Here is a 72,089-nt window from a genome sequence, read left to right as displayed (position 1 = left end):
ATGAAACTCACAAGTTGAAAGCGAAGATAACGAGTAAATCCAAATAGAAGAAAAAAGAATAGTTGAAGTAAAGACAAGCTAGGAAGATAAAACATCTTGATAATGTTCTTTTTATTCCTAGTTTATCATATAACTTGTTGAGTATTAGACAATTGATAGATGATTGAGATTCAGTTATATTTGATGATGATTCATGCACTACTAAAGATAAAAAATATGGTTTGATTATAGTAAATATTTGTATGATGCAAAACAAGATGTTTTCACTTGATGTTCTAAATATTAAAAAGTATGCTCTTGTTACAATTTAAAAGAATGAGTCTAATTTATGGTATTTAATAAATTAAGACTTTAATATTAAGGGTTTAAGATTATTAAATAAAAAAATAATTTTTGGATTGTTTAAAATTAATACACTTGTTGTATGTGAAAGATGTATTTATGGAAAACAAAGTAAGAAACATTTTTCTACTAGAAAAGAATGAAGAGCATTTAATTATCATAAATTAATTAATACTGACTTATGTAGACCTATAAATATAAAATTATTTAGTGAAAGTTAATATATTCTATTGTTTACTGATGATTATAGCCGTATAAGTTGGGTATATTTTCTGAAATTAAAATTTAAAATATTTGATAATTTTTAAAAATTAAAAGCACTTATAGAAAGGCAAAGTAATATATGTATAAAAATACTTCGGATAGATAGAAGTGGTAAATTTTTATCTAATAAGTTTAACTTTTTATGAAAAAAATAATATTTACATGAAATTAATAGCACTACATACACCAGAGCAAAATAATATAGTTGAACATAAGAATCAAACTATTATTAAACTAACAAGAAGTTTACTTAAAAGAAAGTATCCTAAATGGGCAGAAGCAATTGCTGCTAGGAAATCACGGATCGACATCTCATGCACAGTGGAAAACAAAAATAAAAATAAAAACTAGATTTTCCAAAGTCAAGTACTTGATCGTTATGTGATAATTGGTGCGCGAGAAACCCGCAAAATCGAAAAACCGCACGTATCATGTTAGAAGTATTACTTGGGGAGATCATATATCCTCAAAATTTCTAGATCTGATGGAATGGGTAAAGGAGAACTCGTATACTCCTTTTTAGCGATGACCCACACAACAGACATAGTGACAACGCTCCTCAAACTGTTGTGGGTTCTCCCTCTCCATGCACTGACCACCAGAAGTTCTAACCTATGAACTATGAGGTTCCTCCTATTTATAGAGATACAAGCAGCTTAACCCATAATAGATCCTATCTTCCTTGGATCTCTATCTAATCATCCAATTAGATCTCTATCCAATCATCCAATTAGATCTTATCTAATCATCATCTCCATCCAATCATCCAATTGGATCTTATCCACTTATCCAATTGAATCTTATCAATCATCCAATTAGATCTTATCTAATCATCATCTCCATCCAATCATCCAATTGGATCTTATCCACTTATCCAATTGAATCTTATCCAATTATTCAATTGGATCTTTATCTAATTGAATCTTATCCACATGATCTAAACTGGAGCTCCGCGGATATTTTATATCTGCATTTCTACTTGTCGCAATATCCATCATATATGTGTGATCATCTAGGCCTGATACCGAGTTGGCCATGAGTTGATTCTATCATAACTCTTTCTGACTGAAAACTCTTGATATAGTGAATTATTATCTCTATAATAATTCACTCAATTCATCAACTATGGGTATATTAGGCCACTACGCCATAGTCCCTAGACGATACAGAGAGATCTAATCTATCGAACCTATCTATCCACAATTATCATATGTCGATAGTCCCTCATTCATCTAATATCTTATAATGTTAGGCCCATACGGAATCTTGTCTGAGTCTCACTCTAATCAGATTCTCCCAGAAAACTCCTTCTCTCTTAATCCGAATGACCCTAGCTAGGGATTTTATCTGAGTGAGCACACACAGGATATTCTTCTCGCGATACAGAGAGTAGATGATCCTCTATTAATATTCAATTGTCTTTGTAAAGTTTGTTGTCATTCCTGAGAACTAATTGTACCAAATTTGGAACCTCCAAACGTATAAGTCTAGTGTCAAAGAATGGAGTACTCATATAAGACATCTTTAGTGTCTCAAGTTTAAGGACCAAACACATAATTAGGACTACGAAATCACTGTCTAACGTCAGGTATCATTAACTATCCAGTATACTCATTCTCCAATGAGCACCTACATTGTACTTCTAGTGTCTACACACGAGCGACTATGAGACCAATCACCTCCATCATATGGATGAGTATATATCACACTAGTTTATCCGATTATCTCGATGTCCTTCTTGAGTAACTTATGATCGGGATGATTTAGAGTCTATATTTAAAGGTGAATCGGTCTCTTTATCGTGATCTCATAATGATATGATTCTCATTACACAAATCCAATGACATCATAATATATATCCAGATAATATGTGATAAAATATCAGTAATAATAAATAAAGAGATTATCGTAGTATGTCACAAGTGTCATTACTAATATGATTGACTTGTAGTGTACTTATAACTAACAATCTCCCACTTGACCTAAAGTCAATCACCTATGTGTCTGATCCCCCTCAAACCTCTATGACACTCAAATACAATCTGGGTCAATAGCTTTGTCAATTGATCTATAATGTTATTTTTGGATGTAACTCTTTCCTCTGCTATATCTCTACAAGCCACGATCTCTCTAATAAGCTAGAACCTCCTCCGAACATGCTTAAACTTCTAATAAGACCTAGGTTCCTTTACTTAAGCGATCACTCCATTGTTGTTGCAATATATGAGAATTGGTTCCACGTTGCTCGATACGACTCTTAAATCCGTGATGAACTTCTTCATCTAAACCTCTTCGTTTGTTACTTCTATCGCAGTAATGTATTTTACCTTTGTGGTCGAGTCAGTAGTAGTATTTTGCTTGGAACTCTTCCAACTCACTACTACCCCATTCAGGGTGAACACATACCTTGAATTCAACTTATAATCATTGAAATCAAAATGGAAACTTGAGTTTGTGTAGCCCTCAACTTGGAGACTACCTCCTATGTATACCAATGAAAGATCCTTAGTCATTCTTAAATACTTAAGGATACACTTTACTGCTTTTTAGTGCTCCAAGGGTAGATCCGCTTGATACCTGCTCGTGACACTCAAAGTATATGCTATATCAGGCCTGGTACATAACATAACATATATGACAGACCCTATCGTAGAGGCATAGGGTATATTATCCATGTTTACCCTTTCTTTAGGAGTTTTTTGAGACATAATATGAGAAAGTGAAATTTTATATCTCATTTGTATGAGATATTTCTTGAAATTTTTCATGTCAAACCTTTTGACAATGGTATTTATATACCTGGATTGGAACAAATCAAGCATCCTCTTGAATCTATCTCTATAGATCAGATCTCCAAAATATAAGATGCTTCCCTTAAGTCTTTCATAGATAAGTGTTTAGATAGCCAAGCCTTTACTATTGAGAGCATTCCTACATCATTCCTAATGATTAGGATGTCGTCCATATAAAATACTAAGAAGGTGATAGCGCTCCCACTTACCTTCCTATATACACAAGACTCATCTTTATTCTTAACGAAGTCATAAGATATGATTGCATCATCAAATCTTATGTTCAAACTTCGGGAAGCCTACTTTAGTCTATAAATATACTTAAGTAATATACACACCTTATCTGGACTCTACTTACACATGAATCTCTTAGGCTATATAATATACACCTCCTCCTCGAGGTTGCTATTGAGGAACGTAGTTTTTATGCCCATCTGCTAGATCTCATAGTCATAATGTGCTGTAATAACTAATAGAATTTGGATGGATTTTAGTATAGCTACGGGTGTGAAGGTTTCGTTATAGTCAACATATTGCCTTTGATAATACCCCTTAGTCACCAACCTTGCCTTATAGGTCTTCACCTTTCTATCTACTCCGATCTTCTTCTTGAAGATCTATTTACAACCGATAGGTACAATATCCTCAGGTGTATCAATAAGGTTCTAAACTTTATTGGAGCATATAGATTTTGTCTCAAAATTCATGGTTTCTTGTCACTTCTTAGAGTCTATGCTTATAATAGCCTTCTCGTAGGTTGAGGATCACATCCTGAGTATCCTCTCCACTGATATGCCCTACATATCTCTTAGGGGGGTGTACCACTCTATCAGACCTGTGCAAAGTTGGAATTTATATGTCAAGTGCCTAAATAGACTCGACCTTCAGAATGGTGCCTGAGTTAGGTTCTCTAACCTTGCTCAACTCTATCATGCTCTCAATTGTCTAAGTCAAGAATGTGTTCTTTCTCACAAAATACTACTTTCTTGGCAACAAAGATCTTTTAGTCCTCGGGGTGATAAAAATAATACTCATAAGTTTTCTTGGGGTTTCCCACGAACTTGAACCATTCCGCCTTGGAGTCCAACTTATCGGGATCGTGTATTTTAATGTAAGCAGGGTAGCCTCAAATCTTAACAACCTTAAGATTAAGCTTCTTCCCTTTCCATATCTCATATGATGTTGATATTACCAATTTAGATAGAACTCTATTTAAAAGGTAAGTTATGGTCTCCATGGCATATCGCCAAAATGAGATAGGTAAGTTGGCTAAACTTATCATAGACTGCACCATATCTAATAGCATATGATTCCTCCTTTCTGATACACCATTGAGCTGTAGTGTATAAGGAGGTGTCCATTGGAATAGAATCATATGGTCCTTGAGGAACTAGGTGAACTCTACACTTAAGTACTCGCCTCCTCGATCTAATCGAAGAGTCTTAATATTTTTTCCGGTCTAATTCTCTACTTCATTCTTATACTCTCTGAAAAATCATAAGTAAAAATAATGAAGTAGGAGTAACCATCTATATCCTAAGTTGACATAGAACCATATACATCGCTATGTATAGGTTCTAGTAACTCAGTAGCTCTCTCTCCCGTTCCATTAAATGGAGAGTTGGTTAGTTTTCCACGAAAGCAAAGCTCACAAGTTGCATATGACTCATAGTCGAATGTAAGCAACTTTTGAACTCTTCCTTTATGGATATGACCTAGCCTATAGTGCCGCAGGTATGCACTGTTTACTTCATCTCGCTTCCTCTTAGATATGCTTACATTCAAGACATGTGGAGCAATGTTTAGCATAAACAAATTATTATGCAATGTCCCTAGTGATGATATTATCATCCTTAATAATTCAATAACTATTATTCTCAAAAACTACTTTATAACGAGTCAATGTCAAATATAAAATAAAAATAATGTTTTCGATAATAAAGGAAATAAAATAATATACATCTAATGCAATAGTAGCTCTACCAGACATATACAAAGTGACTTCACCGATAGCAATAGCAGCAACTCTTGCTCCATTGCCCATCTTAAGGTCCATCTCTCCTCACGCCAATCTCCTAGGCTTTGTTAGAATCTACAATGAATTGTAGATGTGATAAGAAATACTAATATATAATACTAATGTACTATCACAAAAATCTGATAACTAGAGACTGATCATGAATATACCTAAAGCTTCTCTAAACTTCTGTTTCATCTTTTCTATAAGGTACTCCTTGTGTTTTTTTTCCAATGCTTGTTTTTATCATAGTGGAAGCAATGACCTTTATTCTTCGCTAGGTCAATCTTGGCAACCTTTGCCTTACTCCGTTTACTCTTGCCCTTCCCCTTCTTAAGAGACTTCTTAGCCTTCTTTTTTCTTTTGGTCTCACTAACATAGAGAATTATTTTCTCTTTCTTAATTATACTCTTTGTCTCCCTCAACATATTGAGGAGCTAAGGGAGAGTTACCTTAAGTTTATTCATATTAAAATTCATAATGAATTAGAAAAATAAGTTTGGTAGAAATTGAAGTATAAGATTAACGCACAAGTTATCATCTAGGATATTATTAGACCTGAGTTTCTCAATCCACTCTATCATCTTTAGAATATGATTATGAACCGATGCCCCATCAGTTATCCTGGTGCGGAAGAGTCTCCTAGATATCTCATATCACTGAGTTCTTCCATGCTCCTCAAATAGTTTATGGAGATGTAGGAGTATGGATCTGGTATCTATGTATTCATGCGGTCTTTATAACTCAGAAGTTATAGAGGCCAACATGTAATATTGAGCAAGAGTATAATCATCAATATACTTCTTAAATCGGGCAAACTCTTCTTGAGGTGCTCCTATCTCAAGCTCTGGTATGATCGTATCCAAGACATATGCGATTTTTTCGTTATGAGAACTATTCTCAAGTTCTGGAGCCAATCTGCATAGTTCGGACCATTGAGGCAGTTGACATAAAGTATGCCACGTAGAGGGTTTGATGGTGATATGTTTCTAACAAACAAGAAATGTAGCATAAATAAATAAATAACATTTAGATTTTACAGAAAAATAAATAGTCAAGATATGGACTTCTATTTTGATATGCTCCCACTATGTTTCTAGTGAGTCATACGACACCCTCAGCATGTGAAATGGAAGTCTCCGACAGACTTCTATTAGGGATCGAGATCCAATCGGTATCTTAGTATAACGTTGAGGGACTCGACCAATCACACTAAGTCTAAAAAGATAGGCAACTTTTACAATCATAACTTCTTGTAAATCTCGTTCTGTTTGGCCTCTGAACCATCATGGTCTCAAGAGACTCGACCAACCATGATGTCAATTAAGTTATCACCATCGTTATAAGATAAGTCTGATTCAATGATATGCACTCGAAAGACTCGAACAAGTATACCATGTCCTCAGGTCATCGGTGACATCTCTATGTCGTAGGCAATATCTCGAATCACAATATAGGTGAGCCTCGAGTGACTTGACCAACTCAACTTATTGTCACGGACAAACTTCTAAACAAGGTGTTTGATGTAATGCTTATATCTGTCCGTGTCTATTGGCATGTTCATGCCTTGTACAACATGTAAAGGGGCGGCCGAAGGCTTAATAGTCTCATTTTAGTTGGGTTGGTGGCCTCTTTAGGCTTGTAAATAAAGGTTGTGTCATGTAGACACGTGCGAGAGCTTTTCGGTCTGTAATGGACCATTTTACCCTTTGTTGTGCCACTGTTCAGAGCTTATAAAGTCTGTTTGTAATTTGCATTGTCTATGAAGTGTTTTTCGGAGATGTTTGCTTGTGGATCCCGTTGGAGGCGTTCTCTCTTTTGGTGGTCCTAAGGGACAATGGGAGGCTTCGGGGAGGCTGACCTTTGCAGACGGACGCGCGAGGGTGCCGCACGACTTAGGCAAATCCAGCTAAGTCCGTGTCATATGGTATCAGAGCGGGACAAGCACTCATAGAAACACTTGACATGCAAACGTGGGGGACCTAGCGGGGCTGCGTTGAGGGCAGTCAGCAACGCGCGACCGTTTGAGGGAAAACGGGCATGGAGATGTAGGGAAAAGAGTCGCTCAGAGGAGCGGGCATCTAACATTGGCATTCAGAGGAATGGCCAACCCTTCGCGCAAGAGGCACCACGAGAACAGGCAAGCTTGGAAGAATGCGGAGCGCACAAAGGTTGGGATGACTGAGTTTGAGCTACGGCTCAACGTTGACAACTTTACTTGATGGTGCTCAAGGCAAGCGAGGCGCTTGGCAAAGGACGAGACCATGCAAAGTTGAATGAGTTGCTCAGCGACCGAAAGGGTTGTGCAAAACTCACAGAGGTGAGGGGAATTGCTAACTCGAAGAATTTGGTACTTATGCATGGGCTTGTATGCGAACGATGGAATGTTCGTGGCCATCCCAAGGCGACCGAGACTCGACGCCATGGAGCATTGAAACTTTCTCTTCGGCATGTGAAGGATACGTCCGTAGGAGGCTGAAGTGTGCAATGAGTTCAGCATGTTGCTAGGCCTTGAGGGGCGCAGTGGGGGCTGTATTGACGGGGAGGTGCAATCTAGCAAGTGCGTTTGCAGGAGGCAGAACAATGCACAGTTTGTTCAGCAGATCGGAGTAGTCCAAGGGGATGGTGGTCTCCGAAACGAAGAGAGATGTTGCTCAAATGGGATAGTTATCCAGGAGGGATAAGTACCGGCTCTCCAGTGGGAGAATCATGTGCGACGTACTGCACATGTTGAGGAGGAGTACCTCAACAAACAATAACTCCACGAAGCTTGATGGACTGAGCAAGCGGCGAGGAGTCGTCGCATGATCTCGCTTGAGAGAATGCATTGGTGGATGCATTGCGAGATTAAGTGGGGGAGCAATCCAAAGCAACTCAAATGGAGGCACACTTGGAGTCGATATGGAGATCGGACTCAAGGGAGGGCTGACCCGTGGAATGGTGGGCGCGAGGGCCACCATCGACTCAATGCAAAAAACGAGGAGCGGAGCAACTTGGGTGTAACTTGGCGAAGTACCCAAGCCGCATGAAGGGAGCCAGCATAGAAGTTGGAACATGGAGCAGAGGCACAGTGCTTTCCCTAGACAGAGGTCAAGGACATGAACTCTTGCAGAGACAGGAGTAGAATCATGCTGTTCCATGGGTCCTTCATTCTGACAGAGCGGACTCATCTTGCATGGTGCCAAAGACGAAGGGAGCTTCGGGGCACATGCACCTTATCTCGAAGGAGCATTTGATGGAGGAACTAAGGCGACTCAATTTGCGAAGGCGAAGTTGGGTTCAGAAGGCCTTAGCACGGGGCAAGAGGACGCGGAGGCGGGTACTCTTGAAGAATATGCCACGGTGTTGCCATTCAAGTTGCCATGAGAGAAGCGGTGCGCAGCGGAGATTGTGCTGGTTGGGGCAGAGGCCCAGGATCCAGACAATGGTGCACTAATTGCAGCGAAGTCGGGGGACTTCGGGAGCTACTAGGCGACGGACTGTCCTAGAGTGGTGCTTCATCTAGGTGTGACCCAAGAGTGGGTGGATGAAGGTCGATTGCCAAAGGAGCGAACAAAATCGAAGGTGGAGGAGACCCTGCGATGTATTGGCAGAGGCCACACATGGAGGGTTCACAATTCGAGTTTATTCCACAAGGATCAGAATGCAATGGAGATGTCACCAGGAGGCGACATGGTGCAGCGGATCGTGGTGGAACAGTTCGTGGCAATGCGACACACACGACACAGTCCCGGGAGGGACTAGATCATATGGAGGTATGATCGGGAGCTACTGGGAGCTCCACTTCGGTGAACAACACGACGGCAAGAAGGGCTATGGATTCAAGGAGTGAAGGCCATGGTACTGCAGAGGCGGGTCTTCCGTGCGTGCATCGAATTTTGCTTCGGATGAAAGCCTTGGTCATCAGCATATGGGGGCTGGGTTCCACCAAGGGAAAAGTTCGAATGCAAGTACCAGTGAGTTCCATGGGAGGAACTTGATCATGCAGAGGTATGATCGAAGCAGCTGGAGAGTTGGACTGCTCCAGAGCTCATATTCGCTTAAGGGAGCCCGGCAAGTCAGAGGACAAGGCCGAGTAAGCGAACGTTGCTACCAAGGAAGCTAAGGAGAACAGAATCGGTGCAAACCCTACAACGTGATGGCAGAGGCCATGCATGGGAGTTGCAGTCTGTCTTTCCATCGACCAAACAGACTGCTTGGAGAACACAGAGGTGTTGAAGCAGGAGGTCGAAAGGGGCGAGGAAGCGACGACGAGTCCAGAGGGACTTAGCTACCTAAAATCAAGCAATCAGTTAGAATGGAGGTGGACTCGGAGGTGTGTCACGGAGGCATATCTACTGATTGTGAAGAAAAGGGATGGAGATGCGAGGCGACGGATAGTAGTGCCATGGGCATGACAGCGCCATGGTACCGCAGAGGCGGGACTTCCGTGAAGGTCATTGATCCCTTGCTCTCACGGAGGGAGAGCGCTTGGTCGTGAAAGGGGCCGAGGAGGTGGAGCATGCAGAGGCAATCTCCAAGTACCGAGACAAAGCTGAAGGGCAGAGGCCAAGAAACTTCGTAAGACCGGTGTCAACAAGTTTCTCATCAAGATAGCCGTAAGTGAAGGACTTCGGGTCATGCAAGAGTGCACGACCAAGGAACGAAGCAGGCAATACGTGGTGTTGTACCTTTGCTACTCAGTGGAGTAGGCGACAGGGTTGATGGAGAAGACGGTACAATCCCAGAGGCGACCTCATCTATCAGAGAATTACTCCAAGTTGGGGTGAAAACTTCCTGCATTCCAGAAGTTCAATGGCATTGAGAAGGTGAATCACAGTAGCTAACTCAACGCAAGGAGTGCAAACACTTCAAGTGCTTCAGAAGTGTGAGCAAAGAGCAGGCGAAGGCCAGTAACCAGCTCGATGCATGAAGTACAACCTCGAGGAGGCGGGCGAAGTCAAGTAACTTTTGCCTTCTCAACTCTTAAGAGAATGGGCGAAACCGAGTACCCCAGTTCTCTTATCTATCCAGCAGAGGAGCTCTGCACAAGTTCAAAGACCCTTCGAAGATAATGGAAGACAATAGTTGTCAAATCCTCACCAACGGTGATCAGTGCTACTGAGAGTAGATTGTCCGCTTCATTTCCCAACGAAATGCCAATCGAAAGCGGAAGTGATGCGAACCTACTTGGATGTGACAACTAACTGAAAGAAGAGTCAATGAGCAGATTTTGTGGGGGAAGGACCCAAAACTTCAGAAGTTTGTGAGGCGATGCTCGTTAAAGCTCCAACAAGCATCCACCCAGTTCAAGCAGCATGTGGAAATTTTGAGAAACTGGTGCAGTAAGAATGGTCTTTTCCTTCATTTGGTGGATCCGCAGGAATCAACGAGGATCAATACAACTCAGCCAACCCCACACCAGAGTCAAAGTCATTGGTGAGTTGAAGCAGCATGGCGGATCAAAGGTTCGACTACTCAGAAACAGCAGCGGAGAGCAGCTGGGAACCAGGAGACGCATTGCAGCTGGAGCAGAAGATTGAAGACTCAGCAAAGGCGAAGAGTTGCAGTGTTCACAAAGGATTCGACGAGGACGTCGAAGGGATAAGTGGGGGAGAATGTCACGGACAAACTTCTAAACAAGGTGTTTGATGTAATGCTTATATCTGTCCGTGTCTATTGGCATGTTCATGCCTTGTACAACATGTAAAGGGGCGGCCGAAGGCTTAATAGTCCCATTTTAGTTGGGTTGGTGGCCTCTTTAGGCTTGTAAATAAAGGTTGTGTCATGTAGACACGTGCGAGAGCTTTTCGGTCTGTAATGGACCATTTTACCCTTTGTTGTGCCACTGTTCAGAGCTTGTAAAGTCTGTTTGTAATTTGTATTGTCTATGAAGTGTTTTTCGGAGATGTTTGCTTGTGGATCCCGTTGGAGGCGTTCTCTCTAACCCGTTCTCTCTTTTGGTGGTCCTAAGGGACAATGGGAGGCTTCGGGGAGGCTGACCTTTGCGGACGGACGCGCGAGGGTGCCGCACGACTTAGGCAAATCCAGCTAAGTCCGTGTCACTATGTCGGGATTCGATTTCTTCCTATAACAATGGAAGGCCACGTGGGTCAATCTAATTGTCTCATGCTTACCAACTTAATGTTATCATAGAAGGGGATTTAGATTCAGTCTCGTAATATAATGTGTCATACACATATATATTTAATATATATTTACATCACATGCAAATATATATTAAATATGATCATGCAAATGCACAAACATACCAAATGATCATGGATCTCAACCTAATATGATTAGGCCCAAGCTAGTAGGCCTGATCACTTACATCAAGATCTATATGTGTATCGGTGCATCTCCATGCCTAGTGATCATCCATCCCGTCATCGTCGAAACTGTCAACACCTCGACACATCTCCATGTATCATGATCATCTGAATCGACCTTGAGGGTCCCATTGTCACCTCTAGGATTATGTCATATCTCTCATATAATTATAATATAATTATAAGCATGCAGGCCTAACAATGAACAAAAAAATTAAGGCTCGTATGCCCCAATAATAATAATCATATACACACATCATACAATCCATGATCATCTTCCCACATCATACATCACATGTCACGAACGATCGTCGCACACTCGCAACAACTTCGTTCAACGAATCGTTCGTCGCTTTTGCAGGCTTGAACAAAGACATGACAACCTATTTTGCCTTGGTTTTGTGTGTTTTGCTTGTAAAAATATATGTTTGAATAGGTTGCAATGCTGCAGTGCGATTGCTGGCCGTGCAGGGACAAAAAGCCCCAAAATGGCTTCGTTTTCAAGTGTCGCGGGCTATTTTCTATAGCCCATTGCAGCGCCCAAAATATCAGCCATCTCAGCACCCTAGAACCCCCCGAGTGTCATAAGACTGGATGGGGCTTCAATATATTATCGGGCGTTGAACAATCTTCATAAGTTCATATATTTTCTTAATAGGAACTTGCCTTCGTGCCCGACACTCGGTGAGCAACTATTTGTGAACTTGTAGGGGTTCGTTCAACCTTCTAAAGTCCTTGTTTTCCTCCTCCTCCTCCTCTCTCTCTCTCTCTCTCTCTCTCTCTCTCTTCTCTTGTGCACTCAAGGTGCTTGCTGAATTGCTTGTAAAGCTTCCCTTTTCATGAGACATCGGGGCTTGTCCATCGCTCGTTTTCAATATAATCAACTTTTTGATTTACAGGTCCTTCGGGACCTGTACGAGGTTTTAACTAAGCTGAACCTTTGTAAATGCATATGTCACAAGGGGAGACTTAGGTGTTAGAATTTTAAAAGTCACACATGTATAATTAAATGTGTTAAGCCATTATTTTGATTAGCCAAAATTAAAGTGATCTAATTAAAGTAAAGTTATTTGGCTAAGGGATATAATTGTTATGAAAATTAATTGTGTGGATACCACCAGTCATATTCCTAACTTAATGACGAGATAAGTTAGGAATATGAAACTCTTGAGACATAATTGTAGATTCATCAATTATGAATACAATCATAATTGTAGATTCATCAGTTATGACTATAAATAAGGTTATGGTCCCCGGTTGTAGTATCGAATGAAGTTTCTCTTCACCCGTCAAAGAGAAATCTAAAGTTCAAAAGATACTCTGCAATTGGAAGACCAAATCACTAATCAATTTAGAAAATACTCTAATGGATTCATCAGGTACGCTTCCGTGTTAATATGTTTATTAATTGTTGTAGGATTTCATACATATTATAGTGGATTAAATAAGTTTTATGTAAATATTCTTAATCCATTATTTTGGATCTATAAAGTATGTTTTTGAATCAAAGATGAAGGTTTTGATTCTATAAAATAATTGTTTGATCCATAGTTGATATGTTAAAAGAACCCCAACAAGTGGTATTAGAGCCATCCTACAATGATTGATGAACATTTAAGTTTTTTTTTCTCATTAATTTTAATGATGTTTACATCAATATTTTAAAGTAATTTGGTTCTATCATCGTTGGGAAAGATGATAGTTTTATGTAATCATGCTATTTTAAAGTGATTTGGTTCTATTATCGTTGGAAACGATTATGGTTTTATGTAATCATACTACAGTATGCTTCACATTTAATTTAGTGCTTTTTTCTGATGTGATATCAGTTTAATTTTGGATTATCTTTTCCACTTCGTCTCTTTTCCTATTCATTAATATGTAAAAATTCATTTTTTGCACTACAAGGCATAAATTTCTCAAATTCTTTTTGGATTTTATCTAATTAATATAAATTTAATTAATTAGATATTGTTGTAATATTATGTTGGTTTAATAATATTGTTGCAATATTATGTTGGATTAAACATAATATTGGTTCTATAAAGTTGTTTGTTGACATAAATTGAATGATTTACATGCTTTAAATATTTTAGTCAACAAATTAAGATCAAGCCAATTTGACTAATATAGTCCAAATTCAATTAGTGATTGTTTAATATTAGATTGAGTAATTTAATATATGAAGTCGCCAAAGTGACCTCTCATATATAACATTTCTCATGAAAATATTAAATGTAGTGTGTATTTACATCCATACGGTAATTATCCGGCCAAGGAAGGTTAATGACTGGCAGGATTTTATACAAACCTGTAATGATAAATACGTGATAATTATAAAGTTATACATGTAAATGATAAATCAATCCAAAGATGGGTTTTTCATTTGACATGCCTTATTATCAATATTTGATCATTATAACAAGACTACCACTAGCAATTAATATTGAAGTCCAAAGACAAGATATTAATGTTGCACTTGGTATCTTGAGATGTGTTATATCATTATTTAAATTTACTTAAGTTTATGGTAATAAATATGAGCATAATTTCTGGTTATCTGTTGTTATCTTATTTAGGTTCTCTTATAAAAATATCTGCTAACCTCAATCCAGTACTGGTTTTAAACGAAACCAACTTTAAGGGTAAGAAAAGAAAACACAAATGTGGAAAGAATGAGGCTGATAAGGGTCCAGTACAGAAGAAATAAAATAAGGATGATACTTATTTCTTCTGCAAGAAATCTGGGCATTTAAAGAAGGACTGTGCTAAATATCATGCTTGGCATGCTAAAAATGGAACATTCCTTACTTTGGTTTGTTCAGAAGTCAATTTAACTTCAGTACCTAGAAACACTTGGTGGTTAGACTCCGGTGCAACAACTAACATCAGTGTATCAATGCAAGGTTGCCTAAGCTACCGAAGGCCCAATAATGCTGAGAGAAGCATTTATGTGGGGGACAGAAAATCGGTAGATGTGAAAGCTATAGGCATATTTAGATTGTTATTGTGTACCGGATATTATTTGGATTTAAAAGACACTTTTATTGTACCGTCATTTAGACGGAACTTAATTTCTGTTTCTTATTTGGACAAATCTAGTTATTCTTGTTCATTTGGAAACAATCAGTTTACTTTGTCTTTAAATTCAAATATGATTGGAACTAGTTCACTTATGACTTATGACAATCTATATTTACTTGATACTATAGCATCCTATCATGAAACCTTGAATGCGGAATTGCGAGGTACTAAATGTAAAATTAAAAATTCTGGTATATTATGGCATAAACGTTTGGGTCATATCTTTAGAAATAGAGTTGAAAGACTTGTGTCATATGGGATTCTTGATCCCATTGACTTATCAGGTATAGATGTTTGTGTTGAATGCATTAAAGGTAAACAAACCAAACCTAAGAGATCAGGTGCATATAGAGCTACGGACGTCTTAGAATTGATACATACAGATATTTATGGACCATTTCCTACACCTTCATGGAATGGTCAACAATACTTCATATCATTCATAGACGATTACTCTAGATATGGATACCTGTATCTAATACATAAAAAATCTCAGTCTTTGGATGTGTTCAAAGCATTTAAAGCTGAAATTGAAAATCAACTCAGCAAAAGGATAAAAAGCATTAGATCTGACCGTGGAGGGGAATATTACAGCAGAAATGATGGCTCAGGTGAATAATGTCTAGGACCATTTGCTTTATACCTAGAGGAGTGTGGAATTGTCCCTCAGTATACAATGCTTGGGTCACCTAGCATGAATGGTGTAGCTGAAAGACGAAACCGTACACTTAAGGACATGGTAAGAAGTATGATTTCTCAATCTACTTTGCCAGAGTCACTCTGGGGAGAAGCAATAAAAACTACAGCTTACATTCTTAATAGAGTACCAACTAAAACAACTGCAAAAACTCCTTATGAACTTTGGACTAGGATAGGAGAAAGCCTAGTTTAAGACACTTTCGTGTATGGGGTTGTCCAGTTGAGGCAAGGCCTTACAGGCCTAATGAAAATAAATTGGAACCCCGAACAATGAGCAGTTACTTTATTGGTTATTTTGAGCGATCTAAGGGGTATAAATTTTATGATCCCAAATCAAGAAATATTTTTGAGACGGGTATTGCTACATTCTTTGAGGATATTGAGTTTGGGAGGAGAAATAAGATTAAAGACTTTACCTTTGAGGAAGAATTGGTTCAGTCTGATCCGATTCATATAGTTGCTACTAATATGGCAAAATCTATACCTAAAAAGGATATAGTCATTTCAACTCCTATGCAGTATGAAGAAATTATTCATAAGGAATAAACTCAACATCCTCAAGAATCTATGCCGCAAGAGCCAATATCTTTGCGACGATCCACTATGGAAAGAAGGAGTACCATTTCGGATGATTATATGGTATTTCTCCAGGAACATGAAGAAAGTAGTAGTATAATAGAAGATGATCCAATCAACTTCCGTCAAGCCATGGAGGATTCTAATTCGGATAAGTGGATTGAAGCAATGAATCAAGAGTATAAGTCTATGCAAGACAATATAGTCATTTAAAACCAAAAGGGATTCTAAAGGTAATGTGGAGAGGTATAAAGCACGTCTTATGGCAAAGGGTTATACTCAAAAGGAAGGGATTGACTTTAAAGAGACCTTCTCTCCGGTTTCAACGAAGGACTCTTTTAGGACAATTATGGCTCTAGCTGCACATTTTGATTTAGAGCTTCATCAGATGGATGTTAAAACAACATTTCTCAATGGAAACATTGATAAAATAATTTATATGGTGCAACCAAAATACTTTGTGTTAGGAGACCCAAAGAAAATGGTTTGTAAATTGATAAAATCCATCTATGGACTAAAACAGGCATCCCTTCGGTGGTATCACAAATTTCATCAAGTAATTATCTCATTTGGTTTTGAGATGAACGCTGTTGATGATTGCGTGTATCACAAATTTAGTGGGAGCAAATTCATTTTTCTGATATTGTATGTGGATGATATTCTGCTTGCCACAAATGATATAGGTTTATTGCACGAAACCAAGAGATTTCTATCTAGAAATTTTGAGATGAAAGATCTTGGTGACGCCTCTTTTGTATTAGAAATCCAAATACACCGAGATAGATCCCGAGATATTCTAGGATTATCACAAAGGAGCTATATTGATAAAATACTCAAAAGGTTTAGCATGCATGATTGTAAATCAGGAGACACCCCTGTCGCAAAGGGAGACAAGTTCAGTCTCAATCAGTGCCCTAAAAGAAATATGGAAACTCAAGAAATGCATAAGATTCCCTATGCATCAGCTGTAGGGAGTCTAATGTATGCACAAGTTTGTACGCGTTCGGATATAGCGTACATTGTTGGAGTGTTAGGCAGATATTTAAGCAATCTTGGAATGGATCATTGGAAGGCAGCTAAAAGAGTCATGAGATATTTAAAGAGGACAAAAGATCATATGCTCACATATAGGAGATCAGACCATTTGGAGATCATTGGGTATTCTGAATCCGATTTTGCTGGATGCCAAGATAGTAGGAAATCCACTTCGGGCTACATTTATATGTTGGTTGGTGGGGCGATTTCTTGGCATAGTGCCAAGCAATCTCTTATTGCTTCTTCCACTATGGCAGCGGAATTTGTAGCATGTTTTGAGACTTCTAATCATGGAATTTGGCTGAGGAATTTTGTCACAGGGCTGTAAATAGTACAAGGGATTGAAAGACCACTAAAGATATACTGTGATAACAAATCAGCTGTTTTATACTCCAACAACAATAGGAGCTCGACTAAGTCAAAGCACATTGACATCAAGTTCCTAGTTGTGAAAGAAAGGGTACAAAGTAAACAAATTTCTATAGAACACTTGGGAACAAACTTTATGTTGGCAGATCCTCTCACAAAAGGCTTACCGCCCAAGGTCTTTCATGAGCATACTGCTCATATGAGTATATCAGAATTTGAGGAAACTTCAGTTTAGTGGGAGCTTGTCATATATTTGTTGTATGTTCTATGCCAAATTATGTATTTGTACAGATATTTTCTGATCAGAAATAAAGCTTCAGTTTATTATACTTTGTACATTATGGCTATTAAAGTTATTAATGATCTCATAAAGATAAAGTTGGACCAGGTGAAAATTGACATGTACAGATCACATTCATGTCATTTTCATGCTACACATTTCATAATTGATCTATGTCATTTGGTTATGTTAATATTAGTGATGATTGATGGGTTTAGCTATGATTGATATAGCGAAAATCGCTTTGGTCCTATATTAATATGGTCAATGGACGAGATTGTTTTGTATGTCCTGTTTAATAATGACAATAGTTTTGAGCTCATAAAGAATATCACATTTATAAGGATACATATATGACTCAGTGGGAGATTGTTAGAATTTTAAGAGTCACACATGTATAATTAAATGTGTTAAGCCATTATTTTGATTAGCCAAAATTAAAGTGATCTAATTAAAGTAAAGTTATTTGGCTATAGGACATAATTGTTATGAAAATTAATTGTGTGGATACCACCAGTCATATTCCTAACTTAATGACGAGATAAGTTAGGAATATGAAACTCTTGAGACATAATTGTAGATTCATCAATTATGAATACAATCATAATTGTAGATTTATCAGTTATGACTATAAATAAGGTTATGGTCCCCGGTTGTAGTATCGAATAAAGTTTCTCTTCACCCGTCAAAGAGAAATCTAAAGTTCAAAAGATACTCTACAATTGGAAGACCAAATCACTAATCAATTCAGAAAATACTCTAATGGATTCATCAGGTACGCTTCCATGTTAATATGTTTATTAATTGTTGTAGGATTTCATACATATTATAGTGGATTAAATAAGTTTTATGTAAATATTCTTAATCCATTATTTTGGATCTATAAAGTATGTTTTTGAATCAAAGATGAAGGTTTTGATTCTATAAAACAATTGTTTGATCCATATTTGATATGTTAAAAGAACCCAACATTAGGCAATCCCAACTAAGTCCGAGAAGTTGATGCAAGGGTGCGTCATGACTTAGGCAACTCAAGCTAAGTTCGTGTCTTTGCCGCAAGGGTGCCTCATGACTTAGGCAATTCTAACTAAGTCCATGACATTGTTGTATCAGAGCGGGCAAGCAATTTGAGCATGCAGTGAAGGAACTTTATAATTTTACCATGGCAAAGCATCGTGACGAATCACGCAAGGTAGGGCAAGCTGGACCTTTGCCCTAGGTAGCCGCAGGTGGGCTACAATTGCAAACTCGCTCTCATGTCGTTGGAGCCACTTTGGAGGATCGTGGCAATGAATATAATGAGCGAGAAATTGGCTACTCTCTGCGAGTGGAGGAGGTGCAATCTAGAGCACCAATCGGGAAGAAGAGCCATAAAGAGAGACTCACAGTGGCAGAAACCCGCTTGGATGTTCTTGAAGCGAGCTTGGAGGAACTCTACTAAGGCCAGCGAAGGCTTCTTAGGGTAAAGAGCTTGCAAGAAGAAGCTGAGTCCCGAATCGACAAAGTTGAGGCCCTAGTCGATCGATTGTCAGTTGATACCAAAGACTCCGTACAACATCTACAGGAAGTTGTGGCAGAACTCAATTCCAAAGTGACCATGCTCACAAGGGCACTAAATGCGGGAGGAAGCAACACCCGCGTTGCGTCGCCATAAAATATGAGGGCACCCGAGCCGCATTGTTATAGAGGTGCCCGAGATGCTAAATAGCTAAAGAATTTCCTGTTTGGTATGGAACAATACTTTCAAGCTAAAAGGCCTAATTTTGAAGAAACCAAAGTTTTAATAGCAACCATGTATTTGAATGGGAATGCAAAACTTTGGTGGCGAACCCGTTAGGAGGAGATCCAACAAGGTCGGTGTCGGGTGGACACATAAGAGGACTTAAAGCGAGAGTTGAGAACTCAATTTCTACCCAAGAACATAGAGTTCCTCACAAGGAGGAAGTTGAGATAACTCCGCCAAAGTACTTCCATCCGAGACTACGTGAAGCAATTTTCTACGCTAATGTTATACATATAGGACATGTCCGAGAAGGATAAGCTATTCATCTTCCTCGATGGTTTGAAGCTATGGGCTCAACAAGAACCGCATCGAAGGAATGTCACCGATGTGATCGGGGCAATTGCTACCGTAGAAAGGCTCACCGACTTTGTTTCCTCTGAGGATCTAGGAAAAAGGAAATCATCTTCAGGAAATCGCCCTCTAAAATACTCGTAAGGGAAGGAGCCCGGAGGCGAACAAAGAAAGAAGAGTTCCCACAAAGGGCCAAGCTCAAAGGCAAGGCCTTGAAATCTGGCGAATGCTTCTTGTGTAGAGAGTCGTACATGGTGAGAGAGTGCCCACAAAAGCAGGCACTCAATGCTTTAACATCTTCCATCCATCCCCCCCAAATTAGATAAGGGCAAAGCCGTTGCCCTTAGTTCAAGCAGTTTAGAATCTAGCAGTGACGATGAGGAGTCGTAAGGTCCCCGAATGGGAGCAATGCGTTTATTAAATGCATTGCGAGGTCAAGTGGGGGAGACCATGAAGGTAAAGCCATTGAAAGCAGGGAGTAGCAAGTTGATGTATGCGGATATTAAGCTCAATGGCCAAACAACTTATGCAATGGTGGACACGGGAGCTACCCACAACTTTATTACTGATCGAGAAGCAAAGCGATTTGGGCTGATATTGGAGAAGAACCCAAGTAGAATGAAGGCGGTGAACTCGGAGGCCAAGCGATTCTCTGGGTTGGCAAAGGGAGTTCCCATCAAGATCGAAATATGGAGTGGGAGCACAAACATGATGGCGGTGCCACTGGACGACTTCTAAGTGATTCTTGGAATAGAGTTTATGTACGTAGCAAAGTTAGTGCCAATGTCATTCCTAAACTCCCTATGTATGATGGGAGGTGATGACCCCTGTGTGGTTCCTGTCTCTCAAAGAGGAACCAAGGAACCCCAACAGATATTAGCATTATAACTGTAGAAAGGGGTACGAAAAGGCGAATTAATATTCGTGGCTGCTATAAAGCTAGAGCCACTCGACGAGAAGGTCATTCATGAATCTGCTATGGTGGCAAACGTCCTAAAGGAGTTCATAGATTTTATGCCACCTGAGTTGCCGAAGATTCTGTCACCACATAGAGGCGTGGATCATCACATCGAGTTGAAGCCATGAGTAAAGCCTCTAGCGAGACCACCCTACCGCATGCCCCCTCCAGAGTTGGCAGAGCTCAGAAAGCAGTTAGGTGAACTACTAAGCAGTGGTCTCATCCGTAATTCTAAAGCACCCTTCGGAGCTCCAGTTCTCTTCTAAAAGAAACAAGATGGGAGTCTCCGACTATACATCGATTATCGAGCCCTCAACAAAGTGACGATGAAGAACAAGTATCCTATCCCACTCATCGCAGACTTGTTCGACCAATTGGGCAAAGTCAAGTATTTCTCTAAACTTGATCTCCGGTCAGGGTACTGGCAGGTGCGTATTATTGAAGGCGACGAAGCGAAGACTAACTGTGTGACTAAGTATGGAGCATTTGAGTTTTTGGTGATGCCTTTCGGCTTAACCAATGCTCCAGCTACGTTCTGCACTCTTATGAACCAACTATTCAAAGAATATTTAGATAAGTTCGTAATAGTCTACTTGGACAATATCGTTGTCTACTTAGACAATATCACCGTCTATAGCCAAACACTCGAGGAGCATGTCGAGCACCTTCGGACAATTTTCAAGGTTCTCAGGGAGAACACTTTTTTCATGAAAAGGGAGAAGTGCTACTTTGCTCAAACATATATCTTATTCTTGGCATATTGAATCGGTGATGGCTCTATTCAGATGGACAAATCGAAGGTGCAAGCTATTGCGGAATGGCAAACTCCAAAGAAGGTGCCAGAGTTGAGATCCTTCCTTGGTTTTGTTAACTACTATCGACGCTTCATAGAGGAGTATTCGAAGCGTGCAACTCCACTGATAGAGTTGCTAAAGAAGGAGCAGCCTTGGAGGTAGTCTGATAAATGTGAAGCTACATTCCAAGATATGAAGGTTGCTATGTTGGAAGAACCGGTGCTCAAATTGCTGGACTATGGGGAGCCCTTCGAAGTCCATACAAATGCTTCATACTTCGCTATTGGGAGAGTACTTATGCAGGAGGGTCATCCGGTGGCCTACGAGAGTCGCAAGCTCAATGAGATTGACCGGTGGTATCTGATACACGAGAAGGAGATGACAGCGGTGGTTCACTATCTATGAGTTTGGCGACACTACCTTCTTGGATCATGATTTGTGCTGAGGAAAGATAACATCGCTTTGAGCTATTTCCAAACTCAGAAGAAACTCTCCTCAAAGCAAGCACGATGGCAATACTTCTTGGCTGAGTTTGATATGACAATGGAGTGTAAGCCCGAAAAGGCAAATGTCATGGCTGATGCATTGAGTCGGAAGGTGGAGCATGTGAATGTCGTACAATTGGAGGGTAGAGGCCAAGCAAGTTAGTTGCACTCTAACTTCCTTTCCAGGATCAGAGATGGACTGTACAATGATCCCCAAGCAGTAATCCTAATGCAGTTCATCAAAGAAGGTAAGGCATGACAATTTTGGGTCTAGGAGGGACTCGTTTATACAAAAGGGAATATGGTTTATGTTCCTCGAGTGGACAATTTGAGGTGTGAGCTCTTAAGAGAGTGTCATGATTCCCTTTGGGCTGGATATCTAGGCATTCATAGAACCTTGGCTCTTATGGAGAGGGCCTTCTACTAGCCAAAGATGAGATTGATGTGGAGGAATATGTTCGAACGTGCCTCACTTGCCAATAAGACAAGGTGGAGCAACGAAAGCCGATGGGACTTTTGGAGCCATTGCCCCTACCAGAAAGGCCATAGGAGAGCATTTCCTTGGATTTCATATCAAGCTTGCTAGCAGTATGGGGACTCAGATCGATACTCATGGTGGTCGATCGATTTTTAAAGTATGTAACTTTCATTGCTGCACCCCTACACTGTTCAGTAGAGGAGGCGACCAAGCTGATGATGAAAAGTATGGTGAAGTATTAGGGAGTCCCGAACAATATCATCAGTGATCAAGACGCTTCCTGGGATGATTTTGGACTGAGCTATTCAAATTGTTGAGGTCTAAGTTATACTTCTCCACAAGCCTCTACCCCCAAATGGATGGTCAAACCAAAAGGATAAACTCCCTCCTGGAGTAATATCTTCGGCACTACATGAGTGCCCACCCACGAGATTGGGTGAAGCTGTTAGACATAGCCCAATTCTCTTACAACTTGTAGCGGAGCTTTACGTCCAACAAGAGCCCCTTCGAGATCATTACAGGACAATAACCATCGACTCTTCACACCTTGGCTATTGGATATACTGGGAGTAGTCCGTCAGCATATCACTTTGTAAAAGAATGGTATCAAAATGCAGATATTACATGGGTTTACTTGGAGAAGGCGGCCAAAAAGATGAAGAAGTGGGCCGACTTGGGAAGGCGACCGCAAGAGTTCAAAGTTGACGATTTAGTGTTGGTGAAGCTCCAACCAGCATCACTCCAATTCTTTAGGAACAAAATACACAAAGAATTGGTGCCCAAGTATGAAGGGTCATTCCTAATTGTCAGTAGGGTGGGCAACATCTCCTACATGTTACAACTGCTGACGTGGCTCAAAATTCATAATATTTTTCACGCCAGCAATTTGAAAGCCTACCACTCATCCGCAAGATGCTTCCTAAAGTTTTCCAACTCGGCTACCCCCCACCAAAGCCTTCTACGAGAAGCGAGTTGAAACCATTTTGGTAGATCGTAAGATAAAGCTATATAATAGAGCTGAGCAGACCGAGTACTTAGTGAAGTGGCGAAAGCTTCCCCAAACTGAAGCTAGTTGGGAGCTCAAAGACGTCCTAAGACATAAAGAAGCAATCATCAACAACTACCAATAAGCATCGACAAGGACGTCGACAGTTTAAGTATGGGAGAATGTCATAAATGGTCATTGCTAGTCATAGGTGCCCAGCAAGCCAATCACGTGAGTGATGGCACGTGTGACTTGATACAGAATCTTTTTGCTTATTATATTTTGACGTATATCACTTTATAACTATTGCATAAATGCATATATATATATTGTGATGTCCTTGGATTTGTGCAATGGGAATCGGATCGTGATGAGATCACGATAATGAGATCGATTCACCTATAAACACATATCCTAAATAATCCCGGTCATAGGTTACTCGAGAGGGACATCATGATAACCGGATAGACTGGTGTGCTGTATACCCCTCCATATGATGGATGCAGCTGGTCTCATAGCTGCTCGTGTAGGGACACTAGGGATACAGTACAGGTGCTCATTGGAGAATGAGTTCACTGATTGATCCGCTTACGGAATGCTGGATGGTTGATGATGCCTTATTGTCAGACAGCGATTCCGTAGTCCTAGTGGTGTATCTGGTCCTTAGACTTGAGACACCAAGGATGTCCTGTATGAGTGCTCCACTCTTTGATACCAGACTTATAGGTTTGGCTGTCCCCAGATCTAGTACAGTTGGTCATTGGGAGTGGTAGTCGACCTTACGAGGGCTATTGAGTGTCAATAGAGGATCATCTACTCTCGGCGTCATGAGAGGAATATCCTATGTGTTCTTGCTCAAACAAATCCCTGGCCAGGGTCATTCGGGTTGAGAGAGAAAGAGTTCTCCGGGAGAATCCGATTAGAGCGAGACTCGAGTAGAAACCGTATGGGTCTGACAGCACCATGCTCGATATACGGTCTCTAGGATATTAGATGGATGAGGGACTATAGGTACATGGTAACTGAGGACAGACAGGTCCAATGGATTGGATTCCCCTGTATCGTCTGGGGACAACGGCGTAGTGGCCTAGTACGTTCGTAGTCGATGAGTCGAGTGAATTATTACAAAGATAATAATTCACTGAGTTAGAAGGAGTTCTGACAGGTATGACTCACGGCCAGCTCGATATTGGGCCTAGAGGGTCACACACATATGGTAGGCATTACGATGAGTAGAGGTTCGGATATGAGATATCCGACGGAGCCCTTGTCTTATTGGATGCAGATCCAATACCCACTAGGGAAGGACCCATTAGGGTTTGACACGGGATCTCTATAAATAGGAGGGATTCACAGCCTCATAGGCTAGAGTCTTTGCTTGCCTTTCCTATTCTCCTCTCCCTCTCCACCTCAGAGTAGGCCTGGAGTTTTGAGGAGCGTCGTCGTAACCCTGCTGTGTGGATCACCGCTAGAGAGGAGGACGCTTGACCTCCTTCACCCTCTCCTATGGATATGCAAGGAAACAGGGATATATGATCTCCCTAGGTAACACAATCTCTATACGCAGTTTTGTGTTTTGCGGATTTTTTGCGCACCAATCTTCACACGACGACGAACATCTTTTTGGGAATCGGGGATTTTGTTTTCTTGTTCTTCCGCTGCGCATATGATGTCGCCCCCCAATGATTTCCCAACAGTGGTATCAGAGCCAGGTTGTTCGTGCGAATGATTGGTTTTGAACTGCGTGTGTTGTGTTTAGGAAGAATATTGACGTCAAAATCGTTGACGCAAAAGCGAGAAAGGGCAGCAACAGTTGCTGCCCTCGATCTGTGTGCGTGCAGCGCAGCCGAAGGCGGGCAACGAAGGGGCTGCGTCTGCAGCAGCCGGCCGGCGGTCTGCTTGCAGCAGGCTTGCTGCTGGCGGGGCTGGCAACCCACGGGCAGAGGCGCCGCAGGGCAGCGGCGCCTGCCGCCGAAAGGAAGCGGCGCCTACCGCCGCAGGGCAGCGACGCGCGACGCCTGCCGCCGCTGCTCCCGCGGGCGAAACCCCCCCCCCACAGGGGCGGCCGCCCGGCGGTACAGCACCGCCTGCGGAGGCAGCGACGCCCGAAGGGGGAGCCCACATGCAGCGGCAGCGCCGCCAGCGAGCATGCCGCCTGCAGGCAAGGGCAGCGCCCTCGCCCCGCCGCACAGGCCGCCGCCAGCAGGGTGGCGGCGGCGGCAGCGGCTGCAGAAAGAGGGAATTAGGGTTTTGGGCAAAAAGACAGTTTTACCCTTGTGAATTTGAGAAATTCCAGTTTCTGTCTTTTGTCAAAATTATGAAAATACCCTTAGGAATGAGAAATTCCCTATATATCCCTGATTTCAGAAAATATTAATTAATTAAAATGTTTAGTTGATTATTATTTTTATTATTATTTAGTAGTCCTACATGATGATGATTATTTATACATGTGATGTATGATGTGTGGACGGATGATCATGGACCGTGTGATGTGTGTACTTGTGATTATTATTATTGAGGTCTGCGAACCTCCATTATATTTCTCGTTTATTGTCGGACCTGCGTGCCTATGATTAAGTTGTAATCACATGAGGAGGCGCAGCGGGAGCGTGGATGCGATAGCGGGACCCGGGAGCGTGGATGCGATAGCGGGACCTACGAGACGGACGATCGTGATGCATGGAGATACATCAAGATGTCGACGAAACCGACGAGGACGAGATGGACGATCACAGGGCATGGAGATGCACCGTTGCACACATAGATCTTGATGTGAGTGATTAGGCCTACTGGCTCGGGCCTAATCATATTAGGTTGTGGTCCATGATCATCTGGTGTGATTGCTTATACACATACTAGATATGTATATATATTTGCATGCGATGTAGATATATATTAAATATGTATATGTATGACATGTCATATTATGAGACCAAATCATAGAAACATCTCTCGATAATATTAAGTCGGTAAACGTGAGGCAATTAGATTGACCCACGTGGCCTTCCATCGTTATGAGTAGGAACCGATTTCCGATGTAGGTTGAGTTGGTCGAGTCCCTCGAGACTAACCTATATCGCGATTCGCTATCTTGCTTACGACATAGAGATGTCACCGGTGACCTGAGGGCATGGTATGCTTGGTCGAGTCCCTCGAGGGTATATCATCAAATCAGACTCATCTTGTAACGAAGGTGTTGACTTAACCGAGCATCATGGTTGGTCGAGTCCCTTGAGGCCATGGTGATTTGGAGGCCGAACAGGACGGGAATCACAAGGAGTTGTGATCGGCAAGAGTTGCCTACCTTTTAGGCTTAGTGTGATTGGTCGAGTCCCTCGAGGTTACACTAAGACGCTGATTGGATCCTGATCCCCACTAGAAGTCTGCCGGAGACTTCCATTTCACGTGCTGAGGGTGTCGCGTGACGCGATAGTAAAATAGTGGGAGCATATTAAGATAGAAGTCCATATCTTGATAGTTTATTTCTTGCAAAATCTGCATGTTATTCATTTCTGCTACATCTTTATTTTCAGAAAATGTCGCTTTCAAATCCCTTACGTGGCATACTTGATGTCAACCGCCTCACTGGTCCAAATTATACGGATTGGCTCTGTAACTTGAGAATTGTTCTCACAGCGGAGAAAATCGTGTACATCCTTGATACAGTGATGCCTACGCCCGAAGAAGGGGCAAGCGAGGATGAGATCGCTCGCTACGTGAAGTACATTGATGACTCCACTCTTGCTCAGTGCTATATGTTGGGCTCTATGACTCCAGAGTTACAGAGATAACATGAAAAGATGGATGCCAGATCCATTCTCCTACATGTCCGTAAATTGTTTGAGGAACAGGGAAGGACTCAACGATATGAGATATCCAAGAGCCTTTTCAGCGCTAGGATGACTGAGGGGACACCGGTTCAGAACCATGTCCTAAAGATAATTGAGTGGATAGAGAAATTCACAAGTCTAGGAATGGTCCTAGAGGATAACTTGTGTGTGGACATTGTGCTTCAGTCCCTACCAGATTCCTTTTCACAGTTCATAATGAATTTTAATATGAACAAGCTTGAGGTGACTCTCCCAAAGCTCCTCAATATGTTGAGGGAGGCAGAGAGTACTATTAAGAAAGAGAAGCCAGTTCTCTGCACTGGTGAGACCAGAAAGAAAAGGAAAGCAGAAAGGTCCCTTAAGAAGGGAAAGGGCAAGGGCAAACAAGGTAAAGCAAAGATTGCTAAGAAAGACCCAACAAAGGACAAAGGCCAGTGCTTCCACTGTGGTAAAGATGGGCACTGGAAGAGAAACTGCAAAGAGTACCTTGCAGAAAGGGCGAAACAAAAGCTTGATGAAGCTTCAGGTACATTCATGATCAGTCTCCATTTGTCAGAATCTTATGATAACACATGAGTATTGAATACCGGTAGTGCTTATCATATATGCAATTCGTTACAGGTTCTGGCAAGGCCTAGGAGACTTGAGAGAGGCGAGATGGACCTCAAGATGGGTAATGGAGCAAAAGTTGCTGTAGTAGCTGTTGGCGAGGCCGCCTTACATCTGCCTAGTGGAGCTTTTAATGCATTAGATGCATGTTATTTTGTTCCTTCTATTATCAAAAACATTATCTCTATTTCATGTTTAATAGTTAGTGGATATAAATTTATTTTTGAGAACAATGGTTGTTCAATATTATTAGATGATAAGATCATCACGAAAGGAACATTGCATAATGGTTTATTTATGTTAGACACTACTCCACATATCATGAATGTAAATGTGTCTAAAAGGAAACGAGATGAGTTGAACAGTGCATACCTGTGGCATTGTAGGCTAGGTCACATCCATGAAAGAAGGATTCAAAAGTTGCTAAATGATGGATATCTAGATTCATTCGACTATATGTCTTATGCAACTTGTGAGCCTTGCATTCGTGGAAAATTGACCAACTCTCCATTTAGTGGAACTGGAGAGAGAGCCACTGAGTTGTTGGAACTCATACATAGTGATGTATGTGGACCCATGTCAACTCATGCCATTGGAGGTTACTCCTACTTCATTACATTTACTGATGATTTCTCAAGGTATGGATATGTGTACTTAATGAAGTACAAGTCCGAGGCCTTTGAGAAATTCAGAGAGTATAAGAATGAGGTGGAGAACCAGACTGGAAAGAGTATCAAAACTCTTCGATCAGAATGAGGAGGTGAGTACTTAAGTACAGAGTTTACTCAGTTCCTCAAGGACCATGGGATATTATCCCAATGGACACCTCCTTACACACCTCAACTCAATGGTGTCTCTGAAAGGAGAAATCGTACGTTATTAGATATGGTACGGTCCATGATGAGTTTCGCTGACCTACCCATCTCATTCTGGGGATATGCCTTAGAAACCGCAGCTTACCTTCTGAACAGAGTTCCAACTAAGTCGGTAGTGTCTACACCATATGAGATATGGAAAGGGAAGAAGCCTGATCTTAAGGTTGTTAAGATTTGGGGCTGCCCTGCCCACGTTAAAAGACAACCCCGATAAGTTAGAATCAAGGACAAAGCGATGCATATTTGTGGGATACCCCAAGGAAACTTGTGGGTATTACTTCTATCATCCCGAGGACAAAAAGGTCTTTGTAGCTAAGAGAGCAGTGTTCCTTGAGAAGGAACACATTCTTGGCGGAGATAGTGGGAGAATGATAGAGTTGAGCGATGTTAGATAACCAAGCTCAAGCACCACTCTACAGCCCGAGTCTGTTCAGGTACCTAATACACAAGTTTCAACTTTACACAGGTCTGATAGAGTATCTCATCCTCCTGAGAGATATGTGGGACATATTAGAGGAGAGGATGCTGAGGATATTGATCCTCAGACCTACGAGGAGGCTATTATGAGTATAGACTCCGGGAAGTGGCAAGAAGCCATGAATTCTGAGATGGATTCTATGTACTCCAATAAGGTTTGGAATCTAGTTGATACGCCCGAAGGTATTGTACCCATCGGTTGCAAGTGGATCTTTAAGAAAAAGATCGGAGTATGTTAGTTTGGCAAGTCCCATAGTCCCACATCGGGAAAATCAGACTTGTTGTCTCGTCTTGGAACTATAAATAAGGGCCTGAGCTTTGATGTTAGACACACCACAAGAAGTACAGCAGGCATCACAAGAAAACCTGCTTATGGTTTGAAGTCTTCTTGTTTAGGAAGCTGAAGGTGTTTTATGGCCTAGGAACATTTCCTAAGGCATTTGTAAGTGTCCCTCTTTTATAATAGTAATTTGCTCCTCTTTCTTCCGTGGATGTAGGTCAAAGTCATTTGACCGAACCACGTATATCTGGTGTTCTGGTGTTTTGTTTGTTCTTGTCGCTTTTATTATTTCCGCTTTATTATCTTTGTTGTGTTGCCAAAATTACCCTTTGGTAAATATTCTGGGGTTAGGTCAAAATCAGCACTTAACTTTAAAACTCCAGAGGAAGTTTGGTCAGGTACTCCTGCTGATTATTCTGATTTTAAAATTTTTGGGTGCCCAGCATACATGCATGTAAATGAAGAAAAATTAGAGCCTCGTGCTAAAAAGTGTATTTTCTTTGGGTATGCTTCTAGGGTGAAAGGATACAGATTATGGTGTCCTGATCCCAAATCCCCAAAATTTATAATTAGTAGAGATGTTACTTTTGATGAATTATCTATGCTATCTTCTAAAGAGGAATCTACTAGTTGTACAAATGATAGTGCGCAGAAGCAGGTGGAGCTTGAGATTGGTAGTTCAGATTCTTTTAAGTTGAACTCTTCTACTCAAAAAATGCCAGTAGGTGGTCCCGAGTCTACTGACACAGATGTTCCAGAGGAAGAGCAATATTCCATAGCCAAGGATAGACCACGGAGAGATATTCGACCACCACAAAGATATGCAAATTTGGTTGCATATGCTTTGTCTGTTGCAGAAGAGACAAGTGAAGTTGGTGAGCCTACTTCCTACTCAGATGCAGTTTCTTGTGATAATTCCGCTAAGTGGTTGATTGTGATGAATGAAGAAATTGAGTCTCTCTATCAGAATAGAACTTGGGATCTTGTGAAGTCGTCTTTGGGTAAGAAAATTGTTGGATGCAGATGGGACACTATTGCTGAGGGAAAAGTCCTTATTCAGAAAATTCATACGAAGGACAATCCAGTTGATATGCTTACGAAGCCTGTTTCAGTTTACAAGTTCAAGAAGTGCTTGGACTTGGTTGGTGTTCATTGTTGGTGATTGCCCGTTGGGGCTTTTGTGAAGAAGGTGGAGCAAGTTTTGTTGGGACATGCCAAGGTGGAGATTTGTTAGTTTGGCAAGTCCCATAGTCCCACATCGGGAAAATCAGACTTGTTGTCTCGTCTTGGAACTATAAATAAGGGCCTGAGCTTTGATGTTAGACACACCACAAGAAGTACAGTAGGCATCACAAGAAAACCTGCTTATGGTTTGAAGTCTTCTTGTTTAGAAAGCTGAAGGTGTTTTATGGCCTAGGAACATTTCCTAAGGTATTTGTAAGTGTCCCTCTTTTATAATAGTAATTTGCTCCTCTTTCTTCCGTGGATGTAGGTCAAAGTCATTTGACCGAACCACGTATATCTGGTGTTCTGGTGTTTTGTTTGTTCTTGTCGCTTTTATTATTTCCGCTTTATTGTCTTTGTTGTGTTGCCAAAATTACCCTTTGGTAAATATCTTGGGGCTAGCTCTAACAGAGTAGATGGAAAGGTAGAGACCTATAAAGCAAGGCTAGTGGCTAAAGGGTATCGTCAAAGACAAGGTGTTGACTACGACGAAACCTTCTCACCCGTAGCAATGCTAAAATCCATCAGAATTCTATTGGCTATTGCAGCACACTATAATTATGAGATCTGGCAAATGGATGTGAAAACCGCATTCCTCAATGGGAACCTCGAGGAGGAGGTGTATATGATGCAACCTGAGGGATTCATGTCCAAGAACTGCCTAGATAAAGTGTGTAGGTTGCTTAGATCCATTTATGGACTAAAGCAAGCTTCCCGAAGTTGGAACATAAGATTTGATGAGTCAATCAGATCTTATGACTTCGTTAAGAACGAAGATGAGCCTTGTGTGTACAGGAAGGTAAGTGGGAGCGCTATCACCTTTTTGGTGTTATATGTGGATGACATCCTCATCATTGGGAATGACGTAGGAATGCTATCCACAGTAAAGACTTGGTTATCTAGACACTTCTCCATAAAGGACTTAGGGGAAGCATCCTATATCTTGGGGATTAGAATCTATAGAGATAGATCCAAGAGGATGCTTGGCTTGTCCCAGTCCAGGTATATAGAAACCATTGTCAAAATGTTTGGCATTGAAAATTCTAAGAAAGGGCGAACATAGATATGATACCTTATGCCTCAGCAATATGGTATATCATGTATGCCATGCTATGTACTAGGCCTGATATAGCGCATGCTCTGAGTGTCACGAGCAGGTATCAGGCGGATCCAGGCTTGGAGAATTGGAAAGCAGTAAAGTGTATCCTTAAGTATTTGAGAAGGACTAAGGATCTTTTACTAGTATATGGAGGTAATAGCCTTAAGGTTGAAGGCTTCACTGACTCAAGTTTTCAGTCTGATGTCGATGATAGCAAGTTGAATTCAGGGTATGTGTACACCTTGAATGGAGGAGCAGTGTGCTGGAAGAGTTCCAAACAAAATACCACTGCTGACTCGACCACAGAGGCGGAGTACATTGCTGCATTAGATGCAGCAAAGGAGGGAGTCTGGGTGAAGAAGTTCATCACAGATTTGGGAGTCGATACAGATAGCGACAAGTCGACTTCCTTATATTGCGACAACTATGGGGTGATTACTCAAATAAGGGAACTCGGGTCTCATCAGAAGTGTTCTGAGGAGGTTCCAGCTTATAAGAGAGATCGTAACCCGGGGAGATGTAGTAGTGGAAAGAGTTCCATCCGAAGATAACATTGCAGATCCACTGACAAAGCCGTTATCTCAGATTGTCTTTGAGCGTCACAGGAGTCTGATGGGGATCAGACACATAGGTGATTGGCTTTAGGTCAAGTGGGAGATTGCTAGTCATAGGTGCCCAGCAAGCCAATCACGTGAGTGATGGCACGTGTGACTTGATACAGAATCTTTTTGCTTATTATATTTTGGCGTATATCACTTTATAACTATTGCATAAATGCATATATATATATTGTAATGTCCTTGGATTTGTGCAATGGGAATCGGATCGTGATGAGATCACGATAATGAGATTGATTCACCTATAAACACATATCCTAAATAATCCCGGTCATAGGTTACTCGAGAGGGACATCGTGATAACCGGATAGACTGGTGTGATGTATACCCGTCCATATGATGGATGCAGCTGGTCTCATAGCTGCTCGTGTAGGGACACTAGGGATACAGTACAGGTGCTCATTGGAGAATGAGTTCACTGATTGATCCGCTTACGGAATGCTGGATGGTTGATGATGCCTTATTGTCAGATAGCGATTCCGTAGTCCTAGTGGTGTATTTGGTCCTTAGACTTGAGACACCAAGGATGTCCTGTATGAGTGCTCCACTCTTTGATACCAGACTTATAGGTTTGGCTGTCCCCAGATCTAGTACAGTTGGTCATTGGGAGTGGTAGTCGACCTTACGAGGGCTATTGAGTGTCAATAGAGGATCATCTACTCTCGGCGTCATGAGAGGAATATCCTATGTGTTCTTGCTCAGACAAATCCCTGGCCAAGGTCATTCGGGTTGAGAGAGAAAGAGTTCTCCGGGAGAATCCGATTAGAGCGAGACTCGAGTAGAAACCGTATGGGTCTGACAGCACCATGCTCGATATACGGTCTCTGGGATATTAGATGGATGAGGGACTATAGGTACATGGTAACTGAGGACAGACAGGTCCAATGGATTGGATTCTCCTGTATCGTCTGGGGATTACGGCGTAGTGGCCTAGTACGTTCGTAGTCGATGAGTCGAGTGAATTATTACAGAGATAATAATTCACTGAGTTAGAAGGAGTTCTGACAGGTATGACTCACGGCCAACTCGATATTGGGCCTAGAGGGTCACACACATATGGTAGGCATTGCGATGAGTAGAGGTTCGGATATGAGATATCCGACGGAGCCCTTGTCTTATTAGATGCAGATCCAATACCCACTAGGGAAGGACCCATTAGGGTTTGACACGGGATCTCTATAAATAGGAGGGATTCACAGCCTCATATGCTAGAGTCTTTGCTTGCCTTTCCTATTCTCCTCTCCCTCTCCACCTCAGAGTAGGCCTGGAGTTTTGAGGAGCATCGTCGCAACCCTGCTGTGTGGATCACCGCTAGAGAGGAGGACGCTTGACCTCCTTCACCCTCTCCTAAGGATCTGCAAGGAAACAGGGATATACGATCTCCCTAGGTAACACAATCTCTATACGCAGTTTTGTGTTTTGCGAATTTTTTGCGCACCAATCTTCGCACGACGACGAACATCTTTTTGGGAATCGGGGATTTTGTTTTCTTGTTCTTCCGCTGCGTATATGATGTCGCCCCCCAATGATTTAAGTATGGGAGAATGTCATAAATGGTCATCACGTACTCATAACAACTTCGTTCAATAAATCATTCGTCGCTTTTGCAGGCTTGAACAGAGACATGGCAGCCTATTTTGCCTTAGTTTTGTATGTTTTGCTTGTAAAAATATATGTTCGAATAGGTTGCAACGTTACAGTGCGATCGCTCACCACACAGGGCCAAAAAGCCCTAAAATGATTCCGTTTTCGTGTGTCACGGGCTGTTTTCTATAGCCCGCTACAATGCCCAAAACGTCAGTCATCTCAGCACCCTGGAACCCCCCGAGTGGCACAGGGCTGGATAGGGCATCGGTATATTGTCGGACGTTGAATAATCTTCACAAGTTCGCATATTTTCTTGACGGGAACTTGCCTTCATGCCCGGCACCCGGTGAGCCACTGTTTGTGGACTTGCAACTATTCGTTCAACCTTCTAAAGTCCTTGTTTTCCTCCTCTCTTCTCTCTTGTGCACTCAAGGTGCTTGCTAAATTGCTTATAAAGCTTCCCTCTTCGCGTGACGTCGAGCCTTATCGGTCGCTCATTTTCAATCTAATCAGCTTTATGTTTTACATATCCTTCGGGACCTATACAAAGTTACAACTAAGCTGAACCTTTACGGACGCATATGTCGCAAGGGCGTCTCATGAATGAGGCAATCCCAGCTAAGTCCGAGAAGTTGGCGCAATGGTGCATCGTAACTTAGGCAACTCAAGCTAAGTTCGCGTCTTTGCCGCAAGGGTGACTCATGACTTAGGCAATTATAACTAAGTCCGTGATAATAGGCCCCAATAATAATAATCATATACACACATCATATATATGTTTCATAATCATCTTCCCACATCATACATCTTAGGATTTCTAGATAAATAATAATATTTAATTAAATTTTTTAATTAACTAATATTTTATGAAATTAGGGATATATAAAGAATTTTTTATACTATGAAGGGTATTTTGGTAATTTGGGTAAAGGGCAGCACACAAAATTTTTGAAATTATGAGGACAAAATTGTCCTTTCCCCACCCCCCACCCCCCACCACCAAACAACACTAACTGCTCCTGCGGCGGCCGCACGAAAATTGTCCTTCCCCCCCAAACAACACTAAACGCCTTCTGCTCTTGCGGCGGCTGCAACTTCGTGCGGCCGCCGCCTGGCAGGCGGCAGTATCGCACCGCCACGCGGCAGGGGCGGTTGCCGGCTTGCGCGCAGGCGGCTGCTGCCAGGCGCGTAGGCGGCCAGCCCGCGAGCCACCGTCCTTGCGGGCTGGCGACCGCCAGTTGGCGCCGTCTTGCGCAGCCGCCTCGCGCATGGGCGGTTGCCGCCTTGCGCGCAGGCGGCTGCTGCCACGCGCGTAGGCGGCCAGCCCGCGGGCACCGTCCTTGCGGGCTGGCGACCGCCAGTTGGCGCCGCCTTGCGGGCCGACGGCAGCCAGCAGGCACCGCCTCGGCCTGAGTGCGGGCTGCGCGCATGCGAGCAAGCTGCGCCCTTGCGGGCGGGCACTGCCCCTGCCCGCAGGTGGCCTGCCCGTGAACGCGTTGCACACGGGCGCTGCTCTTGCTGCGAACGGCTTGCTCGCGGGCGCTGCCTCGACGAACAAATGGCTCCTCCGTAACTTTTGTGCACATGCCGCCGTTGTTGATCCATCCCATCAACAGCAACCGTTGTCACTCCTGTTTCCTTTGTTTATGTCAACAAATTTGACGTTGAAAGATCGCTCTACAGACAACAAGATAATGTATCTTTCGGATCAGAAAACTATGTGTAATGTAGTAAGAATACATAAAATAATTTTATGTGATTAAATATAATATATATAGTTTATAATACAATCATCATACGATGAACCTAATTCTGATTTCCTGAAATCACATGTCAACCTGATTCCATTGTTAGGAAATCACAAGTCGGCATGTGCATCGAAAAACAAAGTAAAATAATAGATTTCTCAAAGTCAAATACTTGATCGTAATGCGACGATTGGTGCGCGAGAAAATTACAAAATCGAAAAACTGTATATTTCATATTAGAAGTGTTACTTGGGGAGATCGTATATCTATTAAAATTTCAGATCTGATGGAGTTGATGAACTTGCATACTCCTCTCTAGCGATGATCCATACAACGGACGCAACAATGACGCTCCCTAGATCGCTATGGATCTCCCTCTTCATGCACACCATGAGGCTACCAAAGCCAAGGAGGAGAGAAGGCTGAGAAGACTAGGAGGGGCGACCACTAGAAGTTCTAGCCTATGAACCATGAGGTTTCTCCTATTTATAGGAGTGCAAGCAACTTAACATGGATCCTATTCAATTGGATCTCTATCCGATCATTCAATTGGATCTCTAACCAATCATCTATTTGAATCTTATCTATAGGATCTAAATTGGGGCTTCACAGATATCTCATATATATACCTTTACTCATCATAACATCCTCCATACGTATATGACCCTCTAGGCCCGATATCGAGCTGACCGTGAGTTGATCTTGTCAAAACTCCTGACTTAGAACTCGACTCATCAACTATAGACATATTATGCCACTACGCCATAGTCCCCAAATGGTACAGGTGGATCAAATCAATCGGATATGTTTGTCCATAATTACCATGTGTTTATAGTCCCTCATCCATCTAATATCCCAAAGATCGTATATTGGGCATGGTAACGTTAGGGTCATATGGAATTTTGTCCGAGTCTCGCTCTAATAAGATTTTTTCAGAGAACTCATTCTCTCTTAATCCAAACGACCCTAGCTAGAGATTTTGTCTGAACAAGCATACATGATATTTCTCTCGTGATACTAAGAGTGGATGATCCTTTGTTGACACTCAGTTACCTTCGTAAGGTTGGCTGCCATTCTCGAGAACTAGTTGTACCAAATATGGAATCTTCAAACCTATAAGTCTAGTGTCAAAGAATGGAGTACTCATACAAGGTATCTTTGGTATCTCAAGTCCAAGGATTAGATACACAACTATGACAATGGAATAACTATCTGACATCATGTATTATTAACCATTCAGCATTTTGTAAGCGGATCAATTAATGAACTCATTCTCTAATGAGCATTTGCATTGTATCTCAGTGTCCCCACACGAGCGACTATGAGACTAACTGCATCTATCATATAGATGAGTATACAATATACCGGTTTATCCGATTATCTTGATGTCCTTCTCGAATAACTTATTACCGAGGATTTGTGTTTAAAGGCGAATCGGTCTTATTATCGTGATCTCATCATGATCTGATTTATATTACATAGATCCAAGAATATCACAATATATATCCAGATAATATGTGATAAAATACTAGTAATAATAAGCAAAAAGATCATTGTAGTGTATCACAGGTGTCATTATTCATATGATTGGCTTGTATGACACCTATAACTAATAGTTGCAACAGTAATTTATTTGTTGAATATTTCACCAACAATGGTTATTATAAATTGAATTTCTTTTGAGTCTTTATATGGTATAAATTCAAGTGTAAGGCATTTAAGAATTTTTTTGTTGTATTACTTATGCTTTAATAAATTCATAAAACCATCATAATGAAAAATCTAAAAATATATCTTAATTAATTATTTCTTACAATCTAAAATATATCAATTATATAATCCTATTAGAGATAAAGTTATTATTAATATAAATATTATATTTAATGAAAGGACAAATTAGAATTGGGAGATGAAACACAAATTCATATTTAAGAAAAACTAAATACTGTACTGAATCAAGTGATAGATCCTACTCCAACAAATTCATCTTCAACCTCAACTAGTAATAGTCCAAATTTATCAAATTATTACTCAGATGAAACTCCTTTAGGAAAATTCAAATCACTAATAGAAATTTATGATTTAACATTTGCTTTGTTTATTTCAGATCCTATAACTTTTAGGGGAGCTATTGAAAAAAAAGAAATAGCTTAAGGTAATGAATGAGGAAATCAAGTCAATTGGAAAAAATAAAATCTAAGATGTAATGGATCTATAAAAAAAAAAAAGTTATTTGATTAAAATGAATGTTCAAAACAAAGGATAATATAGATGGACGTATCCAAAAGCCTAAGGCTTAGCTTATAGCAAAAGGATATTCGTAACAATAATTACATTATTAATATTAAATACAGAATATATAATTATAATATCAATAACTTGTCAAGTAATATGACTTAGAAAACTTCTTAAAGATCTTTATCAAAAATAACAAGAAGCAACTGAAATATTTTATAACATAAAATATAATTATAATGGTGAAGAATCTAATAATTCATTAAAAAATGAAGTATATAGCAATACTTTATCATTTCATTCGGAAGTATATAGCGAATCTTATAACAAATGGAGTCATAATAATAAAATATAATGGTTTATATGAACAAGTTATAAATATTCTTATCAAATCACTTTCGATTCATAAATATATTTATTTTATATCTTAAATCAATATATGTAACTATGAATCAAGTAAGAATATTGAGAAATGATTCATAGTAATAATAATCTAGATAGTTATCATGTTTTAAATAGTTATAGGTATGTTGTAAATAGTAACCTATGATCTAAGCAAGTTACTGTATAGTTATGAATATTCTAAATCTTTATCTATTATTTAATATTACTTTTATTTTTTAATTAAAAATATTTTTTTATTGTTTTCCTTTATTCTCCATCCATTTAGAAGAAAAAGAAAAATAATTAAAAGAGGGATTAGGTGTTTCCTTCCTCCGCTTTCAATTGTCTTGCGTCGGCAAGGACGTCAATCATCACCATCGGCGACCATACTCGAGTGGGATAATATCTGCGGAAGACGGGTGGCGAAGGAGACCCAGCTCCAAGCGGGACCAACGGCGGCCGGCCAATCTCCACGACCGGCCGGCCCCACCCTCCGGAAGCTGGGTCCCCACGAGATATTTCCCTCCGCCCCACACCTCTCCGGAAGCTTCCACGACTGGCCGGCTGCACCTTGTCGCTCTGGAACCTTCTGTCCCAGCCCTATTTAATGCCGTCCCCTTCTCCTCCTTCCTTTCCTTCCTTCCTCAGCAACAAGAAAGCATCCATCTCACTGCTCGAAGAACCACTGAGCTATACAACGCAGCGCGTTGAGCTCACACTCCCACCGCCCATATTATCTTATCCTCTTTCCCCTCCCCAGCTTAGTTAGTTAGACTTGTATCAGCAGGCGAGTCCTCCTCTCACTCTCATCCCTTTTCCTGCTTCTTCACCAGATTTTAATCTGCTCGTGCTATCCTTTCCCTCTTTTCCTCGGACCCCTGCTTTAACGCCTGAAAAGAGATCTGCTTTTTTTCTCTTTAATCTTAGTTTCCATGGTTTCTTCTCTATTTTTTGTTGATTAGGTTGCATTTCTTGCATCAAAGTCTCGTCTTTCTCTGATTGATTACCTTTGCCAGTAGACGGATCCGTTTGTTACTCTCTTTTGATGGGTTTCTTGTGAGGGCCTTGTTGTTGCCGACATTCTCTGTAGTTACATTTCCGGTATTTGAATCAGAATCTCATCTTGCTATTGTTTGATCTGTTTTGGCTGCAGTCATGGATCCTCTTCCCGATATAGTGAAAGAGGAGTACCCGGAGACGAGTTCCTATAACATAGAAGATTCTTTTATGGAGCCTCCACGGCCGATGGAGGGGCTGCACGAAGTTGGGCCGCCGCCTTTCCTTACGAAGACCTTCGACATGGTCGATGACCCAGTAACCGATCAGGTGGTCTCCTGGAGCCTCACGAGTAATAGCTTCGTGGTCCGGGATCCCCACGCTTTTGCTGTGACCCTTCTGCCGAGGTATTTCAAGCACAACAATTTCTCCAGCTTCGTTAGGCAGCTCAACACATATGTAAGTGTTTGAAGTAATGCCTTATGAATTTTCATGTGATTCTATTTAGCTTTTTGGTTTTTGGAAAGGGGACGCAGTTGGAATTCATTTTCAACGCAAATGACTTCCCTTTTGCATCTCAATTTTTCTTGTGTTCGTAAAGTATATTTCTAGTTTGTCATAAAACTTTATGTTAAGGCAATAAAAGGTTCAGAAGATTGCAACAAATTGAATATGTAATGTGGATTTCATCTCTCTTTATTTGTTCCTCATTAAATTGGACAATGGATCAATCCTACCTTCTTTTTTACAATTTTCACCCTATATATACCTAGAGCTCTTCCATCAACTTTCTTTTCAGATGTTAACATATGTTTAGTTCCTCATATTCATCATTGTCGAATTGAATGCATTGACACTGTTTTGCTGTGAGGTTGCAGTGCATTTAAAATCATTTAGATTAGGAACATTAAGAAGTTTGATTTTGGATGAAAGCATTGAGAGGTTAACACACCCAACACTTTGCTATAATTTGATGATCTGGATAATCAGATGACAGCCATCAAAATTTTTGATAATAAGATGCCCTTTGTTGGCAGTAATTGGAAACCATATAGAAACAACTGATAATTATTCATGATTATTAATCTCTAGTTACTCTGTTGGCATCTTATTTGGTTCTTGTCAGGTCCAATTACTTCAAAATTTCCCCTTATCTCTCTCATATCTCGGCTACTTAAATGGGGGACTATGATTGTTCCATTTTATTGTTAGCTTTCTATCTTAACTTCCGTTCACATGCTTAAGAGGAAGTAACTTCTAGGTTTTGAAGAGTTCTAGCAGTAACATTCTAGCATTCTCAAAAATATAATTTTCTCCTATTCTCTTAGTCACAGCACATCAACTCTTAAATTTTGCTCTTTTAATTGTTTTCTTCTGTAACGAGTAAATACTACGGTTGTTGTTCATTCACCTTGGAACCTCTATGGTTCTATTGGGTGGCTTACTTTTTATTCTTTGGAAGTGGAATGAGCCTGTATGAAGTCAGCTAAAACAGAAATATGGTGAACACAACTAGTGTTTTTTGCTTCATCTTTCAGTCTGACATGCGAGGAATTATTGGAACCATATAGAAATGGAACAGGTACTAAAGTGGCAGATTGATTGTTCTAGCAACTCAACTTAATGATGCAGAAGAGCTAAGTACCTTTTATATCCGTCTTTGTTATTATTGATCAGCGAAATGGTTAGAATTCCTCATACTGCAACTTCTAATATTATATAAGACAAAACAGTCATTTTCAACAATTATTATTTTTATATCAATAATAGAAAGACAAGAAGAAGAAAGAAGAATGAAGAGAACGAGAAGATTATTTGTGCTGAGAATCTGCTTGCTGTATAAATTTTCTTTTTTGAGGTAAAATTGTCGATGGACACATTTTTTCATTCTCTCACCAATGTCTCCTTCCAGCTTAATTGAAGTACCCTTATCATCTTTTAATATTTATTAATCTGCACTAAGTTTTTCTTTTTTTATAGAGGATGGACCAGAAGACTATCATGCTTGAGGCTTCTCATCAACCACCATTGAACTTGTGAAACTTCTGTGATATCATAGACTTTGCTAGACTACTTGTATCTGCTTCATTTGATGGATTATCTTTGTTTCTACCCTTTTGATTGATTGGTTGGTGCATCAAAGTCGAAGCTACTAAATCTCTTGGTTTTCTCAGGGCTTTAGGAAGGTGGACCCAGATAGATGGGAATTTGCAAATGAAGGATTTCTTAGAGGACAGAAGCATCTTCTAAAGACAATTAAAAGAAGAAAACCACCTTCGAATCCTCTACCAAGGCAGCAATCAACGGGGTCATTCCTGGAGGTCGGGCACTTTGGTCTAGATGGAGAAATTGATAGGTTAAAGCGAGATAAGAACATTCTGATGGCAGAGGTGGTGAAGCTAAGGCAGGAGCAGCAGAACACTAGAACACAGCTTCAAGCCATGGAAGAAAGGGTACAAAGCACAGAACAAAAACAGCAACAAACGATGACCTTCTTAGCATGTGCTTTGCAAAACCCTGACTTCTTCCAGCAGTTGGTTCAGCAGCAAGAAAAAAGGAAACAGCTTGAGGAAGCCATTTCAAAGAAAAGGAGACGACCAATAGAAGCAGGGCCTTGTCATGGTGAAGAGGAGACAAACGAGGCACAGGAGTTTGAGCCACCATTTGACATTGAAACGGGAAAGCTGGAAGGGGTATATGAACCTGAATTCTTCCAATTGGATGGCTTGTCAATGGAAATACACGGACTTGGAAGGAATGAAGATGCTGAGAATAAACCGGGAGAGAAGCATGAAGGTGGATATACAGAACTGAATGATGAGTTTTGGGAGGCGTTGTTTAAGGAACGGATTGAAGAGGAGAAGGGTGGACCAGAGTGGGTTGAAAGAGGCGAGGATGATGATATTGTTGTCTTGGCTGAGAAACTAGGCTATCTTACTTCCAATAGTCCTAAGTAGATGAGACATCTATGCTACACTTCCTTTCTCTTGTTGCTTCTCTTATCAATTTTGGCATCTAAATCTCACCTTTAATTACATCAGTTATATCTGTTGTCAGGAAGGTCCAGAAAAGAGTGGCGCTTTACCACCAAGGGAATCGTTTCTTATTCATCCTTCTTTCTTATACTGCTGATATTCATATGGATTTTCATTTAACTATACTGATTTAGATTTTGCAGTTATTTTGAGCGGATCAGCAGAGTCAAAAGGACATGTACCATGTATCAGAAAGACATGGTTACTCATCTCAAGGTTGTTTGATGTTGTAGGCAGCATTTGCTACATTAGGCTACCAAATAACCTTCTGTAACTCGAGTGCTTTCTTTATCTTGACAGGTTCTTAAAGCATATCAGTCTGGAGAGAGAGAGGCTGTGGTTCAGCATAAACATAATCACCTCAACATTTCTGCAGCCATGTACGCTATCTAATTGAAGTCTGCATTGTGGGTCAACCATTTTTTGTGTCAACTAGTCAACATGCTTCTGCTTGCACTTGACACCACATGGAAGCTATTTTTGCTCTGTAACACACTGTTGTTGTTGGTTACAGTATTCAACCAGTGTCAAGTCCAGTTTGTGATTTATTTGCCTTAGCTGCTTGTTATTTCAGTTCGTATGATAGTAGCGAACTTGTTAGCTGGTTTGTAATTGTTTTCTGAATAATGGAACTCGCATCTTGAGTCTCTACAAGTGAATTTTTACTGCTTGTATTTTCTGTTTTCTTAATATAAGTAATATTTATTTATAAATAATGCCATGGCACGTGAGAATTCACTGATCAACCGAAATAATAGATTCATTGTACTAGAAAACGATGGTTGAGAACCGCCATATGGAATATGGAATATGTTGTCTTTGAGTAGAATTAGAACATGCGATTGCTGAGATTCAACAGTAAGTATGTGGAAGAATTTAATGATCTCGTTTATTGAGGTAGTGCATGTTTATATAAGTTATAAGGAATTCTCATGCTCAAATCATATTATTAAATCTGTGTTTGATCTTCAAATTATATATTAATTTAGTATTAGAATATAAGAAATGTAAAATTATTATTTTATATTTGTCTATATCATAATCTTTTATCGTGTCCTCGTAAGATTGAGCTTCCATCAATCATGTCAATCTTGAGATGATGCAATTGAAATATTTTATGAGCGAGAGGCTTAGTTAGAAGTGAGAGGCTTAGTTAGAAGTATGGACGTGAGAAATATGTAGTTGACGTCTAAGAACGTGAACTCTGAAAGTCGATGACAATGTATTTCATGCGTAAGTGAAACATCAAGTTGATGCATAAGTAGGTTGCACTGATATTATCATAATATATTGTAGGAGTGAATTGAGAAGTGATATTAAGTTCGTATAGCAAATTGGTGACCCAATTGAGTTCTATAGCAGTGGTAGTGATGGCTCAGTTTTAGCTTCAATGGTAGTTCTTGCTATTGTGTTTTGTTTCTTAGAACTCTAACTGATCAGATTTGCTCCAAGGAAGACAACATAAGCTGATGTAGATATTCTATCATCAGTGTTGCCTACCCAATCAATATCAACGAAGGTATAAAGATGAAGTGATGAGTGTTTATAAAGGAAAAGTCTATGATTGAATGTCCTATTAAGATATTACGGAACGCATTTTAGTGTAAACCAATGCATAGTGGAGGGTCGATGCATGAATTATGATAATTTATTTACTACAAATGAAATGTCTCGATATGTGATAGATAAATATTGCATGGAACTAAGTACTTTTAGGTATTATGTAGGATCTGTAGTATGGTTGTCATTATATAATTTGAATAACTCAATTGTGGAGAGTGAGGTGGTGATTTCTTTAGTATTTTACATGTTCATCTTTGATAATAAATCTCAAATATATATATTTTGAGATAGAAAAATTTATAGAGTATATTTGAGATCATAGAGTAAGACATCATGTAAACGTTACTTTCACTCCCAAAAAGTGGCTTAATATTCTTAAGTTTTCGATTGAGAATTGACCTACCAATTGTTTAAGGAATTACTTGATCTCCATAGAATTGTTACCTGTGATAATAATATTATCTATATAAACAAGTAGATATATAATATATCTCTTTTGATATCTTAGGAATAAGGAGGTGTTAGACTTGGATTTGACGAGTTCGACTGATATAAAAAATGAGCTAAGTTTGGTATATTAGGCTTTTGGAGCTTGGCAAAATCCATTTATAGTTTTTCATAGTTTACAAATATGATCTGGATACTAAGGCTAGATGAAGCTAAGGGGTTGATGCATAAATATATCTTCAATTAAGGTCTCTTGTAAGAAAGCATTATTAACATCTAGTTATCCTATAGGCCAGCCTTGAGTGATAGCCAAGTTCAGAATGAGTCGAATTATCATCAATTTAACAACTAGACTGAAGGTCTTTGTGTAATCAACACCTGGTCGTTGGTGAAATCCTTTGGCTACCAAACATGCTTTGAATATGACAATGGATCCATCTAGGTTCAGCTTAATTCAAAAGATCTAGTTACACCCGATGATATTTTGTGTGGGGTGAGATGATACAAGGATCTATATGACATTATAGAGTAAGACATCATATTCCTTACACATGACTTTATGCTAGAATGGAGATTTTTGAGCTTGGGTGATGGTTGTGAGTTTAGTAAACTCAAGTGGAGAGCTTATGGTAGCATGAAGATAAAGAATTTGATATTGTTTGAAGGCGTTATTTTTGGAGCATATTGTCATATGATCTCTAAGCTTGGTTGTATTATTTGGTTGTGTTAAAGGTATGAGAATTGATAAAAAGTTAGTGACACGTACCTGATCAGGCTGATGCACTTCGATGTCACTTGGTCGAGGAAAGGACAACAACATCATTTGTGGTGTCGAAGACATTGCTTCATTAGGTATTGCAGAGTCAATTGGTGGAGAGGTTGATAGGGATAAATCCTGACACCACTCAACTTCCCTCGCCATGTAAGTAACACCTAAACGAAAACCTGGAACCACCTACTCCCTAAGACCACCAACAGGAGGTTATTGAATCTTGGATTTTGATGATGAAATTAATTGATGAGTTTACCATCTAATCTACATTTTGAGTGACGTAGGACTAAATTCAATCAGAAAATACAAGTCGATTAAAGTAGGAAGAATCAGACGTTAGACTAGAGTGGAACATATCAAGAGATTGGATGTTAGGCCGAAGGATCAGTCGACGTGCTAGTAGAAGGACTTCGCGCTATGAGTTTGGGTATCGGGCCAAAGGATCAGACATTGCGCTAAGGAGATCGAAAGTTGCAGGAGTCAACATGTCGATTGAGCAATACACCAAAGGAGAGGACGACGCGTCGAAGGATCGGACGAAGAACCGAATGAACTAATGACATACCAAACAACATAGGATTCATACTTGTAATTGTATATCTAGATTGAGTTAGTTTATATCTAATTAAGTTGGTATTGGGGTGAAACAATACCAACTCAATTAAGGGTCAAATGGGCCTTTGGGACTGTTTTGGGCTAAGTGGAAGGCTCATTTGATCACCCATAGAAGGGTCAAGCGATGGCACCGCCAAACTGGGTGGTGAAATCGCCTAAACACAAGTCTCCCAAACTGTGTCAGGAGATGGTACCGTCAGTTTGGGCGGTGGTACCACTCAATGTCAGTGTTAGGTGGTGGTACCGCCCAATGTCAATGTTAGGCGGTGGTATCGCCCAGTGTTTATGTTGCAAGCCATGGTACCACCCAACACAAGCAATGGTACCGCTAATACCCTAAATCCTTGGGGACTTAAATTTTAGCTCTAATTTTTGAAATTATTTGGGGCCTATAAATACCCCAATCTTTCCTGCTTAAGGCAGCAAGAAAGTAGAATAAAAACTTTGTGCTTCTAAGGCTTTAGAGTTCCTCCTCCTAAAGCTTAGACATAGTTCTAAGGGAGGTGTGTGAGGGAATACTTGTAAAAGAGGAGTGTAAAGATTCTCTCTTAGGCTTATGAAAAGGAGAAAGAGTTGTAAGGGTAGTTGATCTTCACTCATTGGAAAGAAGATCGTTAGTGAATACCAATGGCCTCGATGGAAGAGGAATCGGGAGTGGACGTAGGTCGCGAAAATCGAATCACTATAAAATTCGATTTGCATTTCTATTTTGTTATTTACCTTTATTACAAACTGCTTTACTTGATTATTACATTCTTACGAATGTTTTTAAGTTAAACATATTTCCTATACGATTTTATCGAACGAGATTTTCAAATTGACGAAACTTTTATGAAAGTGCTAATTCAACCCCACCCCCCTCTTAGTGCCGATTTCGGTCCTAACAATTGGTATCAGAGCCAGGTTTCTCTCTATTGGTTTTACACCCAAGAGAGATGACTTTTTTCGACAATCTAGAGGGTCACTCTATCATTCGTCCTCCTATGTTCAATAGGACAGACTACACTTATTGGAAAACTCGAGTGAGAGTTTTCTTACTTTTTATGGATTTGAATTTATAGAATATTATCGAAAGTGGTTTTCAAAAGTTTTCTAATCTAATGATCGAATAGAATGATTTGGAGAAGAAACTTTTTCTTTGAATGCTAAAGCGATGAAGGCTTTGTTTTATACTTTAGATAAAAATAAATTTAATCATGTTTTTATATGCAAAACTGCATATCAGATTTGGCAGACACTAGAAGTAACTCATGAAGGCACGAATAGAGTAAAAGAGTCTAAAATAAATCTTTTGATGCATGATTTTGAAGTATTTCGAATGAAGCCAAGTGAAACTATTGTTGGTATGTACACCTATTTTACGGATGTCATCAATAGTTTAAAAGCTTTTGACAAATGTTTTTCGAATCTTGAACTTGTCAATAAAGATTTACGATCTCTTTCTAAAAATTGGGATTCAAAAGTAACTATAATACAAGAGGCAAAGGACCTAAATATCTTTCCGCTTAAAAAACTTATCGACTCTTTGATAACCTATGAAATGACATGTATAGCATATGATGAACTTGAGAATAACCTTCCAAAGAACAAAAAGGATTTGACACTTAGAACAAATGAAGACCACTCGAGTGAAAACTTAAGTGATGATGACTTTGAACTCTTAAAAATAAAGCTTAAAAAGTTCTTAAAACAAGAATCAAAGAATAAAAACGAACTTAAAAGAAGAAGCTGCCAAAGAAGAAGAAAGCACTCAAGGTGACTTGGGACGAATCAGAATACATCCAAAGACGAGGAGCAAACCGATGAAGATGAAGTGGCGAACTTCGCTTTGATGGCTCTGGACGATGACGTAAACAACTCAACTAAAATGTCTTTACCTTACGATGAATTACTAAATGCTTTTCATGATTTATTGATGAATGTAAGCTAGTTGGTAAAAAAGATCATGCTTCTCTTGCTAGTAAATTTAAAAAATTAAAAAATGAGCAAGATAATTGCATGTTAACTCGTTGCACTAAGTGAAGAGTTAGACTTACTTAAGAAGAAAAATGTTTTACTACAAGAAACATTAGTTAAATTTAAAATTGGTAGCAAATCCTTAAACATGATTTTTGTCAATAAGAGTCATATTTGTAGAAAAGAAGGAATTGGCTTTGTGAGTAGTAACACTCAATAAAAGTCAATCACATTTGTTAAAGAACCCACATTACATATTTTCCTTAAAAACAAATATAATTTTTGTGGCAAACATGGTCATTATGTATATAAATGTCCATTTAAAAAGCTAGGCTCACATAAATTGGTTTGGATTCCCAAATAAACCATAAATGAACTTATGCCAAAAATCAAGATAGGTAGATCTAAACATGAGGAACCCAAAGTCAAATGGGTACCTATAGTAAACCCACCTTTCTTGTAGAAATATATACAATCGAGACCTAAGAGCAAAAATGATATCTTAATAGTGAATGATCAAGGCATATGACCGGAGATCCAACACACTTCATAAAGCTCACTAGCTGAAACAAAATGATTTTGATTGAATATGCTTTATGTTTAAGAAAATCATGCTTAATAAGTTTATATTTTGAAATTATGCATAGTGATTTTTTTAATGATTTATGACTTATTGATCTTGATGATTTTTTATTTTTTAATTTTAAACGATAATGTATGTTTTTATTTGACATTCAAGACAAAAGCATACTTGTATGAAATAAATCACATAAATTGAATCACATAAAAATGGGGTGTATTTTTCTTGAAAATTTCTCTATGTCTATCTTATCGATTTTTCAATAAAAGATTGATAAATCTATTTATGCCATTTTGAATCTCTTGAAAATGATTTTGATGAGTTTGGAGTTGACAAATTGAATTTAAATGATTTTTTAAAACTGAATCATGAACTTTCTTTTGATTTCTTTACTTGAGGTATCTTTTATGAGAATCAAAATTTTTTCTATCTTTGATGGTTTCTTTTTACCATTTATTAAAGAAGAGACTTATATAAACAAATTATGATCTTGATATTTATGAATTAAGAATTTTTTTATCGAAATCATGATCTTAAATTCTCGAAATTATAACTTTAGATTCTCTTTATATGAATCAAGAGCTCTTACTCTTTATTCTCGTATGATTCTTTTATTTTATTAAATAGAATATTTATCCAAATGAATCATAATTTTTTCTCTTGACTTCTCGGAATTCATAACTTCAAATTTCTTTTGAAAATCTTTTACTATTTGATCTCCTAAGATTTTTTTTTGTTATTTAAGAGGAGATTTATCAAAATAAATCATATCTTTTGATATTCACATGATCTTTGACATTATATCTTTCATAACATAATTTTCATTATGTATAAATCCTTTGTATTTATGATTTGTATATCTCATGATATGATTGAATCATTGATGTAAAAAAAAAAAGGATTTTGCACTATTGTACTTTTCCCTTCTTTTCGACAACGACAAAGGGGGAGAAAGTCTTACTAGCTTGTGTATTGCAAAGAAAAAACAAAAACTTATTAACTTGCACATCTCAAGAAAGGCAAAATTGCTAGCTTGCACTTATCAAAAGAAAAAAAAAATGCTAGCTTGCAATCTCAAGCAAATGTGATATCTTGCCCATCTCAAGAAGCAAAGAATCACTAACTTACACATTTCAATAAAAGCAAATATTGCTAAACTTGCACATCTCTAAAACGTACTAGCTTGCATGTTCTAAAGTGATATAAAACTTACTAATTTTCTAGCTTGCATTCTTTTTTTGTTTTCAAAAACTTGCTAGTTATACCTTTCTCCTTTTTGTTGATGATAAAGGGGGAGAAGTTATAATGATCATGCTAGGTGTGATGTACTTTGATGTTTTAAAATCATGATTATGTGTGAATAAGTTATGATAATGATATGAAATTATGCATGAAATACTCATGATATTATGATGATGCATACAATGAGAAGTTATGATCATGCATGGTAGGATGTAATATACTTTGATATTTTGATACCATGATGATTTGAAATATTTATGATTTGGAATGATGCATGCAATACTCATGATTTTATGATGCATGCAATGATGTGGAAGTCAACGATTATCATTTTATGAAATTCAATCTTATTTCAATATGACATATTGATAGAGGGAGTTTAGTTTAAACTTTGTCATCAATTGGTTATTATCATAAAAAACGGAGAGATTGTTGAATCTCGAATTTTGATGATGAAATCAATTGATGAGTTTATGATCTAATCTGCATTTTGAGTGATATAGGACTAACTTCGATCAGAAAAGGCAAGTCGATTAAAGTAAGAAGAATTGGACGTTGGGCCAGAGTGGAACATGTCAAGAGATTGGACGTCGGGCTAGAGAATCAGTTGACGTGCCGATAGAAGGACTTCATGCCGTAAGTTTGGGCATCAGGTTAAAGGATCGAAAATTGTATGAAGGAGATCGGAAGTTGCAGAAGTCAACATGCCGATTGGACAATACGTCGAAAGAGAGGACGATGTGCCGAAGGATCAAACGAAGCGCCAGATGAACTAATGATATGCCGGACAACATAGGTTTCATGCTTGTAATCGTATATCTAGATCAAGTTAGTTTAGGTTTAATTGAGTCGGTATTGGGGGTGAAACAATGCCAACTCAATCAGGGGGCCAATTGGTCCTGAGTTGGGGTTGTTTTGGGCCAAGTGGAAGGCCCATTCGATCACTCATAAAAGGCCCATTCGGTCACCCATACTAGCAGTACCACCGCTTGCAGCACTGACACTGGGCAGTACCATCTCTTAACATTGACATTGGGCAGTACCACCGCTTGACTTTTGGGAAGACTAGGCGGTGGCATCGCCAGACTAGGCGATGGTACCACCCAGACACAATCTCCCAAATTGTGTCAAGCGGTGGTACCACCAATCTAGGCGGTGGCACCGCCCAGACATAATCTTCCAAACAATCAGGCGATGGTATCGCCCAATGTTAGTGTTAGGTGATGGTACCACCCATTGTCAGTTTTTCAAGCGGTGGTATCGCCCAGCACAAGCGATGGTACCGCCAGTACCTTGAAATCTCGGGGATTTAAATTTTAGCTCCAATTTTTGAAGTCATTTGGGGTCTATAAATACCCTAATATTTCCTACTTAAGGTAGTGAGAAAGTAGAACAAAAACTCCATGCTTTTAAGGTTGTAAACTCTTTGAAAGTTTAGAGTCCCTCCTCCTAAAGCTTAGAGATGGTTCTAAGGGAGGTGTGTGAGGGAATACTTGTAAAAGAGGTGTGTAAAGGTTCTCTCTTGAGCCTGTGAAAAGAAGAAAGAGTTGTAAGGATAGTTGATCTTCACCCATTAGAAAGAAGATCATTAGTGAATGCTGGTGGTCTCGACGAAAGAGGAATCGGGAGTGGACGTAGGTCACGACGACCGAACCACTATAAAACTCGATTTGCATTTCTATTTTGTTGTTTACCTTTATTGCAAACTACTTTACTTGCTCATTATATTCTTACGAATGTTTTCAAGATAAACATATTTTCGATACGATTTTATCAAACGAGATTTTTGAATCTATGTAACTTTTACGAAAGTACTAATTCACCCTAACCCCCCCCCCCCCTCTTAGTGTCGATTCGGTCCTAACAAAGGTCATGTTACCTGCCCCGACTTCCCGAAGTGGGCCTATATGACCCACTCCTCAACAATCCCATAACCAAGAAAATAAACTTGACTCCACATTAACGGTCGACAGCATGGCCCGGATTCACCAGCCTTCCCTTCCAAACGAACGACGATGGGACCACACCCTGCCTAACCTAAAGACGTTAGTGTTGAATCTCGGATTTTGATGATAAAGTCAATTGTCATTTGTTATCTAATCTATATGTTGAGATAAGTGTGCAGGATTAACTACGATGAAAGTGAGACATGCAGCAGGAGTTGCGCCGGAGTCAAGACAATGATCACGTTGGGAGTTCGAGAGTTCGACGGAAGTTCGGACAGTCGTCGGAAGTTCTGCGGGAACAAATCCGAGAAGTCCATAAGCTTGCCAAAGAAGCTCGTCGGAACTCGCCAAGTGAACTGTTGCAAGTCCAGGAGTTTGCCGGAAGTCCGCAAGAGCATCACCGAGGGTTCATTGGATGATCGACGGAAGTTCGCCGGAAGCTCGCCGGAAGAAGCGATTGACGCACTAGAGCAAGTTGCAGTAAATGTCTTAGGAAAAATCGTAGTTAACACATTGATTAAGTTGGAAATGGGAGGTGATCCCATTAACTTAATCTTGGGGCAATTGGGCCCCTGAAAAACCCAAATTGGGCCGAATGGATCAACCCATTCGGACCCTGATTTCTGCCAGGCGGTTGAACCGCCCAAGGCAGGAGGTTGCACCGCTTGGGCTCAATCTCCGAGCGAGACTGGGAGGTGCAACCGCTCCAGCCAGGCGGTGGCACCGCCTGGGGCTCAGTCTCCGAGCGAGACTGGGCGGTGCAACCTCCCCTGACAGGAGGTGGCACCGCCTGAGCTCAGTCTTCGAGCTCTGCCAGGCGGTGCAACCGCCTCAGTCAGGAGGTGCAACCGCCTGAGCTCAGTCTTCGAGCTCTGTCAAGAGGTGCAACTGCCCCTGACAGGAGGTAGCACCGCCCAGAGGCTCAGTCTTCGAGCTCTGCCAGGCGGTGCAACCGCTCCAGTCAGGAGGTGCAACCACCTGATCCTGGAATTTCGGGAATTGACAGTTTTGAGCTCCAAATTTGAACTGGGTTGGGGCCTATAAATACCCCACCCATTCAGCACTGAAAGGAATTCAACTTACACCGAAATCTTAATCTTTTTCTGTGATTCTTAGAGCTCAAAATTATTGTAAAGGTCAAAAGTTTTTCTCCCTCTGTTCTTCCAAGTTCTGAGTTGTAAAGAGAGGAGAGAAAATTTTGTAAGGGTTGTCTCCTAAGCCCATCAAAAGGAGTGAAACTGTAAAAGGGTGGTTGGCCTTCGCCTATTGAAGGAAGGCCTCTAGTTGACGTCGGTGACCTCGTCGGTGGAGGAAGCCAAAAGTGGAGTAGGTCAAGATTGACCGAACCACTCTAAATCTTGGTTTGCATTTACTTTGAGCATATTATCTTTACTGCAAACCTCCTCTAAAGCTTACTGCTTTCTGCGCATATACGATCGGGTTTCAAGCTTTGCACTTTCCGAATCAGCGTTTAGACATAAATCTATTTTTTCGTACGATCATCATATTTCAGTTTGCGTTTACGTTTTGATTTCTATCTTAACTGCAAACTGCCTTTATATCCTTGCCTAAGCTGCATCTCGCCTAATCAAGTGATTTACGAATCAACATCAGTTTCTTCGTACGAACGTCGTATTTCAGTTTGCGCTTATATTCTGGTTTTCATCCTAACTGCAAATTGCCTTCATAGATTGACTTTAACGTCATCTCGCCTGATCTTAAGTTAAAGTAATCTTAGAATCGGCTTTCACACCGAAATCGTTTTTATCGTTCGAACATTTTTTTATCGTCGAAAGATTTCCGCTGCACTAATTCACTCCCCCCCTCTTAGTGCTCTTGATCCTAACAATTGGTATCAGAGCGGGGTTAACTCTCTAACGGATTAAAACCCAAGAGAGATGACATACACCGGAAACCAAGAGGGCCATTCTATTACACGTCCACCCATGTTCAATGGGACGGACTACACCTATTGGAAGACCCGAATGAGGATCTTTCTTATTTCTATGGATTTTGAACTTTGGAATCTTGTCGAAAACGGATTTTCGAAGCCTTCTCTTCCAGTGATCGATTGGAATGAATTGGAGAAGAAGGCTTTTGCTCTTAATGCAAAGGCTATGAATGCCTTATTTTGTGCACTTGATAAAAACGAGTTTAACCGTGTTTCGACTTGTTAAACCGCATTTGATATTTGGCACACACTCGAAGTGACTCACGAAGGCACAAGTAGAGTGAAAGAGTCAAAAATCAATCTTCTGTTACATTCTTTCGAACTTTTCCGGATGAAACCGAGTGAAACCATTGGCGACATGTTTACCCGTTTCACGGATATCGTCAACGGTCTAAAAGGACTCGGAAAAAGTTTTTCGGATTTTGAGCTCGTAAATAAGATTCTAAGATCCCTTCCTAAGAGTTGGGATCCTAAAGTCACTGCTATTCAAGAGGCAAAATATCTAAGCAACTTCCCTCTTGAAGAACTAATCGGGTCATTAATGACCTACGAGATGACTTGCAAAGCTCATGAAGAGCAAGAAGACATCCTTCCAAAGAACAGGAAGGATATGACACTTAAAACTTCAGAAGACCACTTGAGAGAAAACTCAAGTGATGAGGACTGTGATGATGATTTGACACTTCTAACAAGAAAATTTAAAAAATTCATTAAAAGAAACAAGTTTAAGAATAAAACAAAAAATAAATTTGAACCCAAGAAGGACCAAGTTATTTGCTATAAGTGCAAGAAGCCGGGACACTACAAGAGTGATTGTCCCCAAGTCAAGAAGAGAACATCAAAGAAGAAGGCGCTCAAAGCAACATGAGATAACTCGAGCAATCCGAAGAAGAGGAGTCCAACACCGAGCAAGTTGCTCATTACGCCTTAATGGCCATCGGAGAGGAGATAACAAATTTAATAGATGCAGATTTATCATTTGATGAATTATTAAATGCCTTCCATGACTTATTTGATGAATGCAAGACTATTAGTAGAAAATATAAATTACTAAAAAAGGAGCATGATAGTCTTACTTGTAATTTTGATAAGTTAAAAACTGAATATCATGATAGTTTAAGTTCATGCACAAAATGCTATGATCTAGAAACTCTCCAAAAGGAAAACTTGCTACTTAAGGATACCTTGAAGAAATTCGAGGTTGGTAGCAAGTCACTGAACATGATCCTTGCAAACAAGGGTCACGTTCCCAAAAGAAGTGGAATCGGATTTGTGAGAAGTCCTCACCAAAATCCAACCACCTTCATAAAAGGCCCCATCTTACATGTTCGACACCAAAGCAAATGCAACTTTTGTTGCAAATTTGGACACAAAACGCATTATTGTCCATTCAAGAATATTAGTCCAAACAAATTAATTTGGGTTCCTAAAGGAACCATAATAAATTCTATGCAACATGATAAACAATGTAGATCTATTTTTGAGGCACCCAAAAGCAAATGGGTTCCTAAAAATCATCCTTTCTTGTAGAAACCTATACCATCGTAAGCTAGGAGCAAGAGATGGTACCTTGATAGTGGATGCTCAAGGCATATGACCGGAGATCCATCTCAATTCTCTAAGCTCACTAGCATAGAAGAAGGCTATGTCACATTCGGAGACAATAACAAGAGTAAAATCATTGGCAAAGGAACCATAGGTAACAAATCCAACTTCTTTATTGAAGATGTTTTGTTAGTTAATGGTTTAAAACATAACCTCTTGAGCATTAGTCAACTATGTGATAAAGGATACATTGTCAGATTCGAATTTAATGCTTGCATCATTGAAAAACCACACAAAAACATGTCTATGATTGCATTAAAACAAAATAACGTATACACTATTGACATCAATGATTTGTGTAATGAAATGTGTTTTTCGGTTTTGAATGAGGATGCTTGGCTATGGCATAGAAGATTAGGTCATGCTAGCATGAAACTAATCACTCAAATATCATCTAAAGAACTTGTAAGAGGAATTCCTCATATCAAGTTCATCAAAGATAATGTATGTGATGCTTGCCAATTAGGTAAACAAATTAAGGGTAGTTTCAAATCTAAGAATCAAATAAGTATCTCTAGGCCCTTACAATTGATCCATATGGACTTGTTCGGACCAATCTCTACATCAAGTCTAGGAGGTAGCAAATATGCCTTCGTCATTGTGGATGACTATAGCAGATATACATGGACTTACTTCTTAAAACAGAAAAATGAATGCTTTAGATATTTTACCAAGTTTTGTAAACTTGTTCAAAATGAGAAGGGGTCTATGATTTCGTCAATGAGAAGTGATCACGGTGGAGAATTTCAAAACCATGATTTCCAAGAATTTTGTGAACTCAATGGATACAACCATAATTTCTCCACTCCAAGAAATCCTCAACAAAATGGAGTGGTAGAAAGAAAAAAATGAAATTTATAAGAAATAGCAAGAACCATGTTGAATGAACATAGCCTACCCAAATATTTTTGGGCCGAAGCCATAAACACCGCATGCTATATTTTGAATAGAGTTCTGGTAAGACCCTTACTCACCAAAACTCCTTATGAGTTATGGAACAACAAAAAACCCAATGTTTCATATTTTAAAGTCTTTGGGTGTAAGTGTTTTATCTTGAATGAAAAGGATAACTTAGGAAAATTTGATGCTAAATCCGATGAAGGAATCCTTCTTGGTTATTCTTCGGTTTATAAAGCTTTTCGTATCTTCAATAAAAGAACCTTAATTATTGAAGAATCCATTCATGTTGTTTTCAATGAGATTTATGAAATCAGGAAAAACGATTTTGATGATGATGTTAATTTTGATTCCTTAAATTTAAATGAAACTCCATCACCAACTAGCAACTTGGATGCATCCACTTCCGAAACATCCTTACCCAAGGATTGGAAGTATGTAGATGCTCATCCCAAGGAGCTAATCTTAGGAGACACATCAAAGGGGGTTCAAACACGATCTTCTCTTAAAAATTTTTGTGCGAACGCCGCTTTTCTCTCCCAAATTGAACCTAAATGTGTTGACGAAGCCATGAAAGATGATTCATGGATTATCGTAATGCAAGATGAATTGAATCAATTTGAGAGAAATGAGGTGTGGAAGCTTGTTCCTAGGTCAAATGACCATTTAGTTATTGGTACTAAATGGGTCTTTAGAAACAAGCAAGATAAAAATGGTATCGTGGTTAGAAACAAGGCTAGATTAGTGGCCAAAGGTTTCAACCAAGAAGAAGGTATCGATTACGAAGAAATCTTCGCTCCTGTGGCTCGATTGGAAGCCATAAGGATGCTCCTTGCCTACGCTAGTAGTAATAATTTTAAGTTGTTTCAAATGGATTTTAAAAACGCTTTTCTTAATGGCTTTATTTTCGAAGAAGTCTATGTTGAACAACCTCCGGGATTTGAAAATAATAACCTCCCTAATCATGTGTTTAGATTAACTAAAGCTCTCTATGGTTTAAAACAAGCCCCAAGGGCTTGGTATGAGAGACTTAGTTCTTTTCTTATTGAAAATAATTTCACAAAAGGCAAGGTTGATACTACATTATTCATCAAGAATTTTGAAAATAATTTTCTCATTGTTCAGATTTATGTTGATGATATTATCTTTGGTTCCACGAATGAATCTCTTTGTGAATCGTTTGCTAAAACTATGAGTCTTGAATTCAAAATGAGTTTAATGGGAGAATTAACATTCTTCCTAAGCTTACAAATCAAACAACTAAGCAATGACATCTTTATTAGTCAAACTAAATATGCTATGAATTTATTAAAAAAGTTTAATATGAATAACTCAAAGGCTATTAACACTCCTATGAGCACCTCCACTAAATTAGAAATTGATGAAAGTGGAGAAAGCTTCGATCAAAAAACTTATAGGGGTATGATAGGAAGTTTACTTTACCTCACTGCAACCAGACCAGACATCATGTTCAGTGTAGGACTTTGTGCTAGATTTCAAACAAACCCTAAGATATCTCATCTCAAAGCAGTTAAAAGAATACTTAGATATCTTAATGGTACCACAAATCTAGGATTATGGTACCCAAAATCAGAGAATCTTGAGTTAATTGCTTATGCTGATGCGGACTTTGCTGGCTGTAGACTAGATAGAAAAAGCACATCAGGATCATGTCAATTTTTAGGACATGCCCTTGTTTCCTGGTCATCTAAGAAACAAAACTCGATTGCACTATCAACAATTGAAGCTGAATATATTGCAGCAAGTGCATGCTGTGCATAAGTTGTATGGATGAAAAACACCTTAGAAGATTACAAAGTTCATCTTAAAAATATTCCCATTAAATGTGATAACACAAGTGCAAGATGCTTAACCAAGAATCCTATACAACACTCAAGAACAAAACATATTGATATTAGACATCACTTTATACGAGATCATGTTACTAATCATGACGTAACCATAGAGTTTATTGATACTAAACATCAACTAGCTGATATTTTTACAAAACCTCTTAGTGAAGAGCAATTTGATTTCATAAGAAGAGAATTAGGAATGTTGATGTGTCCGAATACATAAACTAGTTAAAAATATTTTTCGGACTTTATTAAATGCTCAAATCACTTGATTGCCATTACATGCCTAAATAACATGTTGGAAATTATGTGTTGAATACAAAAATGTTTTGTTTTCATGATTGTATTTGAAAATCTGTAGCATAGTCTTGTCCGAATGCATGAAAGAGTTCATTTCATTTTCGGATTCGCTTAACAATTGGAATGCTAAAAATCGGATTTTCTCATACATTCTTATGAAAAATATTTCTTCTGAAATGAATTTGATGAAATAATTTCTGCTTATGAATTCTATCTTGAAATATGGATGATAGTATTTTTACTTGTAAAAAGCTGTTTCACACACATATCTTGACTCAAAGTAAACTCACAAATAGCTGGTATCACAAATGGCTTTCCTCCTTCATGCAAAAAAATTATAACAAAAAAGAGGAAGAAGTACTCAACGCAATCTACGTATCATGCCTTCCTTTATATGCTTGATAATTTGCTGGTATCACAACTACCATGCTTTTTGTTGATGATAAAGGGAGAGAAATATATGAATTGATGCTATAAACACTGATGCTATGATTATGTCATGCTTGCATCACCAAGAGATATATGAACAGATGCCATACATTAATTTGCATTATGCCTTGAGTTGATATCTTACCATGTGAAGAAATACAATACTTGCTAAAATATTTGAAATGTTTACATCATGTAATGATATTAAAATCTTACTTCACAGCTTTACATGTTGATATCTTACTATATGATGAATTGCTACTATTACCATCATTCAAACTTGTTATATTTGAAAATGAATGTCAAGCCTTGACCTCATCTTCAGAGAGATACATCATGATGGGAATCATGATGGGAGTATTGATAAGTTTAAATGATTTTAACTTATCAATATGTCTCTTGAATTCTTAGGTTTTGAATTCAAGAATGACTTATCTTAAGTATGGCATATAGACAGGGGGAGTTAAGGTTAACTCCATTATTAATTGATTGTCATCATCAAAAAGGGGGAGATTGTTGAATCTCGGATTTTGATGATGAAGTCAATTGTCATTTGTTATCTAATCTATATGTTGAGATAAGTGTGCAGGATTAACTACGATGAAAGTGAGACATGCAGCAGGAGTTGCGCTGGAGTCAAGACAATGATCACATTGGGAGTTCGAGAGTTCGACGAAAGTTCGGACAGTCGTCGGAAGTTCTGCGGGAACAAATCCGAGAAGTCCATAAGCTTGCCAAAGAAGCTCGTCGGAACTCCCCAAGTGAATCGTCGCAAGTCCAAGAGTTTGCCGGAAGTCCGCAGGAGCATCACCGAGGGTTCATCGGATGATCGACGGAAGTTCGCCGGAAGCTCGCCGGACGAAGCGATTGACGCACCGGAGCAAGTTGCAGTAAATGTCTTAGGAAAAATCGTAGTTAGCACATTGATTAAGTTGGAAATGGGAAGTGATCCCATTAACTTAATCTTGGGGCAATTGGGCCCCTGAAAAACCCAAATTGGGCCGAATGGATCAACCCATTCGGACCCTGATTTCTGCCAAGCGGTTGAACCGCCCAAGGCAAGAGGTTGCACCGCCTGGGCTCAATCTCCGAGCGAGACTAGGAGGTGCAACCGCTCCAGCCAGGCGGTGGCACCGCCTGGGGCTCAGTCTCCGAGCGAGACTGGGCGGTGCAACCTCCCTTGACAGGAGGTGGCACCGCCTGAGCTCAGTCTTCGAGCTCTGCCAGGCGGTGCAACCGCCTCAGTCAGGAGGTGCAACCGCCTGAGCTCGGTCTTCGAGCTCTGTCAAGAGGTGCAACTGCCCCTGACAGGAGGTAGCACCGCCCAGAGGCTCAGTCTTCGAGCTCTGCCAAGCGGTGTAACCGCTCCAGTCAGGAGGTGCAACCGCCTGATCCCGGAATTCCGGGAATTGACAGTTTTGAGCTCCAAATTTGAACTTGGTTGGGGCCTATAAATACCCCATCCATTCAGCACTGAAAGAAATTCAACTTACACCGAAATCTTGATCTTTTTCTGTGATTCTTAGAGCTCAAAATTGTTGTAAAGGCGAAAAGTTCTTCTCCCTCTGTTCTTCCAAGTTCTAAGTTGCAAAGAGAGGAGAGAAAATTCTGTAAAGGTTGTCTCCTAAGCCCGTCAAAAGGAGTGAAACTGTAAAAGGGTGGTTGGCCTTCGCCTATTGAAGGAAGGCCTCTAGTTGACGTCGGTGACCTCGTCGGTGGAGGAAGCCAAAAGTGGAGTAGGTCAAGATTGACCGAACCACTCTAAATCTCGGTTTGCATTTACTTTGAGCATATTATCTTTACTGCAAACCTCCTCTAAAGCTTACTGCTTTCTGCGCATATACGATCGGGTTTCAAGCTTTGCACTTTCCGAATCAGCGTTTAGACGTAAATCTATTTTTTCGTACGATCATCATATTTCAATTTGCGTTTACGTTTTGATTTCTATCTTAACTGCAAACTGCCTTTATATCCTTGCCAAAGCTGCATCTCGCCTAATCAAGTGATTTACGAATCAGCATTTAGACGTAAATCAATTTCTTCGTACGAACGTCGTATTTCAGTTTGCGCTTATATTCTGGTTTTCATCATAACTGCAAACTGCCTTCATAGATTGACTTTAACGTCATCTCGCTTGATCTTAAGTTAAAGTAGTCTTAGAATCGGCTTTCACACCGAAATCCTTTTTATCGTTCGAACATTTTTTTATCGTCGAACGATTTCCGCTGCACTAATTCACCCCCCCCCCCCCCTCTTAGTGCTCTTGATCCTAACAGTTAGGAAGACCAACCGGAAGCATATAATCTCTATATGCTACCTCTGAGTACACACGCCGGCAAACTGCCCGCATTAAATGTCTCCACCACACTAGGTAAGAGAGGCATTGACGAAGGCCCGTTTGCTCCACCCAATGCCTAGATATAAAAGTCATGCCCCGAGTCAAGCTAGGACAAGCAGAAAAAAAAAGACTCTTTACTCTCTTGATTATACTATACTAGGAAATCACAGATCGACATCTTATGTATAACGAAAAATAAAAACAAAACTAGATTTCCCAAAGTTAAGTATTTGATCGTTGTACGATGATTGGTGGGCGAGAAAATTGCAAAACCAAAAACCATATGTATTATATTAGAAGTTCTACCTAGAGAGATCGTATATCCCTGAAATTTTCATGTCCAATGTAGTGGATGAAGGATAACTCGTGTAATCCTCTCTAGCGGTAATCCATAGAGCAAACGTTACGATGATGCTCCTAAAATCGATATGGGATCTCCCTCTCCACGTGCACCACAAGGCTACCGGAGCCAAGGAGGAGGAGAGGAGGCTGAAGAGAATAGGACGGGTGACCACCAGAAGTTCTAGCCTATGAACCGTGAGGTTCCTCATATTTATAGAGGTGCAAGCAGCTTAACCTTTAATGGATCCTATCCAAATTAGATATTAGATCTCTATCTAATTATTCAATTTGATCTTATCCACAAGATCCAAACTAGGAGCTCTGTGGATATCTCATATACGCACCTCTACTCGTCACAATATCCATCATATGCGTGTGACCCTCTAGGCTCGATACCAAGTTGTTCATGAGTTGATCATGTCAGAACTCCTTTTGACTCAGAACTTCTTCTGATAGAGTGAATTATTATCTCCATAATAATTTACTCGACCCATCGACTATAGACGTACTAGGCCACTACGCCATAGTTCCCAAACAGTACAGAGGATCTAATCCATCGGACTTATCTCTCCTTAGTTACCATGTATCTATGGTCCCTCATCCATATAATATCCAAGAGACCATATATTGGACATGGCAAGTCAGGCCTATACGGAATTCTGTCTGAATCTCGCTCTAATCGGATTCTCTTGGAGAACTCCTCTCTTAATCCGAATGACCCTAGCCATAGATTTTGTTTGAGCGAGCATACATGTGATATTCCTCTCATGATACCGAGAGTGGATGATCCTCTATTGATACTCAATTGCCTTCGTAAGGTTGGTTGTCATTCCTGAGAACTGGTTGTACTAGATCTTAAACTTCTAAACCTATAAGTCTAGCGTCAAAGAATGACGTACTCATACAAGACATCTTTAGTGTCTCAAGTCTAAGGACCAAAAACACAACTAGGACTACAAAATTATTATTTGATGTCAGGTATCATTAACTATCCAGCATTCCGTAAGTGGATCAATTAGTGAACTCATTCTCCGATGAGCACTTGAACTGTACCTATAGTATCCCCACATGAGTGACAATGAGACTAACTGCCTCCATTATATGGATGAGTATACAACGTACCAGTCTATCCAGTTATCTCGATGTCCTTCTCGAGTAACCTATGACCGGGATGATTTATGACTTATATTTAAAAGCGAATTGATCTCATTATCAAGATCTCATCATGATTCGATTCTCATTGCATATATCAAAGGACATCACAATATATATCCAGATAATATGTGATAAAATACTAATAATAATAAGTAAAGAGACCATCGCAACGTGTCATAGGTGTCATCACTCATGTGATTGGCTTGTAGGGCACTTATCTTCCATTTGACCTAAAGCCAATCACCAACGTGTCTAATCCCCATTAGACCTACGTAACACTTAAATACAATCCGAGTCAATGGCTTTATCAATGGATCTGCAATGTTATCTTCGGATAGAACTTTTTTCATCGCTACATCTCCATGGGCCATGATCTCTTTGATCAGGTGGAACCTCCTCAGAACGTGCTTAGACTTTTGATGAGACTTGGGTTCCCTTACTTGAGTGATCGTCCTGTTATTGTCGCAATATATGGGAATCAGTTCTGCGCTACTCGATATTACTCTTAAATTTGTGATTGAACTTCTTAATCCAGACTCCCTCTTTTGCTACTTCTACTGTAACAATGTATTCTGCCTTTGTGGTTGAGTAGTGTCTTACTTGAAACTCTTCTAACTCATTACTATCCCATTCAAGGTGAACATATATGTTGAATTTGACTTGCAATCGTTGATATTGGACTGGAAACTCAAGTCTGTATAGCCCTCAACCTGGAGACTACATCCTCCATATACTAGTAAAAGATCCTTAGTCCTTCTCAAGTGCTTAAAGATACACTTTATTGCTTTCTAGTACTCGAATTCGCTTGATACTTACTCATGACACTTAGAGCATGTGTTATATCAAGCCTTGTGCATAGCATAGCATACATGATAGATCCTATTGCAGAGGCATAGGGTATCCTATCTATATTTACCCTTTCTTTAGGAGTTTTTTGGGACATACTCTTAGAAAGTGTAATTTTATGTCTCATCGGTATGAGACATCTCTTGGAATTTTCTATGCCAAACGTTTTGACAATGGTATCTATGTACCTAGATTGGGACAAGCCAATCATTCTCTTGAATTTATCTCTATAGATCTAAATCCTCAAAATATAAGATGCTTCCTCTAAGTTATTCATGGAGAAGTGTCTAGATAGCTGAGTCTTTACTGTGGAGAGCATTCCTACATCATAATCAATTATTAGGATGTCATCCACATATAACACCAAGAAAGTGATAGTACTCATACTTACCTTCCTATACACATAAGGCTCATCTTCATTCTTAACGAAGTCATAAGATCTAATCGCCTCATCAAATCTTATATTCTAACTTCGGGAAGCCTCCTTTAGTCCATAAATGGACTTAAGCAACCTGCTTACCTTATTTGGACTGTACTTGGACACGAATCTCTCAAGCAATATCATATACACCTCCTCGAGGTTGTTGTTGAGGAACACAGTTTTCATGTCCATCTGTCAGATCTCATAATCATAGTATGTTACAATAGCCAATAGAATTCGGATGAATTTCAACATAACTATGGGTGCAAAGGTTTCGTCATAGTCAATACTTTGCCTTTGACGATATCCCTTAGCTACTAGTCTTGCCTTATAGGTCTCTATCTTTCCATTACTTTGATCTTCTTCTTGAAGATTCATTTACAACCGATGAGTACAATACCCTTAGGTGCATCAACAAGGTTCCAAACCTTGTTGGATTATTTTGATTTCATCTTAGAATTTATGGCTTCTTGTCACTTCTTAGAATCTATGCTTATAATAGCCTCTTCATAAGTCTAAGGATCAACATCTTAAGTGTTCTCTTTACTAATATGTCCTACATATCTCTCAGGAGGGTGTGACACTCTATCAAACCTACACAAAGTTAGAACTTGTGTGCTAGGTACCTGAATCTTAGCAACAAAGACCTTTTGGTCCTCGGGATGATAGAAATAATACTTATAAGTTTCTTGGTGTATACCACAAACTTGCACCGTTTTGTCCTAGATTTCAACTTATCGGGGTCGTGTCTTTTAACATGGGTAGGGCAACCCCAAACCTTAACAACCTTAAGATCGGGTTTCTTCTCTTTTCATATCTCATATAATGTAGACACTACTGATTTAGATATAACTCTATTCAAAAGGTAAGTTATGATCTCCAGGGCATATCCCCAAAATGAGATGGGTAGATCGGCAAAACTCATCATGGATCACACCATATCTAATAGCATATGATTTCTCTTTTCTTATACACCATTGAACTGTGGTGTATAAGGATGTATCCATTGGGACAAAATCTCATAGTCCTTAAGGAATTGGATGAACTCCGTACTCAAGTATTCTCATCCTTGATCTGATCGAAGAGTCTTTACTCTTTCCAGTCTAGTTCTCTACTTCATTCTTTTACTCTCTAAAATTTTCAAATGCTTCGGACTTGTACTTCATCAAGTACACATATGACCTGAATTGACATGGGACCACATACATCACTATGTATGAATTCTAGTAACTTAGTAGCTCTCTCTCCAATTCTACTAAATAGAGAGTTGGTCAATTTTCCATGAAGGCAAGGCTCGCAAGTTGCATATGACTCATAGTCGAATGTATCTAGGTATCCATTCTTTAGCAACTTTCGAATCCTTCCCTTATAGATATGACCTACCCTATAATGCCATATGTATACATTGTTCACCTCATCTCGCTTCCTCTTGGACATGTTTATATTCATAATATGTGAAGTAGTGTTTAGCATAAACAAATCATTATGTAATATTCCTCTAGTAATGATCTTATCATCCTTAATAATTGAACAACTATAGTTCTCAAAAACTACTTTATAACCATTCAATATTAAACATGAAATGGAAATAATATTTTTGATAATAGAGGGAACAAAATAACATATATCTAATACAATAATAGCTCCACCAAGTAGATGCAACGTGACCTCGCTGACAGCAACAACAACTCTTGCTCTATTACCCATCTTGAGGTCCATCTCGCCTCTCGTCAATCTCTTAGACCTTGCTAGAATCTACAATGAATTACAAATGTGATAAGCACTACCGATATCTAATACACATGTATTATCATAAAAATATAACAACTGGAGACTGATCATGAATGTACCTGAAGCTTCTCCAAGCTTGTATTTTACCATGCAGTTTCATCCTTCGTTGGGTCAATCTTGGCAACCTTTGCCTTACCCCATTTTCCCTTACCCTTGCCCTTCTTAAGGGACTTCCCAGCCTTCCTTTTTCTTTTGGTCTCACTAATGTAGAGAACTAGTTTCTCTTTCTTGATGGTACTCTTTGCCTTCTTTAATATATTGAGGAGCACAAGGAGAGTCATCTTAAGTTTGTTCATACTAAATTTCATAATGAACTAGGAAAAGGAATCTGGTAGGGACTGAAGTATATGATCAACGCACAAGTTATCATCTAGGATCATTCATAGATCTATGAGTTTCTCAATCCACTCTATTATCTTTAGGATATGGTTCTGAACTAATACCCCCTTAGTTATCCTGGCACTGAAAAGACTCTTGGATATCTCATATTGTTGAGTTCTTCCCTACTCCTCAAACAGTTTACAGAGATACAATAGTATGGATCTGGCATCTATGTTTATATGTTGTCTCTATAACTCAGGAGTCATAGAGGTAAACATGTAACATTGAGCGAGAGTGGAATCATCTATATACTTCTCATATCGGGCAAACTCTTCCTGAGGTTGTGGTATGACCTTATCTAGGACATATGCATTTTTTTTCCGCTATGAGAACTATTCTTAGGTTACGGAGCCAATCTGCATAGTTCAAACAGTGAGGCGGTTGGCATCAAGTATGCCACATAGAGGGTCTGATGGTGATATGTTTCTAACAAACAAGAGATGTAGCATAAATAAATAACATGCAGATTTTGTAAAAAAATAAACAATCAGGATATGGACTTCTATCTTGACATGCTCCCACTATTTTTCGAGCGAGTGATGCGACACCCTCAGCACGTGAAACGAAAGTCTCCGGCAGACTTCTAGTGGGGATCAGGATCCAGTCAACGTCTTAGTATAACCTCGAGGGACTTGACCAATCATACTAAGCCCAAAAGGTAGGCAACTCTTGCTAATCACAGCTCCTTATGACTCCTATCCTGTTTGGCCTCTAAACCATCATGATCTTGAGGGACTCGACCAACTATAATGTCTAGTTAAGTCATCACTATTGTTACAAAATAAGTCTGATTCGATGATATGTCCTTGAGGGACTCAACCAAGCATACTATATCCTCAAGTCACTAGTGACATCTGTTAAATCTCGTATTTTGATGATGAAACCACTTGATATATGTTTATGATTTAATCTACATTTTGAGTGACGTAGGATGCTTCGATCAAGATGAGACAATTAAAGCAGGAAAAATCATGTTGGGCCGGAGGAACATGTCAGAAGATTGGACGTCGGACCGGTGGATCGGTCAATGTATCGACAGAAGGCTTTGGGCCGTGGACTTGGGCATCGGGCCAAGAAGAGCAGGTATTGTGCCAAGGATATCGGAGTTGCAAAGTTAACTGGCCGATTGAGCAATAGGCCGTAGGAGAGGATAATGCGTCGAAGAATCGGACGAAGCGTCGAAGGACCAATGACATGCCGAACAACTTGGTTAATTGCTTAGGATTAATTGTCTCGATCAAAGTTTTGTTTTACATGTGCAGGATTAACTATGATGGAAGTAAGACATGCAGTAGAAGTTACGCTGGAGTCAAGACTATGATCACGTTGGGGGTTTGAGAGTTCGACGGAAGTCCGGACGGTCGTCGGAGGTTCTGCGGGAACAAATCCGAGAAGTTCTGGAGCTTGCCAAAGAAGCTCATCGGAACTCGCCAAGTGGATCGTCGTAAGTCCAGGAGTTTGCCGGAAGTCCACCGGAGCATCGCCAAAGGTTCGTCGGAAGTTCGCTAGAAGCTCGCGCGGAAGAAGTGATTGATGCACCGGAGCAAGTTGTAGTAAATGTCTTAAGAAATATCATAGTTAGCATGTAGATTAAGTTAAGAATGGGAGGTGATCCCATTAACTTAATTTGGGGGCAATTGGGCCCTTGATAGACCCAAATTGGCCGAATGGATCAACCCATTCGGACCAGAATTCCTGCTAAGTGGTGGCACCGCCCAGGAGATGGTCTCCTAGGAAAGTTGGGCGGTGCAACCGCCCAAGTCAAGCGATGGCACCGCTTGGGCTCAATCTCCGAGCGAGACTGGGCGATAGAACCGCCTTAATCAGGTGGTGGCACCGCTTGGGCTTAGTCTCCGAGACCGCCCTAGTCAGGCGGTGGCACCGCCCGAGCTCGGTCTCCGAGCTCTTTCAGGCAGTTGTACCGCCCCAGTCAAGAGGTAGTACCGCCAGGACCCCAAAAATCCAGAAAAAGATATTTTTGAGCTACAAATTCAAACCAGTTTGGGACCTATATATACCCCACCCTTTCTTACATGAAAGGGCACCGAAAATCGAATCTTACTCTATGATATTTAGAGCTCAAAAGTGTTGTAAAGGCTAGAAGTTCTCCTCTCTCTTTTCTTCCAAGTTTTGATCTTTCAAGAGAGGAGAGAAAAGTTTGTAAGGGTTGTCTCCTAAACCCATCAAAAGGAGTGAAATTGTAAAAGGGTGGTTGGCCTTTGCCTATTGAAGAAAGGCCTCTAGTGAACATCGATGACCTTATCGGAGGAGGAAGCCAAAAGTGGATGTAGGTCAAGATTGACCGAACCACTCTAAATCTCGGTTTGCATTTACTTTCTGTTCTCTATCTTAACTGCAAATTGCCTCCATAGCTTTACTTTAACTGCACTTTGCCTAATCTAAGTTAAAGCAACTTCCGAATCGGCTTTCATATCAAAATCACTTTTATCGTACGAACATCATATTTCGGTTTGCAATTACATTCTGTTCTCTATCTTAACTGCAAACTGCCTCTATATCTTTACTTTAACTGCATCTCGCTTGATCACAAGTTAAAGTGATTTCCGAATCGGCTTTCTTATCGAAATCGTTTTTATCGTACGAACGTCGTTTTAAATCGTCAAAAGTTTTCTGCTGCACTAATTCACACCCTACCCCTCCTCTTAGTGCTCTTGATCCTAACAATTGGTATCAGAGCATGGTATTTCTCATTTCAGATTTACACCTAAGAGAAATGGCTCTTCATGGCTTTCAAGAGGGCTTATCGACTGTTCGTCCACCGTTGTTTAACGGATTGGACTACACTTATTGGAAAACTCAAATGAGAGTTTTCTTGATTTCTATAAATTTGGATTTATGGAATATTGTTAAAAACGATTTTCAACTTCTCTTTAAACCGATGAACGAATGGTCGAATTTGGAGAAAAAGTATTTTTCTTTAAACGCAAAGGCTATGAATGTCTTATTTTGTGCTTTGGACAAAAATGAGTTCAATCGGATTTCTACGTGCGTAACGACTTTTGATATTTGGTGAACACTTGAAATCACGCACGAGGGAACTAGTAGAGTCAAAGACTCGAAAGTTAATATTTTATTATATAATTTTGAGCTTTTTCGAATTCAACCAAGCGAGACTATAGGCGACATATACACCCGTTTCACAGATGTCGTCAATAATCTATGAGTTCTTGGTAAATCTTTTTTAAATTTTGATCTCATAAGCAAAATCTTAAGATCCCTTCCAAAAATGTGGGATCCTAAAATAACCGTAATACAAGAGATAAAAAATTTAAATGATTTTCCATTATAAGAATTAATCGGGTCAATAATGACCTATGAAATGACACTTTTGGAACATTTTGAACCCGATGAGCACTTGAATCACCTTCCAAAGAATAGGAAGGATTTGGAACTCCAGACAAATGAATACCACTTGAGTGATGAGGACAATAATGAACTTGAACTTCGAACACTAAATCTTAATAAGTTTATTGAACAAAAATCTAAAATAAACAATGAACTTGAACCGAAGAAGAGGCTAAAGAAGAGGAAGGCAACCAAGGATGAAAAAAAAACTTCCAAAAGTGAAACGGCGAATTGGGCTTTGACGGGCTTCGACTACAAGGTAAGTAACTCAACTCTCTTGAATTATTTTGAAATTACTTGAAGTTTTTCATGAGTGCTTAATTTAGATAGTAGGAATAGGAAATAACAAATTGATTTTTAAAAATTATATCATGTTTTTCTTTTTAGCATCATTAAAAAATTAAAAATTTGATCATGAAAAGTATATTGCTAAGGTTTTATGCATGTTATGTTTTGAAATATTGAATGACGTATGCAACATTAGGGATGATAATTATATGATATGTGATAATGCTTAGGATTAATCCATGCATGTGTATCTTGATGATTTTATGTCATGCATGAGTTTTTAAAGTAAATATTAATTTGAAACTCTCATTTTAGATTAACATGTTTTTGGTTTAATCGTTTTTATGACGAATTAAGATGACATATTAAGATGACATAGTGCATGTACATCTATGTATGAATTTCTTGATAGTCTTTTGATGATAGATGTGATATCATGATGTGTTTGGTCTTGACGGCTTCATGACGAAACTTATGTTTCGATTTTAAATGATGATACATGTTTTCACAAAAGACTTGAATACCCTCACACGAAATTAATTGTATGAAATGGAAATGAATTTTCTATCCTATTGAGATTAATGAATTTATTTTACTAATCTTGTGAATCTCATGAAAATAAACATGATGAATATTTTGAAAATAAATGAGTGTATCATGCATTTGGTCTTAATGATTTCTCTTTAACATACTTTTTGAAATCATACTTGATGATGAATATCAAGATATTAAAAGGATGTTATCATGGAATCATACTTGATGATTTGTTTTTTACCTTTCCGTCTTAAATGTTGACACTTGTTTTATTAAAGGTAAAGGCATGCTTATAAGAAGCAAATCATATGAATAGAAATTTATAAAAATGAAATGTGATTCTCTATCTTATCGTCTTTTCAATAAATCTATGCTTGTTATGTATGAATTTATTGAATGTGACTTTGAGAATGATTTCGGATTTCACAAATGCTTGATTCATACTTATGACATGAGACACATTTTAAATATGAATCATGTTCAATGCTTCAATCATGTTACATCTCCCTTAATTCATTTTGTTCTCCTAGATTTATTTACCAAAGAAGAGAATCTTCCAAATGAATGAAATGATACAAATGAATCACTTATCAATATATCTTTTTGAAATATCTTTTTAATATGATGTTGATAATTTGAGATGCTTGTTGGAATTCATGACATGAGATAATTGAATCCTTGACTTACTCTTTATATGGCTTGAAAATAGATATTTAAAATCTTGCTTAATGAGTTGTTATATAAGATTTTGTCTTTACGTCTTGAACTTTCATGCTTATCTTGATTTAGCATATAAAGACTAAGGCATGCTTAGATGAAAAAGAATCACTTAAAAAATGCCTTTCTCATCTGATCGAGATTAATGATTTCATGATATTTTATGAATCTCGAAATTGATTTTGATGACTTGATTATGAGTTTCAAGTTAACGATTTGACTTGAATGAGTTTTATCTAAATCATAATCTTGATCTTGTAAAATTGGAATTGCAAATAATATCTTTTGGTATTCATGAATTGATACTCACAATATGAAAGTATTGGTATTCATGACTTGAATTTGATTGAAACATTGCATGCTTAAATTAATCATTCTCTTATGTTTCAAAAATTCTTTAAATGCCTTATGTGATGATTGAAAATTAATTTGCTTTATGATGAATCACGAATCATGACTTGATATATGATATTGATGTATTTTAATCATGATCCTTGGTTGTATAATTCTTTTGCTCTATTAAAAAGATTTGTCAAATGAATCATGTCCTTCTTGAATTTTCTTGATATCATGACATGATTTTGTAATATGGCTTGTATAATGATTAAATTTTTTAGTTATTGATTTCTCCCTTCTTTTCGATAATGATAAAGGGGGAGTTCGTTTACTAGCCTTCATATTTCAAAGGAAGGAAAATTTGCTAGCTCGATCATTTCATTGAAAGAACTTGCTATCATGAACACTACCAATGAATTGCAAATCTTGCAATATAAAGAGAAGCAAAGAATTGCTATCTCCAAAGAAGCAAAAAATGTAAAACTTAGAAAACTTATAATATAATTGCTCTTGCCATGCTTTGTATCAAAAATACGTTGATATCCTTAAAAGCATCACATTTATTTTTTTAGTGTATCGCAATGTATCACATGTATCGCAAATTAAAATTTTTGAGACTATTATCATATCATGTTTAACAATTGATGTCTTTCATGACATGATTTCTTTACATTGTTGTCTTGTATGTATCATGTGATGATTGAAATATTGATTGATGCAAATTCATAGTTTATGTAAAAGTCTAAATCATTGGTTCCTCTCCTTCTTTTCGGCAATGACATAGGGGGAGAAAGATTGCTAGCTCAAGGCAAATGCTGGCTAGCTTGTACTCTTCCCTTCTTTTTGACAAAAACAAAGGGGAGAAAGCTTTTG

At 39.2% G+C, this 72,089-nt stretch overlaps 1 protein-coding gene across 2 annotated transcripts; it reads left to right on the top strand.

The window, feature by feature from the left end:
• The first annotated feature begins 38,881 nt into the window (after positions 1-38,881).
• Positions 38,882-43,196, top strand: LOC135676881 (heat stress transcription factor A-2c-like). Of its 2 annotated transcripts, none has more exons than XM_065188561.1 (4): positions 38,882-39,298; positions 39,665-39,966; positions 41,682-42,758; positions 42,843-43,196. In XM_065188561.1, the coding sequence occupies exons 2-3, from the start codon at positions 39,667-39,669 to the stop codon at positions 42,462-42,464; spliced, it is 1,083 nt and encodes a 360-aa protein (XP_065044633.1). In that variant the 5' UTR covers positions 38,882-39,298; positions 39,665-39,666; the 3' UTR covers positions 42,465-42,758; positions 42,843-43,196. The 2 variants fall into 2 exon arrangements, with proteins under 2 accessions (XP_065044633.1, XP_065044641.1); XM_065188569.1 differs by lacking the exon at positions 38,882-39,298 and adding an exon at positions 39,313-39,567.
• The last annotated feature ends 28,893 nt before the right edge of the window (positions 43,197-72,089 follow it).

This window comes from Musa acuminata, chromosome BXJ1-1 (assembly GCF_036884655.1).
Source record: "Musa acuminata AAA Group cultivar baxijiao chromosome BXJ1-1, Cavendish_Baxijiao_AAA, whole genome shotgun sequence".
In the NCBI taxonomy this organism is placed as follows: domain Eukaryota; kingdom Viridiplantae; phylum Streptophyta; class Magnoliopsida; order Zingiberales; family Musaceae; genus Musa; species Musa acuminata.
This window is presented reverse-complemented; position numbering and strand designations above follow the sequence as displayed.

Bases quoted from the DNA above. Each gene is read 5' to 3' on its own strand.
- LOC135676881 (XM_065188561.1), top strand. From the start codon at position 39,667: ATGGATCCTCTTCCCGATATAGTGAAAGAGGAGTACCCGGAGACGAGT. The intron at 39,967-41,681 runs GTAAGTGTTTGA...TGGTTTTCTCAG, and splicing joins TTAGGCAGCTCAACACATAT to GGCTTTAGGAAGGTGGACCC.